We start from the raw sequence: 72,089 nt of genomic DNA on the forward strand, positions 1-72,089 counted from the left end.
GGTTACCTAGGAATTTAAATGCTCTTTCGAATGAAGTTTGACTTTTGTTCTAAGATCTCATGAAAACAGTGCTGCCCCTAGCTGTACCTTGTACATTTGGGATGAACTCCAACCTACAAAACAATGTATGAATGGACCCAAGGTATTTATTTAAATGATACAATCCTTGATAACTATGATCATGAATATCTTGGCTTCCCTTCATGTTAATATCTACAGATGAGACCATTTAAATACCAATCCCTGATTAGGAGCTAACCATTTATTTCTAGAAAATGTGAAACTACCCTCATTTCTTTTGCATTCTGTACATGGGTAAGATATTCAAAAGAAAAGAATGGGGGCATTCGCCTTAAGAGTGTAATGGAGGAAAAAAAAGAGTGTAATAGAAAAAACAAAATTCAATGACTGGCTACTTCCCTGAAGACTAGGTTGAGGTATTGGTGGCTTATACAAATACCAGATTCCTTACTGGCTCTCTCTTTTTTTTCCTGTAACTTCATCTTTTCAAAACAAAAGAATTAGATCCCAGCTCCCTTAAGAAACCATATAATCATTTTTCTGTTTTGGATAAATTAATATTAGCAGAGATAATTTAGTAGGATGCCTGAAAAAGCTATTTTCAATTTGACCATCATCAAAGCTAAAGTCAAGTGTTAAGACTTTTTTTTTTGGTCAATTATCTTCTCTATCTCACCACCTCCCAGGGGTGAAGGACCTGTCAAGTACAGAAAGATCATTTCCTGGTTCTTCCTGATTGTGAGGTTTATAAATACTCCTACATTCGTAGTACAGTACATTACACTGTACTTGACATTGATCGAGTACTGCGTTAAATCTTGGCTTAGAGGTGAAAGAATTGGAGTGGGCCCAGAGAAAGATAATGACTATAATTAAAGGTCTGGAAAATGGGATAGAGGACAAAAACTATTTAAAATTGAGGAAATCTGAAGGGTCTTGGATGCCTTCTTTATTTTCTAATATTTTAATTTTCTAATTTCTTTTCAGCATTGAGGAAGCTCAACTATATCAGAAAATGTTTATCATCAATCACGGGGTCATCAAAATTTGAGTGTATGCAAGTCACAGTGATTTCTGAACCCAATTCAAAAATAATGGAAAGACCATAGAGATCCTTTCAAACAAGGATACATCACTCGTGCCACTTCTTCCCATAATTCATTCAGCAAACATTCCTTGAATGCCTACCATATGTGACAGGCAGTGTTATAGGTATGGACAGAAATATTTGTCCTCTCGGAACTTACATTCCAATGAGGAAGGAGAGACAGTGAACAATGATAAGACAGCAAACATAATCAAAGGATAAATCATAGAATATTTCAGAAGGTGATATAGAAATGGAGCAGGCTAAGGGGACCAGGAATGGGAAGATTAGAAATTTAAAAGGGGTGTCCAGGATAGGCACCTTTGAGCAAATGAGAGTTTGCAAAATTGTTGCAGCGAGAAAGTAAATCCTGACAGGGCTGAGGGCATTTACCTTGTGATAGGATGCTTACAACGCTGTGTCAATCAGTCAGGGGGCACTGGAAGAGTTGGTGCAGCGTTTAGAAAATTGGATGAATTCCGTCTTGGCTGTAAGTTTGAAGTGTCGCAGGATAGAAATAAGTAATTAGCAGGTCTGGAGCCAAAGAAAAATATTTGAGATCGAGATGTTGCTTTGGAATTACTTATCCACAGTGGCTGAAGCGGTGGGAATGAAGAAGTGAGCTCGCCAAAAGAGAGCAGAGTGGAAAGAAGGGGAGAGCCTCACTAATGAAGGTGTGCATTTTAGGAGATGGAGGCAAAAATCGAGAAAGGGCGGTACACTTTTTTTTCCTGATCAGAGATAGAGACGAGCCGGCATTGTGCGCGCGTCTTTTATTCCTCCCCTTTCATTTCTCCCTAATGTAAACTGGCTCTCTTCAAGACAAAACCCTCCCGCGCGGCACCACACCCCCTTGGGGCGCGAGTCTTTCTTCAAGACCTTTTGAAGGTAAGGAGAAGAGAACTAACTTTTACGGAGCATCCCACGCGTGCCACGTGTTTGGGGTTCCAAATCCCGGGTTGCTCTCCTCTCCATCCCACCCACCTCTTTGCTTTCATACTCTTGCCTCCTTCAGCAGTGTCGGCTCCCAGAGGGCTGGAGCACTGGACAGGCCGGCAGAAAACAAAGAGCCCAGCTGGAAGGAAAAGCAAAGCAAAGCAAACAATACCCCCTGCTAGGGGTAGAGACCTGGCGCCACTGGCCTTGAACCTCCGCCTCCAGCCCTCCCGGCGCCCTGCCCTTAGGCCTCGCCCCTCGGCCCCGCCCGAACTTCTCCGCAGGCCCTGCCCCTTGCCCCGCGGCCCACGCTCATTCGCTGGCGCCCTTCCGCTCCGCTTCCTCATTGATCCGCGTTCACCTCCTTCGGTATGCTCTCCGCTTAGCTCCGCCCTTCGCGAAGAGGCCGCGCAGCGCAGGCTCGGCTCTTGGTCACTCGCGGACCTTATTCCGCGTAGCTTTCCCCTTCTTCCCGGCATTCCTGCTTCCGCTTTCTCACGGCTCTTTGCTTTTTCCACCTCTGAGGCACTTCGCGCCCAGAGGTTCGGTGACGTCATCTCTCTGCGCTGCGCGGACACCCGCCAGTGGAAGAAGGAACAGCTCCGCCGCCCTTCGCCTCTTTTGTTGGGCTGCTGCTCCTCCGGAATCATGGCGCCGTCACTGTGGAAGGGGCTGGTGGGCGTCGGCCTCTTTGCCCTAGCCCACGCGGCCTTTTCCGCTGCGCAGCGTAAGTGCCGGTGGGAACCGCGACAGCTCCTGTGCGGGACTCCGGGGACGGTGTGTGGGCGCACCCTGAGGGAGTGTAGGACTGAGTTGTCCCAGGAATGATCATTTGAGCCCTTAGAGTTGGGGGTGACTCCGAGAAGCGGCGCGGGGCTTCCCGGTGGAAGGCTCAGAGTCTGAGTTTGAGATGGGCATCTGAGACTGCGGCAGAGGTGGAAGGGGAAAGGGAAGGGGGTGTCTGGGGGAGAGCTCCGAGCGGGCTGCGGGGTGGGCAACGAAGGAGTCTGTCGGGCTGCAGGGTGGCCAGAGAGGGAGTCTGTCTGGGAATCCGGGACAGGTGATGTCAGATCCAACGTGGGGCTGAGCAGGCAGAGTGTCAGATTGAGGACTTCGGATACTCGTGGTCCGATGACAGCTAGGTGGACAGTACTTGGGCACTTCTGGGCTGTCCAGGCTAAGACTGAGAAGTTAAATGACCGTTTGCCTCATGGGAGCACTGTGGTACAGAAGAAAGAGCACTGGACTGGGAGTCTGGAGGGCTGGTTCTGAAAAAACTTGCTTTACCGCTAAATCTGTGTGACCTTGGGCAAGTCATGTCCCTTCTCTGAGCCTTCATTGAGGTGGATTTTAATTCTTGCCTTTTCTGTGTCACAGAGTGATTGAGAAGTTTAAAAGAAAAAAAAGTAAAAGTACTTTAACATACGAATACAATTGTATCATCAAGAAGAAACTTGGAGTCCAGCAGAGGAGGTAGTGCAGTCTTGAGACAGCTGATCTCTTTTGAGGTCTTCCTTCTCTACTAGAACAGGGGTCAGCAAACTCTGGTGGGTGGGCCAAATGCAGTCTCTCTCCTGTTTTTGAAGTGAGCTAAGAAAGTTTTCACATTTTTAATTTGTTGGGGGAAAAAGCAAAAGAAAATCATTTTATGATCCATGACAATTCTATAAAATCCAACTTTCAATGTCCACCAATGAAGTTTTCTTGGCAGACAGCCACACCCATTCATTTAGGTATTGTCTGGCTGCTTTCAAAGTGGGGAGTTGAGTAATCGACACAGAGACACTATGGCCTCCATGGCTCAAAATATTTGTTATCTGACTCTTTACAGGAAAAGTTTGCTAACCTCTGTCCTAGCCTATAGAGCCCACGAGGGCAGCCCATTTTGTTCATTGCTGCGATCTTTGTGCTTAGCACAATCAATGTTCCCCACAGTGGGTACTCAATAAATTGGTTGAATGAAGGAAGTGAATTCAAAGTTGAACTTTATTCATTTGCTAGATTACTTTCCAACTGTAGGAATAAAATAAAAAATGAAATGTGAATTCCTTCAAAGCTCTAATTTTCTTTCAAGATAAAACCATTTGTTTTATTATATACAAGTAAAATGATCCAGTTACTTTAACTATGTTTTACATACGTGTATTGACATTTGTCTGACAGAAACCTAGCTTTATTTTTTAAATATGTTTTTATTTTGAAATTTTAGATTTACAGAAAAGTTGCAAAGATGGTACAGAGTTACTGTATACCCCCACCCAGTTTCCCCGCACTGGTAACATCTTATATTACCATGGTATATTGTCACAACTAAGAAACCGACACTGGTATGATACTATTAACTAAAGTCTAGCTTTTATTTGGGTTTTACCAGTTTTTCCAATAAGGTCTTCTATTCAGGAATCAATGCAGGGTGTCATTATATTTGGTTGTCATGTTTCCCCAGTCTTTTCTATCCTGTGATGGTTTCTTCAAAGCTCCAGTCTTTAATAATAACAATAGTAATAGCTATCCTTTATTAAGTGCTTGCTATGTGTCACTGAATTAAGCGCTTTACGCGTAATATCTAACTCAGTCCTACCAAAAGCACTGTGAGGTAGCTATTGTCATCACTTTTGAAAGATGAAGTCAAGACACACATAGCTGGGAAACTTGCACACTTAAAGCAATGATGGTGGGGCCAGGATTCAAAAACAAGCAGTTTGAATCTAGAGCCTACGTGCTACACTGCTTTATGAAATTCCGTTTCGTGTAAGTGGCTGAAATTGTGCTTGTGCTTAGGTGCTAGAGGTACAGTGATGCCCCAAGGGAGTTCAAAGTCAAGTGGAGAAACAAGTAATATCAATAAATAATCACAACAAAGTGATAGAGATGCTACACTAAGCATGTAAGGATGCTTGGAGACAGGCCCCAGGGTGGGAGGTGGGGGGCAAGGGGGTTAAGGAAAGTATCTTAGAGCCTTCCTGCTTGCAGTTCAATCGACCAGCTTTGGGAGAATCACCTGGGAGCTTGTTAGACATGCAGAAAGTCAGACTCCACCCTAGAGTTTTTTGAATCCTAATCTGCAGTTTAATAAGATCCCCAGGTGATTTGTCTGCACAGTCATTTGAAAAGCACTACCCTAGAGGAGATTAGGATAGTATGGAATACTGCATCATTTTCCACAGTTGACTTCAGCTGTAAAAGTTTACAGTACTCTACTCACTGAAGTCCAACCGCTTCATTTTCCAGATGAGGAAATGCCTGGTTAGAGGTAGTGTTAAAGTCAGATTAGGTTGTGTGCAAAGAAGAAAGCTGTCTAGGAACTGAACAAACAGTAGGAAGTTAGCCAAACCTATTTTTGGTATTGGATTGATGTTTCTTTTACACTGGTCCTTGTGTTAAACTTGTGAGATAAAACTTCAGAAATGTCTCTAAACACATTCCCTTTTAAAAGTCACCACGTGTTCACCCACAGCAATTTGGGTTTTTTTAGTCCACAGCACATTGTTAAATAGGGATTGTGCAAGGTTTTTTGAGAATTAGGATTTTGTGTTTCTGTTTAGATGAGAATGCCTTGGGGGCATTTGTCACTGCAGTGGGACCTCTTTATAATGCTTATGTTGGGAAAAGATTGATATTTACCTTTGAAGCTAGTTGTGTCATGTCTGAACTGTAGCAGTAGATAGCATACTGTTGTACTATGGCATGCTCTTCTTTGCTGTAATGAACTTTATTATGGCAGAATGGCTACCATGTGTCTAATTTAATCTTCACATTATCCCCATTTTACTGTTGCAGAAGCTTAGGAGAAAGATACTGTATTTGATTCTAAGACACTTCCCCTCCCACTCCTACATTTTAACACTCTGCAATTGAGATACATGTTACGATGCATGAGGATGTCTTATGGTTCAGTGAGATAAAGTCAGTACCAGTAAGTTGAGGAGCTGGTTTTATGATCCAGGTTTATCAGCTTCCAAATCCTCACCCTTTTATACCTTGCTGCTTCCCGAGGCTAAGGCAGCAGCAGAATTATAATTTAATTGGAGAGGCAGAAATTGATGTCCTGGAATTTCTCCTATTTGACCACTGCCCCAGCTTATTCTCTCAGGAAGAAACATTCATACCAATCTTACTTTGTCCATACTGTGTGATGGTGGTGCTATTTCAGAGTTGAGATTTTCTGTCGGCTTATCCATTTTTAAATAATTGTGATATCTTTGACCAGTTAGTGAAAGAAACTTATTTTTAGAGGATTCTAGTTTTCCCATAGTACCGAAAGGAAAAAAAAATGTTTAGGTATTTCTTCCTCGTACTTGTTCACCTTTGACTCTTACTGTGTTTTATAAGGTGACAAAGCAGGTCATGATAAAAGTAAAATAGTTCAAGATCAGGCTGACTGCCTTAGAAGATAGAGGTTTTTGAGGAATCCGGGATTAGCGTTACTTTAGGTAGCATATAAGTCAGCTGCTTCTTTGATATATTGATTTGCTTGCATTTTAAGAAAGAAAAATGGGCTACAATTTCCTTAATGGTATGCTTCTGGTTTATAGATCGTTCTTATATGCGATTAACAGAAAAGGAAGATGAATCACTGCCAATAGATGTAAGTTGGTCATTTATATTCCGTTAAAATATATTTTAAAAATTAGCCACATAGCTTATTATAATTTTTTTTTACTGGTTATTGTTCTCTTAAAATTTTCCAGACATGAAGTAACATCTGTTCACTACTTTACTCTTTATCACTCATTGTAAAACCCAAAGGTTTGGAAACAAAAGATTTTTTGTTTGGTTTCTAAAAAAGATTTCTGTTTGGTTTCTAAAACTGCAGTTTTAAGTAGTCATTCTAGAAGTTGCTCTGTTCATAGTCTGAGTTGATTACTTGACTTTTTCTTAGCAAAGTTCCTTTTTATGTAAAGTCTAAGAACAAGCAAAACTAAACATTGTTGGGGGACATATATGTCGGTGGCAAAACTAAAAAAAAATGAGGAAGTGTTTTTTTTTAAACTGAAATGATATGTGATCTTCACTCACTATTTTTCAACAAAACTCAAAGACAACCTACAGAATGGGAGAAGATATTTGCAAATGACATATCAGATAAAGGGCTAGTTTCCAAGATCTATAAAGAACTTATTAAACTCAACACCAAAGAAACAAACAATCCAATCATGAAATGGGCAAAAGACATGAACAGAAATCTCACAGAGGAAGACATAGACATGGCCAACATGCATTTAATGGATTTTAAATGGCAAAATAGTAATTTCTCTGCAATAGAATCAAACAGTAAGTGTAAAAAGAAAAACTGACCCCATACAGTAAAAAAAGAAGTGACCTCACTGCTCAGCAGTTCTGCTGCTACTCCTACCAGCTTGGAGTATGTCAGTAGTTCAGCTTTCCTCCTGTGAATGAGTAAACAGCACTATACTTACTTACATTATGTATAGTTTTACCTAATGAAAACAGCTTTTCTTTTGAAAAGTTATTATCTATGTGTATACATGTACAGTTTTATAATTTGCATTTTATTACTTAACAATTTATCTTGACGTAACTTCACAATTTACCACATTCTTGTTAATGGTGCTTTTGATTGCATTGTATGAAATAGGTCTTGGTATGCTGGTGGCGGGAATGTGTAAACTGGTATAACATGTAATATTAGTTTTAATTTAGAAAGAGTAAGAGCTTGTGGCTAATTTTGACTTTAGTTTGTAATGAAAGTTATGATCGATGAGACTATTAAGCCACTCTCCTGTATCACCTTTGCTTTGTAATAGATTATGTCCCCTACCACCACCCATATACTCATTTATATCTGTTTAAAATAGCTGCTTCTGTTTACAAATTGGGAAATTTGAAAAATACGGAAAAATCACAATCAAGAAAATCAAATGTGCCTATAATCCCAGCTTGTTTAACATCAAACATTGCAAGTCTTTGCTTGCACAACCTCTTTGGAAAACGTTTCAGTATTACCTAATGAAGTTGAAAGTGTGTATACTCTCCCCAAGTGATTCTACTCCCATTTGCCAGGAGACCTACTCCAGGATATCCATATTGGCATTGTAAAAGTAACACACAGGAAACAGCCCACATAGCCATCAGCAGTGGAATGAATAAATTGTGGTATTTTCATATAATGAAATATAAAACACAATGAAAATGAATGGACTACAAGGAAATACTACAACAGGGATGAATCTCACAAAAAAGTTCAAAAGTGGGAAAAAGTAAGCAATATACATTTTAGAGGTACATACATAGCTGGTAAAATTATAAAGAAAAGCCTTAAAGCATTTTTATATAATTCAGTACAGTAGTTAACTTTGGGGGAGGGTGTGTGGGACTTGAAAAGGTACTGGTAGTTTTATTTCTTAAGCTGGCTGGTGGGTCCAGGGGTGTTCTTTTTATGCTCAGTGATATTTAACAATAATATATTAACAAATTCTTAGTTGCTCTTGCAAACAGGTAATAGTTGGTAACTGAGTTCTGAATGGCTCAGTACCTGTTTGCTATTTGGGCAAAACCTACAAGTATTTTTGCAGCTGATCCACAGAGTTTATAGATTTTATTGTGTCTGAGTTCAAATTATTTAAAGTGAGAATTGACTCCTTGATAGGATCTGGGAGAAATACCTGTCAGAGGCTAAAATGAGATGGAGGGAAAATTGTAAATTTTTATGATAATATTTGTATGTTATTTGATAATCTCAATCTTTATACTCACAGATAGTTCTTCAGACACTTCTGGCCTTTGCAGTTACCTGTTATGGTATAGTTCATATTGCAGGAGAGTTTAAAGACATGGATGCCACCTCAGAACTAAAAAATAAGTAAGTCTTTCCCTTTTCATAGGCATTTTGTTTCATAGGGGTTTTGCTTCACTAATGTAATTTAAAATGTCTGTTTTCTGGTACATAAAAATTGATTTTGTTTTTACATTCGATGATGCAGTTTGTGTAAATAATGAGGTCAAAATATTAAGGCAGTGTTTGCTATGATAGAAAAATGGAACTTGAATGACAGATTATTGACCTTAGATGTCATATTATATTTGCTTAAAATTATTTATCGGCCAGATGGTTGGAAGGGAATAGACAAATAGGAAGATAGTCCCTCAGAAATGTTTTCCTTTCATCCTTTCTCTTTTCCTTCCCTCCCCTTCCACCCTCCCTTCCTTACTTTATTTCCCCTCTTTTTATCCACATGTCCCAGCTTAGTCTTTGGAAGAATAGGGGTTTTGGGTTGTTTTCCTCAATCACTTGAACCTAGACTGTGACATAAACTGCTCGCTGGCCCTTTCTGTTTCGTGGATTACAGTATACTTGTCGTCCTGCTTTCTGTTTTCTCCTGTACTTCTTCTAAGCTATTTTCTTGAACTTGGCTTGCTTTTCTTTTCCATATTTCCTACTTTCATAAAATTATCCTTTAGCTCTGTTCAAATCCATCCCTGGACTTTACCTACCTTCTTGAGCCTGGAAATTTTAACCCTTTACAATGTGTTCTTAGAAGGGTTCACAATAAACATTTATTTGTTAGAGGAAACTCACCCCCTTGCTATTTTTACTTTTCAATTTACATTTTAAATAGTCACATGTCAGACTTCCTGTTTTATGTGGGAGTATACTTGGAATTTTAGGTGGGTTGACTTTAAGATTTGAGTTTTTAACAAGGCAGAATTCTGCTCTTTTTTTTCCAGGAAAATTATGTTAAACGAATACTAAAAGCCATACACTTAGGTGTTTGTGAACTTTATTTGACTATGTATATCTCACTAGGAAAGAAGAAAGGATACTCTACTATCACCACCCACTGTAGTTCTTACAAAGAGTCTACCAAGAATCACAGGCAAAGGGCCAGAAAAGAAAGAAGTAAAACAGAATGGCATTAAGTAGGTGGTAGCAAAATATATAAATTTAGTAGGTGGTAGCAAAATATATGAGTTTGGACAACAGTAGGTACTGAAGGGCCAAAAGGAGTTTTTTGTTGTACTTGAAAGATTCTTGGAAACAGATCTGTGAAATGATCATATTGCTTGAATAGTGAGGGCCAAATGCAAATAATCAAAGGTACAATCTATGTACTGGTTTTTTAAAAGACTATTTGGCATGGGCTAGCTATTTTAAGATTTATACAAGTGATTAAAGTTGAGCGATTATTTGTGCTATATTCATAATCATCTTGGAAGGAGTGGCTGAAAGAAAGATTTGAGAGCTTTATGTTGCTTTCCAGGTTTCTTATTTACCTTGTATAGGAAAAAAAAAAAAACGAGACACAGTATGCTTACCATCTATAGTCTGATTTCATGAATTTAAACTTGGTTAAGACTATAATCTATAACAAATTCGTAATTCATTAGAAGCCTGCTTGTTTTCAAATAGGCTTTTGTACAGGTTTATCTGAAGTGGATGCTTTGTTGTTGTTTTTTTTTCTTTTAAGGACATTTGACACATTAAGGAATCATCCATCATTTTATGTATTTAATCATCGTGGTCGAGTACTGTTCCGGCCTTCGGATACAACAAGCTCTTCAAATCAAGATGCATTGTCCTCCAACACATCATTGAAGTTACGAAAACTTGAATCACTGCGTCGTTAAGATTTTTACAAATTATGATAACAGGACAGGACACAGAGCTGGAATATTGGAGTTTGGGGTATAAAACACTCCCCCCCCTATCATCAGTATTTATATTATATTGATCTTTCAGACCTAACTAAAAAAAGTCTATGGCCCTTGTTTGTACACTGTTAATCAGATCATTCATGGAGTATAAGTTATCTGTGAAATGAGTCTTTGATCTTTCATAGAGAGAATTCTTTCTTTCCATTTAAAACAAATTCATATCTTTTGTAAAGTCACTGTTTTGAACACATTTCCTTGAAAAATGTTGATGATTTTGTAATTATTTATTTTCTTAGATTTCTTTTGCACTTGAGTTCTTAGGATCCTTTTGGAAATAATGTGACTACTGCATTTTGCAGCATGAATGAAAGTTAAAATGTCTTTGGTTCTTAATGACAAATTAACTTCTCTAAAGAGACCAAAATGGTGGCTTATCAGTTTTTCTTATGCCCCCTAAAAAGTGGCTCTGCTTTAGCAGATGCTTGCCAGTTTCTAATTTCTCATGACTTCTTGCCCCACCCCACTCCCATATACCTTCTAACATCGACTGTCTTGTTTCATCACTTCTCTGGGGTTCTGTGTGCAGTGAGCAACTCTTGTGTCAGAAATTCTTTGTCATAAATATATTTAACAAATTCAACTTGCTGTAAAGCTACTGTGTTCTCTTCATTTCTCTGTCAAAAATTTCCCCAATTGATTATGTAGTTAAAGAATAGTTGAAGATAGACCAAAAAGACCATTCATGATTTCATTAATTATCCTGCCTGTGTAGAAGAATAGTAATCACTGAAGAAAACTACTTGTCATCAGCCAGTTTAACTTATTCAGAGTCTCTGTTATTTTATTGCATACTAAACTAGTGAATTAGTAAAACTCAAGGAAACTTCTCATCAAAGATAGGCTTCAAAGGCATTGGAACAAATATATTTTAAATATTTGGAACTAGTATCTTCAATTAAAAACAAGATCATTTAAGAAACTTTTTCAGCTTTGGATTTGTTAGCAGGCTTAGAGCTTTTCCATCTTTGTTGGATGCTGCTGAAGGTGAGGATGAGGGGACAGAGTAGACTTTTTCTAGAAACAGTAATTTTGGGTTTAGGGAAATTTGGCTAGCTCTTTGATCTGCAGGGAGCTTAGCATTTCTTTGTAGAGCAGATTGCTTTTGTTGAACTGTGCAGGCAAGGAAACATTGCTTTTGTTGAGTCGTATAGGTGCAAAGGGAATAACTATGCAGACTTGAAAAGCAATATGCTTTTGGCAAGAGTAATAAGATGTCCTTCTGCTTGATGGCTTTTTTCCTCTTAGAAATGAACCTCAGCTCTTCTGTTCTGCCTGGTAACAAACAGCTCTAAAGCATGAGACTCTTTGGTCATTGAGTTTTTACTGTTGTTTAGTTTTGTTTTGCCAACCTAGTCTGTCTGTGGAACACTGACTCTGATCTCTAAGGAGAACAATGTTAGAAATCTGCTGATAGCCTGAGATAATGTAGAAAAGAGTGAAAAATGGAATCAGGGGTTAATGTGGTGATAATTAAATCAAAATATTGTATGAGAAGCTCCTTCTATCAGGCTTGTCTACCCTTTCTTCAGGTATGACTTGATTTGCAAGAGCCTCTTCTCTTTGAGGGCTGCCTTCCTTTTTTATTATTCGCATACTTTCAGTGCAGCCATTTAAAGGGTACAGTTCCGTGGTTTTGTAATATAGTCGCAAAGTTGTACAGCCACTACCATAATGAATTTTAGAACATTTCTATCACCCCCACGAGAAATGCTGTACCCTTTAGTGGGCGCCTCTCATATCCCTCTGCCTCCCAGCCCCAGGCAGCCGCTAATCTACTTTCTGCCTCTATAGATTTGCCTATTGTGGTCATTTAATAGGAATGGATTCGCACAATGTCTGGTCTTTAGTGACTAGCTTCCCAAGTAGAGTTTTGTTCTATGTGGAGTAAGAACTTCTCCCTTTGAGAACTGTGATCAGTTTCTTAGTCAATCTTAGGCTGAATAGTTTTTCCTCATAACCAAGCACTCATGATATACTACTATTTATAATATTTTGGCTAGTCTCTAGAATGGATACTGAATCTTTGCCCAGTCAGGAAAGTCCTGGTAACAATGATGCCCGATAATTTGGCAGATAATTGACATTGTTTTCAGGTGTGTCTGACTTTGCTAGCAGCTTGTATACCTTGGGCCAGGTGAGCTTTCCAAATTTCTTCTTTATAATTTCCTCCAATGGATTCTGTTTTCTTTTTCAAGTATGTATCATAGGACTAAAGGTGATTTGGGTGCATCGTAACAGTGCTAAATGGATTAAATTCAGAATTTTATTTATAATATTTTGAGACAGTTATGACTACCTAGTGTAGTCCAAAAAAAAATGTAGTGGTGTGAGCTAGTTAAGCCTCCAGTTGACTGTGATTTTAGTGACGTTCAGAAGTGTTTGCTATTGAAGGCTCTCTAGAACATAGGAAGAGACTTTTTAATAACTAGGGAACCAGCCAATGCTATGGGCTAATGGCCCAGCCACAGAAAATGCAGATCGGTGGACTGGAGACCATGATGCTCTGTAATTCCCTAATGATTGTTTCCTAAGCACTGTGGCTTATTTTTGAGTGGCATGACAGCATCTTCCTGGTTGTATGTGGCCTGTTTCCATGATGTATTGAGTAGTGTTGTTTGTTGTGAACATCGATGCCTGTAACACCAAGCTAAACACCTTCTTTTGGATATGTTTCCTCTCTTTAAATGGCCTTGCCCTGTCCAATAAATAAATGATTGTCTCACCCTGTTTTTGGTAGTGGTTTTTGTTTTTGTTTTTGTTTTTAAAATCCCATTCTCTTCTGCTTCTCTGTCCCCAGAAAAATGTAAGAGCTAATCTTATGACTGTATTTTTTTCTCCCAGTATGATGCTGTTCTACTAAATTCAATAGATACTTTTTATTGTACATGGAAAGTCGAATTGCAATTTTATGTTTTTTTTTTTTTAGTGTCAAAATAGAATGTGTAATCTCATTTATATTTAGCAAAGGACCTTTGGGGTAGAAGAATTTTAGTCCTTGAATATCAGCATCCAATCATCCCATCACAAATTTGTTATAAGTTTAGATTTAACAGAAAATCATTATGATTCAAAAGTATCAGGGGGCAAATCCAGAGTCTGATGAAAACCCGAGGGGAGGTTCTGGTTTGTCAAACTTGGCATGTATCTTGAGTAGTTTGACAAATAGCACTAGCAATATTCAGATCTACCTAGGAGTATCTCAGAGTAACCTACAAATCAAGTATTCTCTAAAAAAGGGAAAAATCAAGATGATATATGCACATGGCAAAAACAAAAAAAATCTGATGGTACAGAAAGGCATGTCATTAAAACTTGCCTTCTTCCCTTCTGTGCCTAATGCTTCTCTCCAAAGGTAACCAGCTTAGAGTGCCCTGTATATTCTTTGGGGGGAAAATTATTTGCCAGTGAATATATATTTAAGAAATTTTACGTTAATGGAGTCAAACTGTATATACTCTTCTGTACCTTGCTGTTTTTGCTGTGTCTTACAAGATCTTTCTGTATCAGGATATACAGAAATACCTCATTATTTTTAATGACTGTGGTATTCCAATGTATGAATGTGTTACAAATGTTCAAACAATGATGGGATCTCAGATTGTTTTCAATATTTTACTATTGCTAGACCATTTTGCAGTGAACATACTTGTACATATAAGGAGATTATACCCTCAGAGTTAATCTTAGCAATTGAATTGCTAGTCAAAGGGTACTTTTCATTTGCACTTAAGTAGTTATTGCCAAATTGTTCTCTAGGTATCTTGGCCCCGTTATTCTCCCACGTATAATTTGTAAGAATAATTATTTCCAAGGCCCACACTGATACTGGGCCTTGGATTAAACATTTGATCATCTGAAACTGAATAAATGATATCTTGCATCTTACTTTAGCTATATTGCATGTTAATGAAGGATATGGAACACATTTTCATGCTTATTGGTTACTTATATTTCATTTTCTGTGAATTGTGTGGTCATGTTCTGTTTTCTATTAGATGATTTGTTTTTTATTGATTTGTATGAGCTCTTTGTAAGCTAAGAAAATTGGTCCATTGTCATATGTTTAAGAATATTTTCCTGAGATTTATTTATTTATTTATTTATTTATTTACTTATTTATGTAGCTAAACTTATCAGTCTTTATGGCTTTGGGGATTTGTGCCTTGCTTAAAAAGGCCTTCTTTACATTTAAGAATAAATTCAATGTATTTTTCCAGTACTTTTAAGTTTTTTTTTTAACCTTTAAATCTTTGATTCATTTGGACTTTATTTAGGTAGAAGGATAAGGTAAGGATTCGACATTTTTCTCCCCAAATGGCTATCTGGTTATCCCAACTCCAACCCCACTTTTTTACTTTTTTTCCCACACTGATTTGAAAAACCATCTTCATTCATACACTGAATTTCCATATATATTTTGATCTGTTTCTGAGCTCTGCAGTCTGTTACAAAGATTACCAGTCTTTCAATTATTTTAAGTTGCTATATGCTTTCATATTTCACATTGCTAGTCCATACCACATTATTATTATTTTCAGGATTTTTTCCTAGTTATTCATGCATGTTTATATTTCCTGAGGGACTTTGGTATCATTTTGTCCATTTGTAGAATCCTACTCATATATTTCTAAAATTTTACTTTGAAAATTTTCTAACTTACACAAATCGTGAAAGAATAATATCAGGAATGCCAATATACTTTTCATTTATCACCATACCTAATATTTTGCCACTTTTGCTTTTGTTTTCTCCAAATGTGCTTTTGTCCCCTCCTGGATAGTTTATGGTAAGTATGGATTTCAAAATCACACCTCATGACACCATGACATCCCTAACTATGTCAGTGCCCCATTCCTATAAGGATGAGGACATTTCCTGTTTAACCACAATACCACTCTCACACTGAAGAAAATAGTGAACCATCCAATATTATATTCAAATTTCCCCATGTGTCCCCAGAATGACTTTCATGCCAACCCCCACCAAGGTTCACAAATTACATTGGTTAGTGTGTCTCTCCAGTCTCTTAAATAGTCCCCCTACCTCTTCTTTTTAAAATATTTTCAAAGTAAACTTTATTTTTCAGAACTGTTTCTGAGTTACAGAAAGATTGGGAAGATGGCGCAGAGATCCCACATGTCCCATACTCAGTTTCCCCTACTGCTAATATCTTATGTTACCATGAGACATTTGATACCAGCAAGGAACCAATATTGATACATTATTATAAACTACAGTTAATATTCAAGTTTTCACAGATTTTACTTAATGTTCTTTTTGTATTCCAGGATTCCATCCAGGATACTGCTTTACATGTAACTGTGATATCTTCTTAGGTTTTTCTTGGCTGTGACAGTTTCTCATACTGTCCCTGTTACTGATGACAACTTTTCTTAAGATTTATTTGACACAGAGTGAGCATGAGTTGGGGGGAGGGGCAGAGGCAGAGGGAGAAGCAGACTCCCCACTGAGCAGGGAGCTGGAGGTGGGGCTCCATCCCAGGACCCCAGGATCATGACCTGGGCCGAAGGCAGATGCTTAAACCACTGAGCAATCCAGGCGCCCAAAGCTTCACAGCTTTGAGGAATACTGGTCAGGTATTTGGTGAAATGTTCCTCTGTTGGGATTTGTCTGATGTTTTTACCATTATTATATTGGGATTATGTGTGCTATTGTTATCACATCAAGGGTACCCATCTTTTTAAAAAGATTTTATTCTTGAGAGACTCAGAGAGAGAGAGGCAGAAACATAAGCAGAGGGAGAAGCAGGCTCCCTGCAGAGAGCCCAATGCGGGGACTCCATCATAGAACTCCAGGATCACACTGAGTTGAAGGCAGATGCTCAACCACTGAGCCACGCAGGCGTCCCAAGAGTACATATCTATTAACATGACTTATCACTGTTGATCTTATTTTTGATCACCTAAGTTAGTGTTTGTCAGATTTCTCCACTGTAAAGCTACTCTTTCCCCATTGCCATACTGTATTCTTTGGAAGGAAGTCACTTTGCATAGGCCACACTTAGGGAGTGGGGAGTTATGCTCCACCTCCTTGAGGATGAAGTATCTACATCAATTATTTGGCATTCTTCTGCACAGGAGATGTTTCTTCTTTCCCACTTATTGATTTATTCAATCATGTATTCATATAAATTTGGGCTTTTTTTAATACTCTGGGTTATCATGTAACACTATTTTGGGGTTGAAATTATTTCAGTTCTGGACACTGATAACTTTTTCATTGGACTCCTGTGTCTCTTTGACATACTCCCATTAGAGTGGACTTCTTTATTTTGTTTTCAGCTCTTCCTTTCTGGCACTACAAGATATTCCAGGCTCATTGTGTGTATTTCCTGCCCCAGTCCTAGAATCAGCCTTTTCTCCAGGGAACCTGGTGCCTTTTATGGAAGGATAGTATTAGAAATCAGGATCTGGGCCCTGGTTGTGCCCAGTGCTGCAGGGGTTTTGTTGCTTCGAGGCCCTTTCAGCTCACAGGGCAAGGAAACATATGTGTGTGCGCTAACCTGTGCATATACACACACACATATAAATATTTCTGGATGTAACCTCTGTATTTATATATATATATATATATATATATATATATATAGAGAGAGAGAGAGAGAGAGAGAGGCAGAGGGAGAAGCAGGCTTCATGCCGGAGCCTGATGCGGGACTGGATCCCAGGACTCCAGGATCACGCCCTGAGCCAAAGGCAGGCACTGAACCGCTGAGCCACCCAGGGATCCCCTGTATTTCTATTTTTATTTATTTATTTATTTATTTATGATAGTCACACACACAGAGAGAGAGAGAGGCAGAGACACAGGCAGAGGGAGAAGCAGGCTCCATGCACCGGGAGCCCGACGTGGGATTCGATCCCGGGTCTCCAGGATCGCGCCCTGGGCCAAAGGCAGGCGCCAAACCGCTGCGCCACCCAGGGATCCCCTGTATTTCTATTAAGTGGAATGCAAGTTCATACTGATGTTCCATCCATCACCACATAAATCTTTCTAACCACCTCTCCTGCTGATCTGCAGACTTCTACTCCCACACTAAGAAACCTGGTTCCCACCATCTGCTGCCCATTTACTTGAATTGTTTAAATCCAGTATATACAGTTCCAGAAACATTACCCTGTACTCCCATGGAAGACATTTCAAACTAGAGCAGCAATTATGTATCTCTGTTTGCCATTAGTTTTACAGACCTCACTCATTTCCAAAGTTAATTAGTCAGCACCCCCGCCCCTTCAGTGTGTTTGTTTCACAAATTTGTAATACAGATAGCTTTGTCACCTCTTAAAATCTTTAAAATGATTTTTTAAAATTTGTATACACCAGGGCTCACTTTTCATGCCCTAAAGTTCAATCGATTTTGACAAATCTACAATGTTATGTATCCACAATTGCATTATCATATAGAATAATTTCAATAGCTCTAAAAATCCCTTGTGCTTCACCTACTCAACCCTGTCCCTTTCCCTGGGGCTCCAGTTTACGACTGATCTTTTTATTGTCTCTATAGTTTTGCCTTTTCTAGAAAGTCATATGGTTGGAATCATGCAGTAGGTAGCCTTTTTAGACTGGCTTCTTCTACTTAGCAATATGCATTTAAGGTTCTTTCACGTCTGTTTGAGGCTTACCTAATTTTTAAAATCTCTGAATAATAGTCCATTCGATGAACATTCCACAGTTTGTTTACCTATTAAAGGACATCTCCAGTTTTCAAAGATTATGAATAAAGCTGCTTTAAACATTTGCATGCGGGTAAAACCCAAAAAAACGTATTTGCATGCATGTTTTTGTGTGGACATAATCATGTTAGTTTGGTAAATATTAAGGTGCATGATTGCTGAATTATATGGTAAGATTATGTTCAGCTTTAAGAAATTGCCAAGCTATCTTCCAAAGTGGCTGTGCCATTTGGTATTCCCATCAACAATAAATGAGAATTCCTGTTGCTCTGCATCCTCATCAGCAACTGGCATGATCAGGTTTTAGGTTTTAGCTATTCTAACAGGTGTGTAATGATATCTCGATTGATTGATTGATTGATTATAATTTATTTACTAATTTTAATGAGAGAAAGAGAGTGAGGGAAATGGGCAGAGGGAGAGGGAGAATCTCAAGTACACCCTGCTAAGTGCAGAGCCTGACATGAGATACCATCCCATAGCCCTGAGATCATGACCAGAGCCAAAATCAAGAGTGAGTCGCAAAACTGACTGAGCCACTCAAGCACTCCATGATATTTTATCTTAATTTGCAGTTCCGGGATCCCTGGGTGGCGCAGCGGTTTGGCGCCTGCCTTTGGCCCAGGGCGCGATCCTGGAGACTCGGGATCGAATCCCATGTCGGGCTCCCTGCATGGAGCCTGCTTCTCCCTCTGCCTGTGTCTCTGCCTCTCTCTCTCTCTCTGTGACTATCATGAATAAATAAATAAAATCTTTAAAAAAAAAAAATTTGCAGTTCCCTAATGACAAATGATGTTGAGCATCTTTTCATATGCTTATTTGTCTCCTGTCTTTTGATGAAGTATCTATTTGGATCTTTTCCTCAATTTCAAATTATGGTGTTTGTTTTCTTATTGTTGAGTTTTTTTTGTATATTTTGAATACAAGTCTTTTACAGATGTGTTTTTTTCAAATATTTTCTCCCAGTCTGTGGTTTGTCTTTTTATTCTCATGACAGTGTATCACAGTGAAGTTTTTCATTTTAGTAAAGTCCAACATACCAAATTTGTTTTATGAATCATGCTTTTGTTTTGAATTTAAAATCTCATTTCCCAAAGGAGAGAGGGAAACAAACCATAAGAGCCTCTTTTTAAAAAGATTTATTTATTTTAGAGAGAGCAGGGGGGAGGGGCAGAGAGAGAATCTTCAAGGAGACTCCCTGCTGAGCATGGAACCTGATGTGGGGCTCCAGGTGGAACTTGATCTCATGACCCTGAGATCATGACCCTGAGATTATGACATGAACAAATCAAGGTCAGATGCTTAAGTTACTGAGCCATCAGGCGCCCTACCATGAGAGACTCGTAATGGTGGAGAACAAACAAGGTTGCTGGAGGGAGGTAGGTGAGGTATGGGCTAGATGGGTGATAAAGATAAAGGAGGGCACCTGTGATGAGCACTGGGTGTTGTATGTAAGCAGTGAATCACTGAATTCTACTTCTAAAATCAATATTGCACTGTATGTTCACTAAGATTTAAATAAAAAAATTGAAAAAAATAAAAGCTCATTTTCAAACCCAAGGTCACCTAGATTTTCTCCTGTTTCCTTATAGAAGTTTTATCGTTTTTTACTTTATTTTTAGGCCTACAATCTATTTTGAGTTAGTTTTTGTGAAAGATGAAAGATCTGTGTCTAGGTTCAGTTTTTTTTCCATACAGACACTCGTTTCAACACCATTTGTTGAAAATACTGTGCTTTCTCCATTGAATTGTCTTTGCTCCTTTGCCAAAAATCAGTTGACTATATACGTGTGGCTCTATTTCTGGTTTGTCGACTCTATTCCATTTATCCATAATATCCACTCTTTTGTTAATACTGTACTGTCTTGACTACTGTAGCTTTATACGAAGTCTTGAAATTGGCTAGTGTGAGTCTTCCATTTTTGTTCTTATTTTTCAGTATTGTGTTGGCTGTTTAGGGTCTTTCATCTTTTTCTGTAATCTTTACACCCAGTTTGTCAATAACTACAAATAACTTGCTAAGATATTGATTGGAATTGCTTTGAATCTATAGATAATGTTAGACAGAATTGATATTAATATTGAATCATTCCAATTTGTGAACATGAAGTATCTCTTTATTATAACCAACTGAGCTACCAAGGTGCCCCTATTTCTTGTTCTTTTCCACGTAGAGATCCTGTACATATTTTGTTTAATTTATATGTATTTCATTATTTTGGTGTTGCAAATGGTATTGTTTTTTTTAATTTCAAATTCCAATTTTAATTATTAGTATTTAGGAAAGCAATTGACATTTTCATATTAACCTTATGTCCTACTCTTTGTTATCATTCTTTTTAAAGTTTAGGAATGAATATTAAATTTTGTTATTTGCTTTTTTTGTATATATTGATATATTCATATGTTTTTTCTTCTTTTACCTATTAAGGTGGTAAATTATAAGAATAGCTTTTTAAAAGTTGACCCATCTTTGCATTCATGGGATGAATCAGGTATCCATTAAAAAATAACAGCTTACCACAAATTACCAAAACTGGAACAGAAAGAAATAGAAAACCTGAAGAGGCCAATAACCAGGGAAGAAATTGAAGCAGTCATCAAAAACCTCCCAAGACACAAAAGTCCAGGGTCAGCTGGCTTCCCAGGGGAATTCAGTCAAACGTTTACAGAAGAAACAATACCTATTCTACTAAAGCTGTTTTGAAAGATAGAAAGGGACAGAATACTTTCAAACTCGTTCTATGAGGCCAGCATCACCTTAATTCCCGAAACCAGACAAAGACCCCACCAAAAAGGAGAATTGTAGACCAATATCCCTGATGAACACAGATGCAAAAATTCTCAACAAGATAGTAGCCAATAGGAAGCAACAGTACATTAAGAAGATTATTCACCGTGACCAATTGGGATTTATCCCCCAGATGCAAGGTTGGTTCAACACTCGTAAAACAATCAATGTGATAAATCATATCAACAAGAGAAAACACAAGAAGCATATGATCCTCTCCATAGATGCAGAGAAAGCATTTGGCAAAATACAGCATCCATTCCTGATCAAAACTCTTCAGAGTGTAGGGATAGAGGGAACATTCCTCAACATCTTAAAAGCCATCTACGAAAAGCCCACAGCAAATATCATTCTCAATGGGGAAACAGAGAGCCTTTTCCCTAAGATCAGGAACATGACAGGGATGTCCACTCTCACCACTGTTATTCAACATAGTACTAGAAGTCCTAGCCTCAGCAATCAGGCAACAAAAAGAAATAAAAGGTATTCAAATTGGCAAAGAAGAAGGCAAACTCTCCCTCTTCACAGATGACATGATACTGTACATAGAAAACCCAAAAGCCTCCACCCCAAGATTGCTAGAATGCATACAGCAATTCAGTAATGTGGCAGAATACATAATCAATGCCCAGATATCAGTGGCATTTCTATACTCTAACAATGAAACTGAAGAAAGAGAAATTAAGGAGTCAATCCCATTTACAATTGCACCCAAAAACATAAGATACCAAGGAAGAAACCAAACCAAAGAGGTAAAGGATCTATACCCTCAAAACTACAGAACATTTCTGAAAAACATTGAGAAAGACACAAAGAGGTGGAAAAATAATCCTTGCTCATGGATTGGAAGAATTAATATTGTGAAAATGTCAGTGCTACCCAGGGCAGAATGTACACATTCAATGCAATCCCTATCAAAATACCATGGACTTCCTTCAGAGTTGGAACAAATCATCTTAAGATTTGTGTGGAATCAGAAAAGACCCCGAATAGCCAGGGGACTATTGAAAAAGAAAACCAGAGCCAGGGGCATCATAATGCTGGATTTCAAGTTGTACTACTAATCTGTGATCAACAAGACAGTGTGGTACTGGCACAAAAACAGACACATAGATCAATGGAGTAGAATAGAGAATCCAGAAATGGGCTCTCAACTCTATGGTCAACTAATATTCTACAAAGCAGGGAAGACTATCCACTGGGAAAGGACAGTCTGTTCAGTAAATGGTGCTGGGAAAATTGGACAGCCACGTGCAGAAGAATGAAACGAGACCATTCTTTTACACCATACCCAAAGATAAACTCAAAATGTATGAAAGATCTAAATGTGTGACAAGAATCCATCCAACTCCTAGAGGAGAACACAGGCATCACTCTTTTTGAGCTTGGCCACAGCAACTTCTGGCAAGATACTCTATGAAGGCAAGGGAAACAAAAGCAAAAATGAACTACTGGGACTTCATCAGGTTAAAAAGCTTCTGCACAGCCAAAGAAACAGTCAACAAAACTAAAAGACAACCTACAGAATGGGAAAAGATATTTGCAAATGACCTATCAGATAAAGGGCTAGTATCCAAGATCTATAAAGAACTTCTTAAACTCAACAGCAAAGAAACAAACAATCCAATCATGAAATGGGCAAAAGACATGAACAGAAATTTCACAGAGGAAGACATAAACATGGCCAACAAGCACATGAGAAAATGCTCTGCATCACTGGCCATCAGGGAAATGCAAATCAAAACCACATGAGATACCCCCTCACACCAGTGAGAATGGTGAAAATTCACAAGACTGGAAACAACAAATGTTGGAGAGGATGTGGAGAAAGGGGAACCCTCTTGCACTGTTGGTGGGAATGTGAACTGGTTCAGCCACTCTGGAAAACTGTGTGGAGTTTCCTCAAAGAGTTAAAAATAGAGCTACCCTACAATCCAGCAATTTCACTACTGGGGATTTACCCAAAGATACAGATATAGTGAATTCAAGGGGCACCCGTACCCCAATGTTTATAGCAGCAATGTCCACAATAGCCAAACTGTGGAAGTAGCGTAGGTGTCCATCGAAAGATGAATGGATAAAGATGTGGTCTACATATACAATGGAATATTACTCAGCCATTAGAAATGACAAATACCCACCATTGCTTCAACGTGGATGGAACTGGAGGATATATGCTGAGTGAAATAAGTCAATCGGAGAAGGGCAAACATTATATGGTTTCATTTATAAGGGTAATAGTGAAAAGGATTAAAGGGGAAAGGTGAGAAAATGAGTGGGAAATATCAGAGAGGGTGACAGAACATGAGAGACTCCTAACTCTGGGAAACGAACAAGGTATAGTGGAAGGTGAAGTGGGTAGGGGGATGGGGGGACTTGGTGATGAGCACTGGGTATTATACTATATGTTGGCAAATTGAACTCCAATAAAAAATATACAAAAAAATAACAGCTTGCTAGGATTTTTGTTTTTCATGATTTTCTTTAATGTTAACCCTGCCTTTATAATAATTTCTTCAAACCATAGGTTCACTAGTAAGACTAGAATTCTGCTAAAAGTTGGATTTATTTCCTCCTTGGTTATTTTTTGAAAGATTTGTTTATATTTTAGAGAGAGATAAAGAGAGAGTGGGAGGAGGGGCAAAGGGAGAGGGAGAGTCCCAAGGAGACTCCATGCTAAGTGTTGAGTCCTACACAGGATTTGATCTCATGACCCTGAGCTCTCAACCTGAGCCAAAACCAAGAGTCAGTCACTTAACCAGCTGAGCCATCCAGGTGCCCCTATTTCTTTTTTTTTTTTTTTAAATTTTTATTTATTTATGATAGTCACAGAGAGAGAGAGATAGAGAGGCAGAGGGAGAAGCAGGCTCCATGCACCGGGAGCCTGATGTGGGATTCGATCCCGGGTCTCCAGGATCGCGCCCTGGGCTAAAGGCAGGCGCCAAACCGCTGCGCCACCCAGGGATCCCCAGGTGCCCCTATTTCTTCTGTGGTTATTAAGGGCACTGACCTCCTTCTCTGCCATACTTTGTGCACCTTTCTTCTTCCAGTCAAACATTTATGATGTAATTTCGTCCATACAAGAATATATGGGGCATTTATATAGATGAAGCTTAGTAAAAGTGACATTTGTAAACTTACCATCAAACTTAAAAATGAGAGTATTACCAATACCATTACATCAACCTTTTATGTTTAGTGATTTTTATGTCTTCTTTAAGAAATCTTTCCCTATTTTGAAGTCTTTCAAATTTCTTCTAAAGTTTTGTTTTTTTTAAATGTAAGTAGTTATCTAAAATTGTTTCATTTTTGTATATGGTGTGAAGAAGAAACCCAATTGCATTATTTTTCACATTGATTGCTAATTGTCCTAGTGCCATATATTGCAAAAAGAAAAAAAGTCTGTTCTTTCCTCAGTGATCTGAAATGTTATCTGTGAAATGCATCAAATTCCCTCTTGTGCATGAGACGATTTCTAGGCTCAGCTTTGTTCGATGTATATACCTCTGCATCTCTAGCACACTATTACTAAAAGCTAGTAAGTTTTGGAATAGTAAGGTAGATCCCCCTAATTTGTTCTTCTGTATGTTTGTCTTGGCTATTTGGGGGTATTTACCTTTCCATTTAAATTTTAGAATCAGCTTGCCAAGTTTCATGAAAAACCTTGTTGGTGTTTACATTGTAATTGTGATAGATTTGTACTTTAAATTGAGTGGTGGAGGAAGTGGAGACCGAGTCTCCTATTTATGGTTTTTATGGTGTAGCCGTCTCTTTAAATATTGTCTGATGTCTTCCAATAAAATTTCATAATTATCTGCATACCGTTTCACACACATTTAGTTATATTCATTTCACACACACTTTCTCTCTCTCTGTCATATACGTATCCCATATATGCTATGTATATTTCTACCTTTGTATGTTTATTCCTTATTTAGTTTTGCTAATTTTAATAATAGCTTAAAAACTTATATTTCTAAATTTCTTGTGGCTGTTATATAGAAATGCAATTAGTTTGTATATGTTTATTTTACATCTAGCCTCATTGTTATTAAATTCTTTGTCTACAGACTACTTTGAGATTTTAGTTTAGTTAAATAACTTATCTTTTATTGTCTCAATGTGCAAGCTAGGGATTCTTGTAGTCCAATGTTGAATAGAGGTGGTGATAGTGGACATTCTTTTTTATTTTATTTTTTAAAGATTTATTTATTTGAGAGAGAGAGAGAGAGAGAGAGGCACGCAAGAGGCAGAGAGGGAGAATCTCAAGCAGACTCCTCACTGACCCAGGAGTCTGATGTGGGGCTCCATCTTGTGACCCATCAGATCATGACCTGAGCCAAAATCAAGAGTCAGATACCCAGCAGACTGAACCACGCAGGCGCCCCTCTTGTCTTGTTCTTGATCTTACAAAGAATACTTCTAATTTTCATGACTAGGAATACTGTGCACCACTAGGAATAATCTGGTAGATTCCCTCCTCAACAAATGCTTTTAATTTTGTCCTCATGAATAGTGATCACATTTTATCACTTACGTTTTCTACATTGATTAGGATTATTTGCATGACTTGGCTCGTTTGTTAAATACAGTGTACTGGTTTCTGGATCTCTTGATTCTTGTCTCCCAATTCACCTGCTTGGCCTACTCTGTGGAAAAGCCCTGATTTCTTTAAATTTTTTCTTGTGGCACTTGTCCTGAAGTTTGTCTATAGGGGGCGCCAGAGACATGGCAGAGGGAAAATTTTTGCTTCCTGGTTCCGGTGGCTAGCATAGCAGACCCCTGCTGGGCATGAGGCTTTTCCAGCACCAGGCTCCCTCCGCACCCCACACCACTTTCTCAGTGCCCAACTGGTACAGGGCATTGTGGCCAGCAGCAGTTCTTGGCCAACAGCTTCTCTTTAAACCCTCCCAAGCAGTAATACACCAGAGTACTTCCAGGGTGTCATCTATGGGTACAACATTATCAGATACCCCTGAGGCTGATTTCTGGCTGCTGTTAGAGGGGAAATTTGTAGAAAGTTCCACCGGTGTGGCACCACAACCTAACTGCCATCCTTTGAGTTGCTTCTAGTCCCCTTCAATAAGATTTCAACTCTTGGCATGGGAATACTTTTCCTTGGGAACTTTATCTCTGCCCTGGAAGGGAATTCTTCCTTGGGTGTTCTCAGCCCAGGGGGTGGTAGTATTCCTTGGTTAATTTATCTCAATTCCGGGAAGGAGAACTCTTCCTTGGGTACTATAGATCAGCCATGGGGTGAGGGACTCTTCCTTGGCTATTCTGCCTTCAGCTATGTGAGGGTGTCTTGCTTGGGTGACTATTTTAGCCCTGGAGGAGAACTCTCCCTGGGGCACACTCAGCTGCGTTGATGAGGGGTCTTTGAGTCCTGCGAGGAGGATCTCTTCTTTGGTACTCAGTACTGGGGGAGGACTTTCTCATGGGTGCTCCCTATCTCTGCTATATTGGGGGAAGGGACTTCCCTTGCTTATCAACCCTGCAGTGGGGAGTTCCTTTCCTGATTGCTTCACCTCAGCCCTGGTTTTGGGGCTTTTTCTTAGATTCTGTATCTAAGCCCTATAAAGGGAAACTCTTCTATGGGTGCTTTACATTGTCCTGGGGTGGGGGCTCTTCCTTGAATGCTCTCTTAGACATGGAGAGAGAGGGGGCTTTCACTTGAGTGCCCTGTCTGAGGTGAAGCAGGGAGGATATCTTCCTAAGGCCCTCTATCTCAACCATGTTAAGGGAGGAGTTTTCCTTCAATGTTTGCTCTGAGCCATAGACAAGGGGATTCTCCCTTGAGTGCTACAGCTCTAATTCTGGAGGGTGGGTTTCCAGCACCACAAAAATCTTCTGCGGTGTACTGAGTCATAGTTCGGCTTCTCCAACAAGACCTAGACTTCACCCCTTTTGGGGGTGGGGGGATCTTCCTCTTTCTCTCTAAGTCCTGGAGAGGGGGGAGGAGCAAGATGGCAGAAGAGTAGGGTCTCCAAATCTCTAAGTCCTGGAGAGGACTTTTCCCTGGGTGTTCTATTTCAGCGCAGGTGTGGCACTCTTTCTTGGGTGTTTATGTCAGCACTGGGGGGAGGGGTTTCCCTTAGGCACCCTGTCTCAGCTATGCAGTAGAGGGATTTTCTATGGGTGCTATATTTCGGCCCTGGTTAGGATACTTCTTTTGGTGCTATATTCAGTGCTAGGAGGGGTGCTTTTCCTTAGGTGTTCTTTCTACTCCCTGAAGAGTATCTTTTCTCTGGGGCTGTATCACAGCCCTGCTGAGGATGGGAGAGACACATTATATCTGCACTTGTAAAAGAAGTCATTGGTACGAAGGCACAGGACAGGCAATAATCCTTGTCTCACAAAGACTAGACTTGACGATATTCCACCTTACCCCAGTCTTCAATTGATTAGAGTTTCCCTTAATCTTTCTGTGCTTTGGTTTTCTTATTTATAACAATGAGGATGATAATCCCACCTAGTTCACAGGGTTCTGCAAAGGATTACGTGAGTTAATACATGTAAAACATTTAGAGGGGTCCCTGGGTGGCTCAGCGGTTTAGAGCCTGCCTTCGGCCCAGGGCGTGGTCCTGGGGTTCTGGGGTCGAGTCCCACGTCAGGCTCCCTGATTGGAGCCTGCTTCTCCCTCTGCCTGTGTCTCTGCCTCTCTCTCTAAATAAATAAATATTTAAAAAAAGAAAAAAGAAAACATTTAGAATAGTCACTGGCAGCTAGTAAATGCTGGAAAAATGTCTGCACTCTTCTATTGTGGGAAATGCAAATTGCATAAAAAATTCTTTCTTGTGGTTTTGTTCAAATAACAGGGGGCATAGTTTTGGTTATTCTTGACTGATAACAGCTTAAAGATAACCTTTTTTTAAAAGATAACCTATACTTCTGGTCCTTATCCCCTGACGTTGAAAAGCACCCCTCTCAACCAGGCACCTAGGTGGACATATTTGAATCTCTCTGTGTTTGGGGACTTAAATTTTTAAACTACCCTACCCTTCACCATCTATGTGCGGCATTAGGTAAGTGGTAATCAATATTTGTTAATGATTAGTTTAAAGTATAAAGAGACCCCTATACACACACACACACACACACACACACGTGCACACATGTGAATGATTTCCCCTAATGAGGGTTGACACAGAATGGATTACACTTCTTCAATGGGTAACCATGTGTTTGGTGATGAGAGTCACTCATTCCCCAAACATTTTGGTTAATCATGGTGGTATCATGTTTGGCTTTGGACAACACTTTGTATTTTCACTTCTTCCTCATTCCACTTAGATTGGATTAAAATTAAGTTGCATTTCTGAGAACAGAGCATGTCTTGGTGAATGGTAAATTTTTGCCGCATGATGAAAATTTATTTTAATGACACAAATGCATGATTTTAGACATATATGCAGACTTTCCGACTCTGCAATGGTTGCATTGTTATCATTAATGGAATATGTTGATTGATTTTTTTCAGGGAATGATGACTGATGAAACAGATGAGTTTGCCGCAGGGCTTGAAAACAAAATGAAAAGTCCTAGAGAACCCAACAGTACTTTGTCATCTAAGAGAAGGTAGAGTATGGCCTTGCTATTGATGAAATAGGAAGGAAGAAGGTAATTATGTCTTGAGAAATAGATACAAGCATGTTTGGAAGTAGAAGGGAAAGTATCTAATAGTTGCAACCATTTGGAGTTGCTGCAAGGATTAGTAAGAAGAAGCAGGTCTCTTGGGCAGTTGGAGATGCTGGGCTCAATGGGACGATGGGCCTGCACTCACTCTCTGTACATCCTCACCTCCTGTTCATCCTCTAACCCAGTGCGGTCTGGCTTCTGCCTCCTCTGCTCCACTAAAACTGTCCTTGTCAACCCCCCGGTGTCTGCTGCATGTTGTCTTTAAATACTCAACAATATTTGACACAGTCATTCACTCAATCCTCCATGAAAACCTTCTGAGGCTTCCAGAACCCACATTTTCCTCATTTCTTCCCCCTTACTGGCACTCTTTTTCATTCTACTTTTCTGGTTGTTTCTTTTTATTCCCATCACTGAATATTTTGTAGGGCCAGTAAGCCAGATCCTGGGCCTTCTTCCCTTGAATATACTCTCTCTCTAGATGATCCCACATAGACTTGGAACTTTAAATATGACTATGTGTATTTCAACAAATTCCCAAATGAATACCTCTAGATTACAACTTGCTCCTGAACTCCAGACTCAAATTCAAATGCGTACATGGTATCTCCACTTGCATGTCTAAGAGACATTTAAAACTCGACCCATTCCATGTGTTTAAACTGAACTCCTGACCTCCCTCCCTTGCACACACCTTCTCTACATACAACACTGTCTATTTTGGCTTTTGGTGTTATATCTAAGAAATTATTGGGACACCTGTGTGGCTTAGCTGGTTGAGTGTCCGGCTCTTGGAGCTGGCTCAGGCCATGATCTCATGAGTTGTAGGATCGAGCCCTGCATTGCGCTCCGTGCTCAGTGGGTACTCCGCTTCCTGATTCTTTCCCTCTGCCCCTACTCTGCTCTCTCTAATGAATAAGTAAATATTTTAAAATAGAAATTTTTGTCAAGTCCAATGTCATGAAGCATTCCCTCCATGTTTTCTTTCTTTCTTTCTTTCTTTCTTTCTTTCTTTCTTTCTTTCTTTCTTTCTTTTTCTTTCTTTCTTTCTTTCTATTTATTTTTTATTGGTGTTCAATTTGCCAACATATAGAATAACACCCAGTGCTCATCCCATCAAGTGCCTCCCACAGTGCCTGTCACCCAGTCACCCCCACCCCCCACCCACCTCCCTTTCTACCACCCCTTGTTCGTTTCCCAGAGTTAGGAGTCTCTCATCCCTATGTTTTCTTTCAAGAGTTTTATACTTTTAGGTCTTACATGTAGGTCTTTAATGCATTTTGAGTTAATCTTTATTTATGGTGTAAGATAAGGGCCCAACTTAATTCTTTTTTGTGTGGGTATCCAGTTTCTCCAGTACCATTAAAATTTTTTTAAAAGTAAGCTCTACACCCAGTGTGGGGCTTGAATTCATGACCCTGAGATCAAGAGTCACATGCTCTACTAACTGAGCCAGCCAGGTGCCCCCCCACTGCACCCAATAACATTTTTTGAAGACTCCTTTCCTCATTGAGTGGTCTTGGCATTCTTATAGAAGAACATTTGACCATATATACAAGGATTTATTTCTAGGATCTCTACTCTTTTCTATTGGTCTATTTGTGTATCTTTTGCCAGTACCACACTGTTTTACTCAAACTTTGTAATACATTTGACAATCAGGAACGTGAGTCTTCCAGTTTTATTCTTCCCTTTCAAAATAGTTTTGGCTACTCAGTGTCTCTTGAGATTCCATATGAATTTTAGCATGCATTTTTCTATTTCTGCACAAATTGCCATGGAGATTTTGATAGGGATTGAACTGTATAGATTACTTTGGGCAGTATAACCATCTTACCAATATTAAATCTTCTAACTCATGGACATAGATGTCTTCCCATTTATTTGTGTCATCTTAATTTTTTTGGCAATTTTTCAAAGTAAACTCTAACCAACATGGGGCTCCAACTCATGACCCCTAGATCAAGAGCCACTTGCTCTACTGATGGAGCCAGCCAGGTGCCCCATTTCAGCAGTATTTTATTGTTTCCAATGTACAAGCCTTTCACCTTTTTGTTAGATTTATTTCTAAGTATTTTATTTTTATTTATTTATTTTTTTAGTATTTTATTTTATTTTATTTTTAATTTTTTTTTATTTATTTATGATAGTCACACAGAGAGAGAGAGAGACAGAGACAGAGACATAGGCAGAGGGAGAAGCAGACTCCATGCACCGGGAGCCGGACGTGGGATTCGATCCCGGGTCTCCAGGATCGCGCCCCCGGCCAAAGGCAGGCCCTAAACCGCTGCGCCACCCAGGGATCCCTAGTATTTTATTTTTTAAAAAGAATTTGTTATTTATTATTTATTATTTGACAGAGAGAGAGAGAGAGTGAGCGAGCACATGAGCAGGGGGAGGGGCAGAGGGAGATGGAAAGGAAGAGAGAATCTCCAGCAGGCTCCCTGCTGAGCATGGTGTACAATGTGGGGCTTGATCCCAGGACCCTGAGATCATGACACGAGCTGAAAACAAGAGTTGGATGCTTAACTGACTGAGCCACCTACGCGCCCTCTAAGTATTTTATTCTTTCATTTTTAAATAAAACAGTCTTTAATTTTTATTTATATAGTTGTCTCTAAATAAAGGCTTTTATTTTTTTAATTTAAATTCAATTTTGTCAACATATAGTACATCTTTAGTTTCAGATGTAATGTTTAATAATTCATCAATTACATATAACACCCAGTGCTTATCACATCACATGCCCTCCTTCATGCCCATCACCCACTTACCCCATCCCCCCATCCACCTCCCCCTTCAGCGACCCTCAGTTTGTTTCCCAGAGTTAAGAGTCTCTCATGGTTTGTCTTCTCTGATCTCTCCCCATTCAGTTCCCCTCCTTCCTTTATGGTCCCTTGCACTATTACGCATATGAATGAAACCATGTAATTGTCTTTCTCTGATTGACTTATTTTACTCAGCATGATAGATACCCTCCAGTTCCATCCACATTGATGTAAATGGTAGGTATTCATCCTTTCTGATGGCTGATGTGATATCTCACATCTTTGTTATCCATTCATCTGTCAAAGGACATCTCAGCTTCTTCCACAGTTTGCCTATTGTGGACATTGCTGCTATGAACATTGGAGGGCAGGTGCCCTTCATTTCAATACATCTGTGTCTTTGGGGTAAATACCCAGTCATGTAATTGCTAGGTTTTGGGTAGTCGTTTTTAACTTCTTGAGGAACCTCTGCACTATTTTCCAGAGTGGCTGCACCAGCTTGCCTTCCCACCAACAGTGGAAGAGGGTTCCCCTTTCTCCATGTCCTCACCAACATTTGTTGTTTTCTCTCTTGAATTTTAGCCATTCTCACCAGTGTAAAGTGGTATCTCATTGTGGTCTTGATTTATATTTCCCCGATGACAAGTGATGTGGAGCATTTTTTCATATGCCTGTTGGCCACATGTAGCTCTTCTTTGGAGAAAGATCTGTTGATTACTTCTGCCCATTTCTTGACTGGATTGTTTGTATTTTTGGGTATTGAGTTTGATAAGTTCTTTATTGATCTTGGATACTAGCCCTTTATCTGATACGTCATTTGCAAATATTTTCTCCCATTCTGTAGGTGGCCTTTTAGTTTTGTTGACTGTTTCCACTGTTGTGCAGAAGCTTTTTATCTTGATGAAGTCCCAATAGTTCATTTTTGCTTTTGTTTCCCTTGCCTTTAGATATGTGTCTTGTAAAAAGTTGCTTTGGTTGAGGTCAAAAGGTTGCTGCCTGTGTCCCCCTCTAGGATTTTGATGGATTCCTGTCTCACATTTAGGTCTTTCATCCATTTGTACTTTATTCTTTTTGATGCTATTATAAATGGAATTGTTTTCTTCATTTCCATTTCAGATTTTTCATTGTTAGTGTACAGAAATGAAACTTATTTTTATGTATTGATTTAGTGTTCTGCAACTTTCCATAAAGATTCACTTTATAGTCCCATGCACATTGTAAGCTCCTTTTTGTGTCCCCCACACTGTCTTGCACAGCATAGGTGTTTTAGGCACCTTTTGGTTAATGACATTTCTGTTTATTTTCAGGTTTAAAATATTTTTTTTCAATTTTTATTTATTTATGATAGTCACAGAGAGAGAGAGAGAGAGGCAGAGACACAGGCCGAGGGAGAAGCAGGCTCCATGCACCAGGAGCCCGATGTGGGACTCGATCCCGGGTCCCCAGGATCGCGCCCTGGGCCAAAGGCAGGCGCCAAACCGCTGTGCCACCCAGGGATCCCTATTTTCAGGTTTAAAAAAAAAGATTCACAACCTTGAGAAGTTATTGGAAAAAGTAATTCTCACCATCTTCACAACAAAGTTAATTACAGCAGAAACATAACTCGTTATCACAACTATCTCTGAGAAACAAGGATAAGTTTACTGTGCTGTAGAGTGGTGCTGGATATTACTGGTTTCCTAGAATGTGGCACTCAAGGGAATTGCCTTCCAGAGGTTAAGAAAAAGCAATGGAGCTTTTTATAGTTGTGATTCTCCATCAGTAAAGTTTGGCTTTGACCCTAAGAATATCCTTTGAAACGATAGTTTGCTTTCTTATTTGTTTTCCCACTTGAGGAAGGGTATGGTGTTAACTCTCTAGGTGAATCCTACTATAGTCCTGGTATCTGCAGCAGGTCACGTTGCTGGCACTGGCAACTGTCTTCTTTCACTACCATTGTTCTCTGCCACACCTTAGCTCCTCACGATTCTTTACCTGGGGAGATGAATTGAACATTTCATTCATTCAATCATTTATTCATTTATGAGAGAGAGAGAGAGAGAGAGAAAGAGAGAGAGAGAGAAAGTGCATGTGCAGACCTGAGAGAGCAGGGAGGGGGAAGGGCAGAGGGAGTGGCAGAGAATTTCATGTGGACTCCATACTGACTGCAGAGCCCAATGCAGGGCTTGATCTCATGACCTTGAGATCATGACCTGAGCTGCAACCAAGAGCCAGACGCTCAACCGACTGAGGCATCCAAGTGCCCTTCAAACCTTCATTCTTGAATGGTTTGACCATCTAATGGTCATTAGATGTTCTGTCTCAGTTTGACTTTTTTTCAGCTCCACTGACAAAAGTGTAAGATATTTAAAGTGTACATCATGATGATGCAATATATATACGCTGTCCATAGACTTTAATCACAAAACATGGGAGTATCCAGAAGCTCTCTAGACATGTCAGACATACTCTTCCATAGCTCTTTTGTAGTAGGAACTCAATTTCCTTTGATAGTCAGGTTCAGTCACCCCAGTTGGTAGCCCTTCTTTGCCTGTTAATTGAGAGGTCTGGGGAGTCCAAAGTGGTCAGCTGGAAGTCTCAACTTCCTATTCAATGGAGTAATTGTTTTAGCCCCTGGTGAAAGCATTTATTTCTTTAGAATGAAGACTTCTAGCCCAGAAGAGCTAGAGCTCTTGTCGTGGGGACAGGAAGCAAAAATTTCGTATGGTTTTGCTAGGTGTAATAGGAAAGGCACTCCCATTTCCATACCTTGATTGCAGGATCCATAAATCCATGTGATAAGAGGAACAGCACCATATACCTGTGCATATAAATACTTAGCTAGATCATGACCATCTCCTAGAGGCTTTCTCCAGACCATCAAGTTACTGCCACTTATGGGTTCCTTGCTTAGAAGTGATGCTATTTGGAATACCTTGGTGGTGAATAAGGCATTTTTTAAATCTACAAGTATCGATGTCGCAAAAGTGCTACAGGTGGAAAGGAAAATCCATATCCAGAGTAAGTGTCTATTTGAATAGGCACAAAGCACTGCCCTTTCCTTAATAGAAGTGTTCCATGGTGAATTCCCTGCCACTTGGTAGCTGGCTGATCACTCTGGAGACTGGTGTCATACCAGGGGCTCCATGCTGGCATCTGCACCTGGCAGATTGGGCACTCAGCAATGGCTGTAGTGAGATCAGTGAGTGGAGGCCCATGTTGCTGAGTATAATTTCCATCCCTGCCACTTGGTCACTTAGTTCTTGAGCCCACTGGATTCTGACATGACTGCTGGGGAAGGGCCTGATGGATATTTACATAGTGGGTCCCCTAGCCATCAGATTATTAAACTTCTGCACCAGTAAGATTATTCTTTGCTGATCACCCATGGGACACACTTATCTTCATATCATATGTCTGTTCAGACAGGTGTATCCACATACCTCTTCCTTAGACCTCCTTATCACAAACTTTCAGTCATGTATTTTCAAAGTCCCTGACCATTCAGGTAATTACTCAGACATGGCCTATTCATGGTTATACACTCATACCTCTGGTCATTTCTCCTCCAGGCAGAATGAACAAGCAGGCACACTGCTCAAAATTTTCCCTCTGGGAGGCTTACCCTTCACCAGTGTCCTTCATGGCTGTCCCAGGTGGGACTGCAGTGCAGCAGCGTCCACTTTTGGCCTGTGTGGTAAGCAAGATTCTAATTATGCACTGCCACCCCTCCTCCCCCAATATTCCAGTCTTCTGGTTTATTTGAACAGTAATATGAGCACTACTGTGGTGGGATTTTTTTTTTACTGCAAAAATGAGTATTTTATTTTGGTAGCATTGAAAGGAAAACAACACAATGGTATTTCTACCATGAGGTGAAAACAATGTTTAAACATCATTATCAATCAAACATACTCCAAATGAGAGTATGTTTTATGAAGGTACCAAAACACGGGCAAATATTAACACAATGGTACAGGAATCTGTAATACTGAAAATAACTCTCTGACAGAGTGTTTAAAAACATATTTTTTGAATTCTAAAACCAGAAGCAATCCCTTCCAAACAACTGTGTCAGGAGTGAAACAGCATGTTCCATTAATACTCTAAAATTTCATTGTAATACTTTTTACTGCTGTGACACTTTTATATAAATTTTGCTGTACTTAAAATAGGCTTTGAAAGTGGAAAAGTATACAATGTTCTAGATAAAATGATTAAGGGATGCAATTCAATAAGGTTTCCCCTCCTCTCCCTTACTATCAATGATTACCTTTATAGGGGTTGAATTTTAAAATATACCCCCTCCCTCTGGGGCACCTGTGTGGCTCAGGTGGTTAAGCATATGACTTTAGCTCAGGTCATGATCTCAGGGTTCTGGGATTGAGCCCCACGCAATTGTAGTGGGGCTCCCTGCTTGGTGGGGAGCCTGCTTCTTCCTCTGCACCCCCCACCTCATGCTCACTTTTTCTCTCTCGCTCAAGTAAATAAATAAAATCTTCAAAAAATGAAATAAAATACAACCCCCAAATGAAAACCTAAGTTTTAAATCTTAATCAGATATAACTGGAAAAGTAGACTTATATTTGAATACCTTTTATAAGACCTTTTCTAGTCCCAATTAGACTAATATCTGAACTAGAAGACTCACTTTTGCTTTTGTAATTGTGATTTTTCACTGCTGTCTTCTATAGCTTTTACAGAGCTCATGGTCCCTAATACCCCCCCACCCCCATCCCTGTTTCCTGGGTGGGGAAATGGCTGCCATAATAAACTTCTCACTGATAGAGTTTCTGGAAACATGTGCTGTTTGTTATTATGTAAGAGGGACTCAATTTGGGCATTCTGGGTGGATGGCCTACAGGTTTTCTTCTGGTGCATACCGGTCTCCAGCATGAAAAATGCTAGGAACTTGGGGAACCACACTGTCTAAAAGGTTGGCAGCCAGGGTACTGTCAAATATTGAAGAATCTGGTCCCAGTGATAATCAGCATCAGTACAGAAAGTGTCTGTGTTCAACTCAGCTGTTGATACGCATCCTGGGTCAAGGCCAGCCCCATATTGTGGTCGGTGGTTTGCCAAGTTTTTATCGTCAGCTCATCAGCAGTGCCAGAGAAACTGGGCCCCTATAGAGAGAACATCACACTCAGGATGTTCTTGCTGCTCTAACTCTCCTACCTTTTTGAAGACACAGTAAAAGCCTGAGGCTAAGTAGTGATCCTTGTCTAGCATAAGTGTAAATCCAGCAGAGTCCTGAGTATTTTTTAAAAGGTTTTATTTATTTATGAGAGACACACAGAGAGAGGCAGAGACATAGGCAGAGGGAGAAGCATGCTCCCTGAGGGGTGCTGGATGCAGGACTCGTTCCCAGGACCCGGGGATCACGACCTGAGCTAAAGGCAGACGCTTAACCGCTGAACCACTCAGGCACACGGTCTTGAGTATTTTTTACCGTTTCCTATACAAAATGCAGCTCCCCCACTGATGTTTGGTTTAGGAGAACTTGGCCCCTCCCCAGTGGCCGAAGGAGTGGGGGAACTGGGCGTGAAGCACCCCATCTTCCAAGCTGCATTTTTCTGTGGGGCAATCTCTGGGGTCACTGTCCAGAGACTCATTAGGGAACAACTGGATGGCTCCAGGACAGACACCTGCGGGACCAGACAGAAACTGAAGAGGCTGTCCCCAGACTCCGAGGCTGCCCTCACTGACTCACCCCAGCCCTGGAGGAGGGGGTGCCTGGAAGCCCTGCACGTCCCCGCCTGGCAGCTGCAGTGCAGCCAGCGCTGCAGCCACTGGGAACCGCAACTCGGAGCCCGCGGGGCCCGCGGGGAAGGCGCCCCACTGCCGCTGGACAGCACCTCAGCTCTGCGACCTTGCCCTTCAGCGCCCTCGCCTCCTGGTCCTCGCTGCTGCAGCAGCCCCACAGCCTCCTCCCACCCTGGCGTTGACCTTCTGTGATGGGCTTTTGCAGCTGGCAGAAGCTCTCTATATCCAGTGTTCCTGGGATGGGCCTGAGGCTGGGCCTTATGCACACAGGTGAGTCCTTTAAAGGCAGGCAGCTTGCTCGATCAGGGAACAGAAGAGGAATTCAATAAGGATTTGCCAGGCCTTACAGCTTTGCAGGTGTAGGGGTCTGCGCCAGGAAGGCAGGAAGGTGTGCAGGAGGACCTAGGAGCTGGCAGTGGCCCCTGGCTGGCACCCAAAAAGGCAATGGGGACCTCATTTTTACAGTCCCAAACACGTGAATAGATCCTCAACATATCAGTCAGGAGGGAGCTGAAAATCAAAACCACAATGAGATCCCACTTCACACCCACCAGGATAGCTGTTAACAGGTGTTTAACAGGTGTCCTGAGGAGACTGGGACCCTCCAACACTGAGGGTGGGAATGCAAAATGATGCAGCATCTTGGCAGAAAAGGCTGGCATTTCATTAAAAAAAAAAAAACTACACATAAAGTTACCAAATGATCTAGCAATTTCACTTCTAGGTATATACTCAAGAGAAATAGAAGCATGTGTCCACACAAAAATTTGTACATGAACAAGACCCAACATTGTATTGCTTCCACCTCCCTACCCCACCCTTCAGAACCATTCTCACACATTTACCCCAGGCTACTATATGTCTATTGGAAAAGTCGTGCTGTTCTTTGGGTGAATATCATGTCTCCTCATGGGTCTCATTTTTTAACTCACTGTTTTGGCCCATGGGCCCTCAAGTCTAGGTATAGATAGGTTAAGGAGCAGTGAGAAGTAGTGGTGGGAGCTACAGAGGAGGATCAGCAGAGCCCTGCCAGGTCACTATCTCAGGTGAGACCCTTAGAGGTTCTTCAGGCAAATGGGAAATAACCTCCTCAGGCAAGAGTGGAAGGGATGCTTCTACTGGCAAAGACACTTCACATAATTTAGAGATTTGGGGACCCAGACCCATTGACATGTGCTCATATATTCCCATTCCAATTTCCAGTATCCTATTTCTCCCAGTCAGTACCCTAACATGAACAGAAGAGACCTGTGAGGTTCTGAATTTAATTTGTGTTGTAATTCAGCCACCTGAAGATGACACTTTGGATCTGGACTCCTCAAATCTTGTGCCCACAGCTACAAGAGATAATGACGTCTTTCAGGCCTGTTACAGAACTTTCCAGGTCCTTCAAGTTCTGAAGCTCAATTAGAAACATCAAATCAGGGGTGTCTGGATGGCTCAGTCAGTTAAGTGTCTGCCTTCGGCTCAGGTCATGATCCCAGGGTCCTGGGATTGAGCCCTGCAACAGGCTCCCTGCACGGTGGGGAGCCTGCTTCTCCCTCTCCTTCTGCCTGCAGCAATCTCTTCTTGTGCTCTGTCTCTCTGTCAAATAAAAAATAAATACTATCTCATTTTTTTTAAAAAAAGAAAGAAACAACAAATCAGCTCCATAATGCTCCTTATTTTGATGAAAATATTCTAACATATCATATACTTGGTCACCTAGAGACTTGTCTTTTATAGGCACTTGATTATAGGTATCTTAAGGTGAAAATTTCAGTAATGCTTTGCCACTTCCTGCTGTGGATTAATAGTGCCCACTATACTGTTGGAAACAGGATCATTAAAGCCTTCCAATCTAATTAGAGATGTCTTCCAGAGAACCCAGTACAAATTCAGAGAACACTGTTTTTTTTAATCTTATCAGTTTATTTGAGGGAGGGAGAACACTGAGGGAGAAGCAGACTCCCTGCTGAGCAGGGAGCTTGATGTAGGGCTTGATCCCAGGACCCTGAGATCACGGCCTGAGCCAAAGACCCACACTTAACTGACTGAGCCCTTCAGGCACTCCAGAGAACACTCTGTTAAGATTCTGTTCCTTTGGAACAACTCTCAGTACCAGAATCTGTATCAGTCAGCCTTCAACCAGAAACACAGAACTAATGGGAGATTTTAATGTGTGTATGTATATTACATATAGGAGTCTATATATAATGAACTTGGTTGCTATGTGGAACTGGTTCAAGCAGTCCCTTAAGGTATATTTTGGAGCAGGTCAGGCAGGTAGGAAGGGAAGACCATGTGCGGGATAACTAGCACATTCTATGCTTTTAAAACACCAAAAGAGGGAGATGTTGGTCAAAGGGTACACTTGTGGTTACATAGGATGAATGAGTCTAGAGATCTGATGTACAGCATGGTGAGGATAGTTAATACTGTATCAAATCCTGGCAATTTGCTGAGAGAGTAGATTTCTGGTGCTCTCACCACCCCCCAAACACAAAGAAATTATGTGAGGAGATGGAGATGTTAATTAGCTTGATTGTAATAACCATTTAACGATGTATACGTGTATCCAACATTGTGTTGTAAAACTTAAATGTGTGCAATTTTTTATTTTAAAAAATAATTTTAAGAAACACTAAAAGAAAAACAAGATATTGTAAAGTTTTCCTTTCACATTTATACAAAAGTTTATATTTGGCAGTGTTATGCTCTTATTAATTTGACAGATGTTTTACATAAAAAAGACTTTGTCTTTATATATATATAATACATCTTATTGGTTTTTCACAATTTCATTAATGAAATTATGCTAGAGAAATTTCCAGTTATATTATATCTTTCCTATGATTTGTCATTCTCTCATAGAAAAATAAATTTACCATTTTCTTTTAAAAAATTAAGAAGAGATCATAAGAATTTGGACTTTGAAACATCTCTCATTGTCATCAATAGTATTTGTTCATGTGTAGTACTGAAATGTTGAACTTAACAGTGGAATGATTTAAAAAGATGGATTTCAAAACAGGGCAACGTTCAAGATATCAGCACAGAGGGGAATCTCACAAGTCTAGAAGCAGGTGGTATAATGGGATTAATAAGGGCTTGGGGGGCGGCCCTGGGTGGCTCAGTGGTTTAGCGCTGCCTTCAGCCCAGGGCCTAATCCTGGGGACCCAGGATCAGGTCCCACGTCGGGCTCCATGCATGGAGCCTGCTTCTCCCTCTGCCTGTGTCTCTGCCTCTCTTTCTCTCTGTGTCTCTCATGAATAAATAAATAAAATCTTAAAAAAATAAGGGTTTGGTCATCTCCCTCCCTTAGCATTCAGCCAGCTGCAGAAAGAGTGAGGGGCATAGATGAATATGGATGGATAGATAGATTTGTTAAAGAAAATTGGCCTTACACAACTGTGGAAGTAGGCTCTATAAGGCTTTTGTCACCTCAACTAAGAGTCGGGAGGCAATAAATAGGTTGGAACCCACAAACATGATCTGGAAAGCATAAGGACAGATTGAAGTACATACTCATCCTTGTTGCCTCTGGCCTTGGTGAGGATCATAACCCACAGAAGCCAGGAGGGCCCTTTACATGGAGCTAAGCCCACATGCCTAGCCCAGAAGATAGAGCAGCTGAAGGAGGATCAAAGGGAAAGAAGAGAAATTGCAGAGCCAGCTGCTACTTCACCGGGTAAGATCAATCAGCAACAATGTGTGTGAGCTACAAAACGGCTGCTGCTTCTCCTCAAACACCATCCCCAATCTCCAAAGAATCTGCCTGTGGCATACTCTAACCAGATATATACTGGAAAGGGGATTGCAGGTGATGTAATTTGGCCTAGGCAAATCGACACATTACAAGTGATACCATTGTCACTTTGGCATCCATGCCCATCTCCTTAAATCATACTTAATCTCTACAGACAATGCAAAGTCATACTTCTGCCTAACATGACACATCTCTCCCACCTACAACTGAGAAAATTCTAACCCTTCCCTAAAAAAGGGCACTAAGTCCTATATTTTCTCATCTCGTTCATTCTTCTGCTACGCAATTCACCTCCCAGTTTAAGATCCTATACCTTGGGTTGCCTGGGTGGCTCAGCAGTTTAGCGCTTGCCTTCGGCCCAGGGCATGATCCCGGAGGCCTGGGATCAAGTCCTGTATCGGGCTCCCTGCATGGAACCTGCTTCTCCCTCTGCCTGTGTCCCTGTGTCTGTGTCTCTCATGAGTAAATAAATAAAATCTTAAAAAAATCCTATACCTTAAATACTGAAAAAAAAGTTAGTAACACATCTTGTGTTACAAGATAAGGGGATGAGAGGGTGTCAAACCCAAAATTATTTGCTTAATATATATGTGAGTAAATTCCTGTGAATATAAAGAAGTAAATACTCATTATTATCACAGTCCTTTTTTCTGCACATGATTATGTGATTACTTCTTCCACATTGCACATTCTCTTACCCTCAAAGGCACTTTTCATGGGGATGCTCCTTTTCCTAATGGGGTAACCCAAACTTTCTCTCCTGAGGTTCATGGACATTAGCAGTCCTGAATGAATTAGCTTGGTGTAGTTTCTGATGACCATAGGAAATGAAATGGGAATATTGAGAGGTGCCCTGCAGGATCTCCTGCAGTGCAGACATACTTCTCCTTACTCCCACTAATGACTGAGGGTCCCCGAATTGATACAAGCCCAGATTTTGTTAGAGGTCCAAAAACTCACGTTTGAAGGGGGGGCTCCTTCTAATAAAATTTCCGTTATTACCTCTCTCCCATTCATGCCCAAAGGGGCCTGCAATCTTTTACTAGTTTGGCTGTACGTTGGGGATGAGAAACAATCAGATTTGTCCATGATTACAGGACACAAGAAACATCATTCTGGTCCTTTTGAACAACATTGGGCTTACTACTGGGCTAGTAGGATTGAATGCTTGACCAGGGTACACCGTGTCCCCTTGCCACCTGAGCTGTCTGTCTAACCTGGGTGCTTTCTGACTCACCAAGTCACAGCAGTCGGTATGCACAAAAGCACCCCTTTTCAAATGGAAGTGGCGTGTACAAGATCTATCCAATCAGGTCTTGAAGCCACAAGGGCTTTTCATTAAGGAAGTGGCTCCAAAACCATGGCTACCTTAACTCCGTTCTCTTGCTTGAATTCTAAGATGTTCCCCATGCCCTTGCCCTCTGGTGTTCTCCCATCATTACATTACAGAACAAAAGTGACTGTGCAGATGTAACTAAAATTACTAATCATCTGACCTTTATAGTGGGATTACTGGGAGCACCAAACTACCCTCCTGAGCCTTATAAGCAGCATTTCCTCCAGCTGGTAGCACCAGCAGCTGGCGGAGGTCATTAGAAAGCATGAGAAGAATTTGATGTGTCATTGCTGACTTGGAGATGGACAGAACCACATGAAAAGGGCCTGATAGTGGCCTCTAGAGGTGACGCAGAGCCCTAGATAACAGCCTGTGAGAAAGGCAGGATCTGTCTAACAGCACAAAGGACTTGAATTCAGCCAACAATCCGAATGAATTTGGAGGTGCATTTCACCCCAGACGTTCCAGATGAGAACCCAGTGGCTAAAATCTTGACTTTGGCCTTTTAAGCCCTGAAGCAGAGAACCAAGTCAAAACCATCCAGACTTCTGAGCTACAGGACTATGAGAGAAGAAAGAACAAATATTGTTTCAAGGCACTAAATTTGGTATAATTTTTGAAGCTGCTAAATTGGGGTAATTTGTCATACAAAATAAAAAATGAGTAAATACTCTATCTGAATGGGGATACATTCAGATACACATCAGATCACAGATCACATACACTCATGTGGATTTCACTAAAACCAGTTGGCTAGAGAAGTAATACATGAAGCCTAGATTATAGATAGTTCTTCCAAATACGCAGGCACTACCTATACTAGTTTTCTTCCAAAACAAAAAGAGAAACAGTATAAATAATTTACAGTCTGATCCACTGGATTTATACTTAGTTTAATATGTAATATATGAGGAGGCACTTCTGAGTTATTGGAGGAGGGTCAGTGAAAATCCATTTTAGTATACAAGCAATGAGAACAGGGCAAATGCTATATAAATAAATGGTTTCAGAACTCTGGAAATTAACCCAAGGTTGGCAACAAATGGAAGAGCATTCACTCAAGAAAGATGGCTAGACCCCAGGACGGACAGTGAGCTTTGGGTTACTGTATGAGCACTATTCCCAGGGCCCTCTCCTCAGATCCCTGGTGGCCCTGACACCAATGACCTCACAACCACAGTAGCTCTGAACACCAGTAACCTGTCAGCCACTGGAAGGACAAAACGGATTGGAGCTCCCCAGCAATCTCTATTCCTGGACAATTGTAACTATCTGACGTGCCTGGTGACTCCATGAAAAGTACCACTCCTGGGGCTTGTCTATCACTGAGCAGTCTGAGAACTCATTCTGAGTGAATAGACTATTTACTACCTGAAGGTACAAGGTAGGAATTCCTGTAGACGTGTTGAATAGAAGGGATGATGGTGGGCAATCTTGTCTTGCTTTGACTTTATGTGCAATACTTCTAATGTTTCTCTCCCAGGAATAATGTACAAAGTAGATTTCTGCTCGAGACCTGTTCTCATGAATATTTGTTGTATTTTTAAAAGCATAATCTTGAGCAGCCCTGGTGGCTCAGCGGTTTAGCGCTGCCTTCAGCCTAGGGCGTGATCCTTGAGACCCGGGATTGAGTCCCACGTCAGGCTCTCTGCATGGAGCCTGCTTCTCCCTCTGCCTGTGTCTCTGCCTCTGTGTGTGTGTGTGTGTGTGTCTCTCATGAATAAATAAACAAAATCTTTAAAAAATAAAATAAAAGCATAATCTTTCTCCTTTTCTGTGAATATAGTATGCTGTTTTTTTTTTAATTTTTTTACCTCTTAGCTTCTAACTCACCCTTTTGGCCTGATATGTGAAAAATGTTCTGATTCCTTTAAATGGTTCTTCCTGTGGCATGTGTGACTGAGTTCTGTCTGCAGGGGCGCCTGACATGTGGGTGGGAACACTTGCTTCTTGGTTCTGGCATGGCAGGCTCCTGGGGAGGCATGAGGCTTCTCCAGCACCAAGCACCACACTGCACACAGCTTCTCTTGGGCCCCATGGCCTGCAGCTTTCCTTACACATCCTTGGGGCAGTTATAATAGATCAGAATTTTCTGCCTTGACAACTCCCTGTACACACCACTCCCAGACTCCCTAGGGGGCATATTTCCAGGAACTCCCATTGGGCATATTCTAGAAAGTTCCACCTGAGAGGCGCCAACACTTTACTGCCATTGTGTGAGGTGCTTCACAGGTTCCTGGAACAAGGTGAGGATTTTCCAACTAGGAGTGTGGATTCTTTTCCTTGGGGGCTCTCTGTGCCCTGGAGGTGCCTTCCCTTGGCTGTGGTATCTTCCTGGGGGATCTACCTCAGCCTGGGGAGGCATTTGCTTGGGTTGTGATCTCAACTCAGGAGAAGGCATGTCCTGGGCAGGTTATCTCAGCCATGTTGGAGACAAGGCTGTTCCTTGGTGGTGTCTCTGAGTTCTGTGAGGGACTTTCCTTGTGGAATTCTCTCAGCACTGGGAGGGATAGATCTTTGGGTGATTATCTCAATTCTACCTGGGGAGTGAGGGTGTTTCCTGGAGCTCCATTCAAACTCTGTGAAGGGAATGTTTCTTGGGGTGCATTACCCCAGCCCTTGGGTTCCTCTCCCTGAGGGCTTCTACCTCAGCCTGTGAGACACTCTCCTTGGTGCTTAGCTCAGCACCAGGGGGCACTTTTCCTTGGGTGCTTGCAGCCATGATGACGCTGGGCTTTTCTGGTGTTCCACTGGTCCCCAGTGAGGTCTCTGAGTCCAGGGGAGACTTTCTTGGGGGCTCTGTCATTTCCTATGTTCGGGTGCTGGTCTTTGGATGCTTTAAGTAAGACTAGGAGGAACTCTCCCTGGGGGGGCTCCGTCTGAGAACTTTACCTTGGGTGCTTTGTCAGCACTGAGGCTTTGGGCTCTTTCTTGGTGCTCCCTCTGAGGTCTGGGGAGCTGAGACTCTCCCTGGGAAGGTCCATCTCTGCCCCAAAGGAGGACTGTGCCTTTAGTGTTCTCTCTCAGCTCTAGGAGAGGAGGTTTCCTTGGGTACTTCATCTCCCTTAGATTGGAGGGTTACTCTTCCTTGGCTAGTGTATCTCAGCCCTGGGTGGGGAGCATTTATGTGGCTCTGTCTCTGCCTAGGGGGTGGCCTAGTATGGTCTGTCCCAGCCTTTGGGGTGAGGTCTTAGTTGGATACTCTACTGCACCTTGAGATGGGTTGTTCTTACTTGGATGCTCTGTCTCAGCTATGGGATGGGATACTTTATTATTTCTCTTTTTTTCTTTTAGCTACAATATTTTATTATTTTATTTTATTTTATTTTTTTCTCTCTCTTTTATTAACAGATTTTGTTTTTTTAAATGATTATTCTTTAAAAATTTTTAAATTTATTTTTTATTGGTTTTCAATTTGCCAACATATAGAATAACACCCAGTGCTCATCCCATCAAGTGCCCCCCTCAGTGCCCGTCACCCTGTCACCCCCACCCCCCGCCCACCACCCTTTCTACCTGGGCATAAACTTGTTCGTTTCCCAGAGTTAGGAGTGTCTCATGTTCTGTCTCCCTTTCTGATATTTCCCACTCATTTTTTCTCCTTTCCCCTTTATTCCCTTTCACTATCTTTTATATTCCCCAAATGAATGAGACCATATAATGTTTGTCCTTCTCTATTCTTATTTTAAAAATGAAACTTGTTCTTATTGGGAAAATAATGAAATGTTATAAATACAAGGAGAAACAGTAAAAAAAAATACAAGGAGAAAACAGTAAAACGTGAACATATTTTTATCTTCCCTTCCAGCCGTTTTTTATGTGCAAATATATACTTTTTACCCTAAATTGAGACCATACTACATATCTTAGAATCTGTTGTTTTCCCTAAGTTTATGTCATCAGCAAATTCTCTAGTTAATAAATGTCAGCTTAAAATCTGTGTTTTAATGTTTGCAAAGTATTTTTTGAAAGATTTTATTTATTCATTCACGAGAAACACAGAGAGGCAGAGACATAGGCAGAGGGAGAAGCAGGCTCCCTGTGGGGAGCCTGTTGTGAGACTCAATCCCAGGACCCCAGGATCATGATCTGAGATGAAGGCAGATGTTCAACCACTGAGCCACCCAGACACCCCTGTTTGCAAAGTATTTAATCATAAAGTGATATAACGATATTTCATCACTTTATGTTGAGCTTTCAATTTATTTGTAACTTTCCACTTTTCTATATTGTATTTATAATATATTTATATACAATATTTTATAAAATTCATTTATATAAATTAGTAGAACTAATATTGCATGGGAAAAAATCAGGAAAAATTAGCCTTCAAAAAATTATAGCAAAAAACCCGCAGCATTTAAAAAACTTTATGAGAAGGCACATTTTCCTATCATCTTCACCGTAACTCCTGTTATTACTTAATTTTAACATTTATACAGAATGTAGTGTTATTGACTTACTTTTAGCTTATTTTTTTGATATTAGGTTTATTTCATTTCAAACATCTTGAACAGGCACTGGTTAATTCTAGCAAAAAAAGACTTTTTAAAAAGAATACTGGGTAACTTTTAACAAACTAGCAGGAAAATATTTACAATGAATGTGAAAGAGATGAGGCAGATGGTCTGATTATGTAAAAAGCTAAAACTCAATAAGAGAAGATCTAATATAATAGTTGGAAAAGTTAAGGGCATTTAAAGAAGAAGCAATCCACTTAAGGAGAAGTAACAATAGCCAACAAGGGTGTGAGGATAGGTTTTTCTTCACTAGCAAGGTTGATGTCTGGTGATTTTGTTTATTGTGTCCTTTTGGGGGAACCATGGCTCCTCTCCCCAACAGGGTATCACCAGAACTGTACCCTCCTGATACAAATTAGGGCAATTGGCACTCTTTGTGGAGAAAAGTCATGGCTGAGTTGTTTAAGCAGCAACATCTTAAAGAAACTCTCCATCAGTTTATGCTTCCTGTACTCCAGAATTAACATTTCAACTGAAACCATAGTGCTCAACTGTATTTTCCTTTATCTCTTTATCTCAGCCTTGAAAGAGTTCTGTCTAACATTTCAACTACGGCTTTGGGAATATAGGTGGGAGTCTGGGTCCAGCAATGGATCAGAGTTCCAGTTGATATCTAGGCAGTTGGGAATCTTGGCCAGTCTGGTGGGTGTGAAGGGACCTCTAGTTATGTCTAAGCTGCACATCCCTGCTCACTAATGAAGTCAAGCACCCTTTAGATATGGAATGACCATTTGTGTATGTCTCTCTAAAATGCCTTTTCAGGTATTTTGCTTATATTTTACTGGGATGTTTGTAAATTTTAAATTGATAGAGTTCTACTCTATAGAACTATAGAGTATATACTGTGGATTCCAGCAATATTTGGAGGGAGAGGTATATATATACAATTATACATATAGATTTATATATTTAAATAGAGACAATTCACATATTATTTCTATTCATTATATATTTATGCATTATAAATATATTAATATATGAATATTTTATATACAAATGTTTATCCAATTATATATATACATGCACACACAATTTTTTAAATAATAAATTTATTTTTTATTCGTGTTCAATTTGCCAACATACAGAATAACACCCAGTGCTCATCCCGTCAAGTGTCCCCTTTAGTGCCCGTCATCCATTCACCCCCACACCCCGCCCTCCTCCCCTTCCACCACCCTTAGTTGGTTTCCCAGAGTTAGGAGTCTTTATGTTCTGTCTCCCTTTCTGACATTTCCCACACACTTCTTCTCCCTTCCCTTATATTCCCTTAGACTATTACTTATATTCCCCAAATGAATGAGAACATATAATGTTTGACCTTCTCTGATTGACTTACTTCACTCAACATAATACCCTCCAGTTCCATCCACGTTGAAGCAAATGGTGGGTATTTGTCATTTCTAATGGCTGAGTAATATTCCATTGTATACATAAACCACATCTTCTTTATCCATTCATCTTTCGATGGACACCGAGGCTCCTTCCACAGTTTGGCTATTGTGGCCATTGCTGCTAGAAACATCGAGGTGCAGGTGTCCCAGCGTTTCCTTGCACCTGTATCTCTGGGGTAAATCCCCAGCAGTGCAATTGCTGGGTCATAGGGCAGGTCTATTTTTAACTCTTTGAGGTACTTCCACACAGTTTTCCAAAGTGGCTGCACCATTTCACATTCCCACCAACAGTGTAAGAGGGTTCCCTTTTCTCCACATCCACTCCAGATTTTGTGGTTTCCTGCCTTGGTAATTTTCCCCATTCTCACTGGTGTGAGGTGGTATCTCATTGTGGTTTTGATTTGTATTTCCCTGATGGCAAGTGATGCAGAGCATTTTCTCATGTGCATGTTGGCCATGTCTATGTCTTCCTCTGTGAGATTTCTCTTCATGTCTTTTGCCCATTTCATGATTGGATTGTTTGCTTCTTTGCTGTTGAGTTTACTAAGTTCTTTATAGATCGTGGAAACTAGCCCTTTATCTGACATGTCATTTGCAAATATCTTCTCCCATTCTGTAGGTTGTCTTTTAGTTTTGTTGACTGTATCCTTTGCTGTGCAAAAGCTTCTGATCTTGATGAAGTCCCAATAGTTCATTTGTGCTTTTGTTTCTTTTGCCTTCGTGGATGTATCTTGCAAGAAGTTACTGTGGCTGAGTTCAAAAAGGTTGTTGCCTGTGTTCTCCTCTAGGATTTTGATGGAATCTTATCTCACATTTAGATCTTTCATCCATTTTGAGTTTATCTTTGTGTATGGTGAAAGAGAGTGGTCTAGTTTCATTCTTCTGCACGTGGATGTCCAATTTTCCCAGCACCATTTATTGAAGAGACTGTCTTTCTTCCAATGGATAGTCTTTCCTCCTTTATTGAATATTAGTTGACCATAAAGTTCAGGGTCAACTTCTGGGTTCTGTATTCGGTTCCATTGATCTATGTTTCTGTTTTTGTGCCAGTACCACACTGTCTTGATGACCATAGCTTTGTAGTACAACCTGCAATCTGGCATTGTGATGCTCCCAGCTATGGTTTTCTTTTTTAAAATTCCGCTGGCTATTTGGGGTCTTTTCTGATTCCACACAAATCTTAAAATAATTTGTTCTAACTCTCTGAAGAAAGTCCATGGTATTTTGATAGGGATTGAATTATTTTTTTAAATTTTTTATTTATTTATGATAGTTACACACACAGAGAGAGAGAGGCAGAGACATAGGCAGAGGGAGAAGCAGGCTCCATGCACCAGGAGCCCGACGTGGGACTCGATCCCGGGTCTCCAGGATCGCGCCCTGGGCCAAAGGCAGGCGCCAAACCGCTGCGCCACCCAGGGTTCCCTAGGGATTGAATTAAAAGTGTAAATTGCCCTGAGTAACATTGACATTTTCACAATATTAATTCTGCCAATCCATGAGCATGGAATATTTTTCCATCTCTTTGTGTCTTCCTCAATTTCATTCAGAAGTGTTATATAGTTTTTAGGGTATAGATCCTTTACCTCTTTGGTTAGGTTTATTCCTAGGTATCTTATGCTTTTGGGTCCAATTGTAAATGAGATTGACTCCTTAATTTCTCTTTCTTCAGTCTCAGTGTATAGAAATGCCACTGATTTCTGGGCATTGATTTTGTATCCTGCCACGCTACCAATTTGCTGTATGAGTTCTAGCAATCTTGGGGTGGAGGCTTTTGGGTTTTCAATGTAGAGTATCATGTCATCAGTGAAGAGGGAGAGTTTGACTTCTTCTTTGCCAGTTTGAATGCCTTTAATGTCTTTTTGTTGTCTGATTGCTGAGGCTAGGACTTCCAGTACTATGTTGAATAGCAGTGGTGAAAGTGGACATCCCTGTCTTGTTCCTGATATTAGGAGAAAGGCTCCCAGTGCTTCCCCATTGAGAATGATATTTGCTGTGGGCTTTTCGTAGATGGCTTTTATGATGTTGAGGAATGTTCCCTCTATCCCTACTCTCTGAAGAGTTTTGATCAGGAATGGATGCTGTATTTTGTCAAATGCTTTCTCTGCATCTAATGAGAGAATCATATGGTTCTTGGTTTTTCTCTTGCTGATATGATGAATCACATTGATTGTTTTCCGAGTGTTGAATCAGCCTTGTGTCCCAGGAATAAATCCTACTTGGTCATGGTGAATAATTTTCTTAATGTATTGTTGGATCCTATTGGCTAGTATCTTGTTGCGAATTTTTGCATCCATGTTCATCAGGGATATTGGTCTGTAATTCTCCTTTTTGGTGGGGTCTTTGTCTGGTTTTGGAATTAAGGTGATGCTTGCCTCATAGAATGAGTTTGGAAGTATTCCATCTCTTTCTAACTTTCGGAACAGCTTTAGCAGTATAAAACGTTTTATAGAATTCCCCTGGGAAGCCATCTGGCCCTGGACATTTGTGTCTTGGGAGGTTTTTGATGACTGCTTCAATTTCCTCGCCGGTTATTGGCCTGTTCAGGTTTTCTATTTCTTCCTGTTCCACTTTTGGTAGTTTGTGGCTTTCCAGGAATGCGTCCATTTCTTCTAGATTGCCTAATTTATTGGCGTATAGCTGTTCATAATATGTTTTTAAAATCGTTTGTATTTCCTTGGTGTTGGTAGTGATCTCTCCTTTCTCATTCATGATTTTATTAATTTGAGTCCTCTCTCTTCTTTTTAATAAGGCTGGCTAATGGTTTATCTCTTATTAATTCTTTCAAAGAACCAACTCCTGGTTTTGTTGATCTGTTCCACAGTTCTTCTGGTCTCGATTTCGTTCAGTTCTGCTCGAATCTTTATTAACTCTCTTCTTCTGCTGGGTGTAGGATCTATTTGCTGTTTTTTCTCTAGCTCCTTTATGTGTAAGGTTAGCTTTTGTATTTGAGTTCTTTCCAGTTTTTGAATGGATGCTTGTATTGTGATGTATTTCTCCCTCAGGACTGCTTTTGCTGCGTCCCAAAGATTTTGAACGGTTGTATCTTCATTGTCATTAGTTTCCATGAATCTTTTTAATTCTTCCTTAATTTCCTGGTTGACCCTTTCATCTTTTAGCAGGATGGTCCTTAACCTCCACGTGTTTGAAGTCCTTCCAAACTTCTTGTTGTGATTTAGTTCTAATTTCAAGGCATTATGGTCTGAGAATATGCAGGGGACGATCCCAATCTTTTGGTATCGGTTCAGACCCGATTTGTGACCCAGTATGTGGTCTATTCTGGAGAAAGTTCCATGTGCACTTGAGAAGAATGTGTATTCAGTTGAGCTTGGATGTAAAGTTCTGTAGATATCTGTGATATCCATCTGGTCCAGTGTATCATTTAAAACTCTCATTTCTTTGGAGATGTTGTGTTTAGAAGACCTATCGAGTATAGAAAGCGCTAGATTGAAGTCTCCAAGTATAAGTGTATTATTATCTAAGTATGTCTTAACTTTGGTTATTAATTGATATATTTGGCAGCTCCCACATTCGGGGCATATATATTGAGATTGTTAAGTCCTGTTGTTGGATAGATCCTTAAGTATGATATAGTGTCCCTCTTCATCTCTCACTACAGTCTTCGGGGTAAATTTTAGATTATCTGATATAAGAATGGCTACCCCTGCTTTCTTTTGAAGACCATTTGAATCGTAAATGGTTCTCCAACCTTTTATTTTCAGGCTGTAGGTGTCCTTCTGTCTAAAATGTGTCTCTTGTAGACAGCAAATAGATGGGTCCTGCTTTTTTATCCAGTCTGAAACCCTGCGCCTTTTGATGGGGTCATTAAGCCCATTCATGTTCAGAGTTACTATTGAAAGATATGAGTTTAGTGTCATCATTATATCTATTCAGTCCTTGTTTTTATGGATTGTTCCACTGGACTTCTTAAAGGGAAATTTTAAGAGTCCCCCCTAAAATTTCTTGCAGAGCTGGTTTGGAGGTCACATATTCTTTTAGTTCCTGCCTGTCTTGGAAGCTCTTTATCTCTCCTTCCAATGTGAATGAGGGCCTTGCTGGATAAAGTATTCTTGGTTGCATGTTCTTCTCATTTAGGACCCTGAATATATCCTGCCAGCCCTTTCTGGCCTGCCAGGTCTCTGTGGAGAGGTGTGCTGTTACCCTAATACTCCTCCCCATAAAAGTCAGGGATTTCTTGTCTCTTGCTGCTTTAAGGATCTTCTCTTTATCTTTGGAATTTGCAAGCTTTTTTTTTTTTTTGTGTGTGTGTTTTTTTTTTTTTTTGGTTGAGATTTTTTTTTCCTTTTTTTTTTTTATTGGTGTTCAATTTACTAACATACAGAATAACACCCAGTGCCCGTCACCCATTCACTCCCACCCCCCGCCCTCCTCCCCTTCTACCACCCCTATTAAATGTCGAGGTGTTGAACTGTTTTTATTGATTTTAGGGGGGGATGTCTCTATTTCCTGGATCTGAATGTCTGTTTCCCTTCCCAGATTAGGAAAGTTTTCAGCTATGATTTGTTCAAATACATATTCTGGACCTCTGTCCCTCTCGGCACCCCCAGGAACCCCAATTAAACGTAGGTTTTTCTTCCTCAGGCTGTCTTTTATTTCCCTTAATCTATCCTCATGGTCTTTTAATTGTTTGTCTCTTTTTTCCTCAGTTTCCCTCTTTGCCATCAACTTGTCTTCTATGTCACTCACTCGTTCTTCCTCCTTGTTAACCCTCGTTGTTAGGACTTCTAGTTTGGATTGCATCTCATTCAATTGATTTTTAATTTCTGCCTGATTAGATCTAAATTCTGCAGTCATGAAGTCTCTTGAGTCCTTTATGCTTTTTTCTAGAGCCACCAGTAGCTTTATCATAGTGCTTCTGAATTGGCTTTCTGACATTGAATTGTATTCCAGATTTTGTAACTCTGTGGGAGAGAGGACTGTTTCTGATTCTTTCTTTTGAGGTGAGGTTTTCCTTCTAGTCATTTTGCTTAGTGCAGAGTGGCCAAAAACAAGTTGTATTGGGAAAAGGAGAAAAAGAGAGGAGAGAAAGAACGAAAGAAAAGAGTAAAAGAAAAAAGGAAGATAAAAAGAAAAAAAGAGAAGAAAAAGAAAGAAAAGGAAAAAAAGGGTGGGGGAAGCAAACAGAAATCAAAATGCAAAAAAAAAGAAAAAGAAAAAGAAAAAAAAAACCACGGGGGAGTATCTTCTGATCCTGTGTACTTTAAGTCCCTTGACCTCCCCTGGAACTTGTCCCTCTAGCTCGTCTTCTAGGGGAGGGGCCTGTTGTGCTGATTTTTAGGTGTTAACACTTGGGGGAGCTGCTCAGCCCCTGCCTGGTGCAGGGCTCAGTGGGGGTTGTTTACCCCGTGAGGCCCCAGGAGGAACAACCCCAGTGGCGGCAGCCAGCTCTGGAGCCTTGGATTCAGCTCCCCAGTAGCTAAAGAGCTCTCAGTCTGCAGGGGCCTGGATGCTCCGGGGGCGGGGCCGCTGATCTGCTCAGCTCGGGGCAGGAGCTTCCTTGCTCTCCTGGGCCCTCCTGTCCTATGCCTGTCCCAGGGGGAGGCCGGATCCTGGGCTGTGTCCCCGGCGCCCTGTGCTCCCGGGCCTGCACTGTTGGATTCGCAATCCAGGTGGCTCAGCTGCCTCTCCGTGGAGCCGCCACCCGAGCCCCATCGAGCTGCTCCCCGGACACGCAGCCCCCCCCCTCCGTGGAGCCTCCCTCCGAGCCCCTCCAAGCTGCTCCCGGTCCAGCCCTGCATGCTGCAGCCCTTTAGGGAGCTCGGCGCACTCTCCCCGGGGTGCAGTTGCTCTGTTAGTGTCCCAGGGAGCCTGAGGGCATCCCCGCCCTCCTGGGGTCCTGCTCTAACTCTTTGCGAGCGCCTTTCTGTCCGGGAAGATTGGTGAAGCTCCTGGTTCTCCGGGACAGTGCTTTCCTGTCCTGGGGGCACTCACCCAGGCCTTAGCCCGGCTCCTCAGGGGGCCCTCCCCCTTGGATACCTTTTGTTTCTTTAATTCCCGCCCCCCCATCTTCCTCCCTTGATAGAAGCGCGAATCTTCTCACTGTAGCATTCCAGCTGTTCTATCTTTAAATCTCAAGCCGAATTCGTAGATTTTCAGGATGATTTGAAAGTTATCTAGGTAATTTGGTGGGGACACATGACTTGGGGACCCTACTCTTCTGCCATCTTGCCCCTGCACACACAATTTTGAGCCTCTCATACAGATCTGTTTTGCTTTTACTCTCTCTACATAGTGTCTTTTTGATGAACAGAAGTTCATAATTCAATTATATTTGATTAAACAATCTATTATTTTTAGTTAGGATTTTTTTCTCCTTGTTAAAAAATCCATGCCTACTCTAAAGCCGTGAAGATAATATCCTAAGTTTTCTATTAGATCTCCCATTCATCTATAATGAAGTTTTATGGAATGAAATGAAGTAAGAATAAAGGTTCATTTTCTCTTCCTGTACATATTATGTGAATTTATTAAAAATATTATGCTGAGTGAAATAAGTCAATCAGAGGACAAACATTATATGGTTTCATTCATTTGGGGAATATAAAAAATAGTGAAAGGGAATAAAGGGGAAAGGAGAAAAAATGAGTGGGAAATATCAGAAAGGGAGACAGAACATGAGAGACTCCCTAACTCTGGGAAACGAACTATGGGTGGTGGAAGGGGAGGTGGGCGGAGGGTGGGGGTGACTGGGTGACGGGCACTGAGGGGGGCATTTGATGGGATGAGCACTGGGTGTTATCCTGTATGTTGGCAAATTGAACACCAATAAAAAATAAATTTATGAAAAAAATAAGTAAAAATAAAAATATATTTTTAAAAATACTGTCCTTTCCACATTGATTTGCAGGGGCTCTTGTGTGATAAATCTAGCTGTTTTGTATTTCCAGATTTGCTTCTAGGTTCTCTGTCCTCTACTCTTATATTTGCCCAACCTTGCTCCATGACCACATTGTTTTAATTACAGTATTTTTATAGTGAATCTTCCTATCTACTAGGGTGTATCTTCCTATTTTTTTCCTAAAAAACTGTCTTGTTTATTCTAAGCTTTTTGATATCCAAAGACTTTTTACTATCAGCTTGTCAATTTTTCTTTTTAAAGATCTATTTTATTTATTTATTTTAGAGAGCGAGAGTGAGAGTGAGAGAGAGTGCATGAAAAGAGGGGAGGGGCAGAGGGAGAAAACCTTAAGCAGACTCCCTGCTGAGCATGAAGCCAGACTCAAGGCTCAATTTCATGATCCTGAGATCTCTACCTGAGCCTGAATCAAGAGTCAGATGCTCCACCGACTGAGCCACCCAGGTGCCCCTCAGCTCTTTTTTTTTTTTTTAAAGTAACATTGTGGGATTTTTTTTTTGATTTTTTTTTTAATTTTTATTTATTTATGATAGTCAGAGAGAGAGAGAGGCAGAGACACAGGCAGAGGGAGAAGCAGGCTCCATGCACCGGGAGCCCGATGTGGGATTCGATCTGGGGTCTCCAGGATGGCGCCCTGGGCCAAAGGCAGGGGCCAAACCACTGCACCATCCAGGGATCCCAACATTGTGGGATTTTAAGTGGGATTGGTACAGATCACTTGAGGGAGAATTGACAATAATTAGTAACAAGTCTTTTAACCCATGCAAAAAAGTATTTCTCTTACTCCTAACTCTGGGAAACAAATATGGGTAGAGGAAGGGGAGGTGGGCGGGGGGATGGGTTGACTGGGTGATGGGCACTGTGGGAGACACTTTATAGGATGAGCACTGGGTGTTTTTTTTTTTTTTTGTCTTCCACTCCCATTTAATGGAAGAGTTTGGGTAGGAGTGGTATTTTCTTCAATACATGTTTGACTGATTAACCACAGAAGACAGTTGAGCCTGGAGGGTATCTTGTGGAAAGTTTTTCGATTACAAATTTAAAAAAATTATTTACAAATTAAAATTTTAAAAATAGACCTAAAGCTATGCAGATTTTCTATTTCTTTTCTTTGTTTTCCTTTTCTGGTCAGTTCTGGAAATCTACACCTTCACCAAAGTAATCCATTTCATCAAAGTCTTCACATTTCTATTGGTTGCTTTTTCTCCTGGCTATGGGTCACATTTTCCTGCTTCTTCTACTGTCTGCTTTTCTTATACTTTCCAACTGATACTGTCCTTTGCAAATGTTCTATTGCTGGGTGCTGGATTTGATTGTGTTTCTTTCAGAGGTGCTGGAAATTCTTCCGGGAGGCCTTTTGGCCACGTGTGGATCCACCTGAAACTTTCAGAGCTTGTTTTAAAACTTCGTTAAGATAAGGCTAGAGCAACCTCTTCTCTAAGCTAGCTTAGTCCTATTACTGAGGTGTAAACTTTTGAGGGCCTCTATCCAACACTTTCAACTAGGACTCTCTACCCTGTGTGGTCACAACTCCGTCCTGTACGAATTCTGGGTGTTGCTGGGCTCACAGCTTCCCGGTCATTTTTTCACCAAGTTTCTGCCTTCTCAGTGCCCCGTAAGACTTCAGGGCTTTCCTTGCACATCTCTGGCTCTAGCTCACTTTCGCTTCTTCCCCTCTCTCCAATTTTCTGCTCCACAAATTTTCAGCCGTCTCACATTCCTGAACCTCAGTCTGTGTCTCCTCAACCAAGTGCTGTCACCTGCTCATCTTGGCTTCTGCTTTCCTGCATATTTCAGAAATGGTCTCCAAGCAGAAACCTGGAGCAACTGCAGGGCTCATCTCTTTTGCCCCCCCCCTTTTTAAAAAAATTTTTTTATTTATTTATGATAGTCACACAGAGAGAGAGAGAGAGAGAGAGGCAGAGACATAGGCAGAGGGAAAAGCAGGCTCCATGCACCAGGAGCCCGATGTGGGATTCGATTCCGGGTCTCCAGGATCGCGCCTTGGGCCAAAGGCAGGCGCCAAACCGCTGCGCCACCCAGGGATCCCTGCCCCCCTTTTCACAAGGAATCACAGTGCAGGGCTACTCGGTACCCAGGGACTGCATTTTAAAAGTCTTGTTTTATTTTTCTAAGCTCTATTTTGTGTCTCTGATCTCCTTACACAGACACTCACTCTGTACCATTCAGAATCAGTCTTGTACCATAGAGAGTTGGTCCAGTTCTAGTTTCAAGGAATACTATTATATCATAAACCTGAGCCTCTTGTAGGGTTTTCAATCACCACCATTTGAAGTGGATAAAGAAGATGTGGTATATGTATACAATGGAATATTACTCTTCCATTAGAAATGACAAATACCCACCATTTGCTTCGACGTGGATGGAGCACTGGGTGTTATACTATATGTTGGCAAATTGAACTCCAATAAAAAATATACAAAAAAAGAATTTTAGGTGGAGAGACAAACTTCAGAAATAGAACTGAATTTGTATTAATCCTGGTCATAGCCTAAAACCTGGCAGTTTGATTAAACCTCTGATAGTCTGGTAAAAAAAAAAAAAGAAAAAGTATTTCTCTTTATTTCCATTATTCACAGATGAACAGTGTCATCTGTGAATAATGACAGTGTTATTCCTTCCTTTCCAAAGTTTATAACTATTATACTTTCCTAGTGCTACTGTATTTGTTTTTGACCTTCAGGAAATTATTGAATACATAATGGACATCCTTGTCTTTTTTCCAAATTCAGGGAAAAACGGTTTGATATTTCATTAAGTATGATATTTAGTATAGTTGTTTTTCTTTTTCATAAATGTGCTTTTATAAAATTAAGGAAGTTACCCTGTATTCTAAGTTGCTAGTGGTTTTATCATGAATAGGTGTTGATATTTAATCCATTTATAAAAATTATCATAAAATTTTTCCTGTTTGCGTTTGTTGGTTAATTTGGCACATGATGTTGCTTTTCAAATTTCAGACCAATATTTCTTCCTGCCATGTACCCCCTACCAAGACAGAGATGTGCGTCCTTCTAGGTGCTACTGTGTTACTTGCTAATCTTTCGTTTAGGATTTTTATGTCTAAGTTCAGGAGAGATCTTGGCCTATAGTTCTCTCTTCTTCTATTGTCTTGTCACTCTTGCTAGCAGGTTTGTAATGCCCTCCTAAAAAGAGGACAAAGAAGAGGAATTATTTCTCCTACTGAGTTAACCCAGATTGGTTTATACTTCTTCAAAGAGGTAATAATAGTTTTATCCACTTTTGTTTTATGAGAGCTGATCATTCCCTAAGCACTCTGATTAATTATGATTATAACATGTTTGACTTTGTACAATCTGTTATGTTAGCCTTCTCCGTTTTCCCCATAGACTGGATGGAAATTAGGCTGGGTATCCTGAGAACAGTGTGTTTGTGAGGCACAGTAAAACTTGGCCCCTACAAAAATTCATATTAATGACGCAGATGCATGTTGCATATACATATGTAGAATACAGTTTGGGCATGGTTGTATTTTTGTCACTAATGGACCAAGTTTCATGATGCTTCTCAGGAAGTGTTAACCCATAAAACAGATTAATCTGCTGTCGGGGCCAAAAGCCAAATGAAACGTTGTGGAGAACCCAAGAGTCCTCCTCTAAGAGAATGCTGAGCATGGAGCTGCTGTCAATGAAAGAGGAAGGAGAGGGAGCATACCACCCCGGGGGCTCACCCATGTCATTGGAGGATGGTGATGATGCCTGGCCTCCCCTCGCCTTCCTGATCTGACCTGACCCACGGCAGCCTGGTCTCTGGGTCCTCCACGCCACAGGAGCATTTCCCATCAAGGTTACTGGCTCTGGCTGATGCTGCCTGCCCTCAATTTCTCAGCCACACTGGACCAGGTGTTCACTCTGTCCCTTCTGGAAACATTCTTGGTTTACCAAACTCTGCATTCTACTGGTTTCCTTCTCCATGCTGATAACTATTTTTTATAGTTAAGGCGCTCTAGCGGCTTCTATTTAGCCTTTCTTACCACAAGAGCCCTCATTCCATAGGTCAGGGGACCAATGTGGAAACTCCACCACTTACTGAATATGTTTGTTCTAGTTATGGACTCTGACACTTAGGAAATGACCAGAGCATGGGTTCATTGACTAATTCAATTTACTGTGGGAGGAAACTGAGATAAAACTACATGGATTACCTGACTTTCATAAGCCAATAATCTAACTAGAGAACATTACTGATGTATTGGGTCTCCCGGAATTAGGGTCAGTTCATAGTCAATACTGAATAATCTTTTGGAATTCTGATTACTAACCTTTCCATTATGCATTGTCACACTAGTAATTGGCCAGAGGTCCATTGGGGAAAAGTTGGGATAGCAATTAATAACATAAATATTTGGCAGTATAGCATAGCATGGTCTTTCCTCAAGGGCAAGCCCACAGTCATTTCTGACCAACAGAGAAGAGAAGAGCTGTTTCAAGAGCTCTTTACAGATGCCAGGGCTTCCCTAAGAAAGCAATTTACCATGGCCTTGGTGGCTGTTGTATCTCCTGGAACTCTTGAGGTGAGTGAACATATTTTACATGATAAATTCACTCTAAATTCCCATTCTTTTTAAGGCTTTGGATTTCTTCCTCTGCAGTATACCAGGGGAGCTCTTGCATTTCTTCTGAATTAAGGATAGGCCACCTTTGTGACTTACTTCAATCAACCAACGATACAAACTCTTAGAGCCATCCCTATCTGTTCAAGCAAAAACGTTGAATCCAGAGCGTTGGCTTAATGACTTCATATCAGTAAGTTCGATCTGCCTTAACTTTATTTTCCTTCATACTCTACCCTCAAGTATTTTTCCATGCAAATTGCCAAGATATCTAACCATTTGTTTTGGAAAAAATCATGCAGTTAGTTTTGATAAGTTATTTTTTAAAGATTCTAATTATTTGAGAGAGAGAGAGCATGAGGGGAGGGCAGAGGGAGAGGGAGAAGCAGATTCTCCACTGAGTGGGGAGTCTGACTAAGGGCTCGATCCCAGGACCCTGGGATCATGACCTGAGCTGATGGCAGATGCTTAACTGACTGAGCCACCCAGGAGACCCAGTTTTGAGAAATTCTGCACCTACTCATGGGCCACACATAACTCACATTTTTTGGCCTGTGAGAATTTGAGGCCTGTTTCAGGGTTTTGAAGGAAAGGGAGGTGGTGGATGTAGCTTGTATGCAGGATTAGCAGTGCTCTGCAAATCTGCTCCATTAGGCAAAATGATTACAGATTCTTCAGACAGAGAGGGAATACCTCTTCAAACAGCAGGGGCAAGCTGCTTCTATAGGCAAAGGCACCCCAGAGAATTTAGGAGTTCAAATTACCCAGCTTCATTAGGCTGTGCACATGTTCCACTTCAAATTTCAGGATCCCATTCATTCTCAATCAGTTGCCCTAACATTATGTGAAAAAACTCCGAGAATGTGGGAATTCATATTGTGTTACAATACAGAAAATCACAAGATTAGACTTTGATTTTGGTTTTCCCCTATCTTGGCCATGTAGCTACAGAAGATAATTATTTATTTCATGGCTAGTTCATAGAAGCTTTCAGGTCTTTTTTTAAAAAAGCTGGTATTTATTTATTTGACAGAGAGAGCAAACACAAACAAGGGGAGCTGCAGAGAGAGGGAGAATCAGGCTCCCTGCTGAGCAGAGAGCCCAACATGGGGCTCCATCCCAGGACCCTGGGATCATGACCTGAGCCAAAGGCAGACACTTAATCGACTGAGTCACCCAGGCGCCCTGAAGCTTTCAGATACTTTATGTGGACCTTGAGCTGAGACTTGATGGACATGGGGACATTATTCTCTTTCCCTATATTCCCTAGCTGACTCAGAGGCAACCAATCCTCCACAATATACTTCTTATTTTGACTACAATGTTCACAGGTAGCATCTACTTCTTACCCAGACCTTTGGATTCTTTCTGTAGGTTATTTATTATAGGGATCTAAATGTCATAATTTGAGAAACTCGGCTGTCACTTCTTCCTCAGACCACCAGTGCTATTTTACTGTCAGAAATAGAGTCACCAATGCCTTTAAATCTAATCAGATTAAAGAAGAAATCCCATAAACCCAGAACAATATCAGAGAACTCATCCTTAAGATTCTGTTTCTCTGAAACCACTCTTAGTATGAGATCTTTACAGTTAGGCTTCAGCCAGAAGAAGAGAACCAGCAGGAGACAATACCCATATGTGTCTGTACCGATACATGAGCACATGTGTTGACATGTATATGTGTGCTGATATAGGTTAGTTACAGGGAAACCATCTCATGCAATGGTACTTGCTCACTTGGAAGTCTCTGTAGGACCACTGTCTCCTCATCTGATGCTGGAGCAGGGCAGGAATTCAGGAACAGGAGATCAGGAGCAGCTGAAAGCCATAGACATGGGCCTCAAGCCACACAGAGACCTACTGAAGCACATGCCTGTTCATTTTCCTCCGACCTTGGGGAAGAGGGTATTCTGCAGAAGCCAGGGCCCTTCAGAAAGCACTAACTGCCAAGGCCCTGTACTCTGATTTACGTTGGAGGCCTCCTCCTCAGGGAGGCCACCACATCAAAATTACTGTCAGTCCTTTGGCATCTCTCCACCCCATTTCAACTTTCTGCAGACTACTTACCATTACCTGACAGTTGCTCTGCTTGTCTAGTGTCCCATGGAAGAGCCATGGGAAGAGAGTCCAGTTTGCTTCTTTCACACCTAGTTAAGCAGCTGGCACTTAGATGGTTTCTAGCAAATGCCTAATGAATTATTTTTAATCCTCACCCCAGCCTAGGAGGTTGATGCTGTCAGGGGCCTCAGTCTGCAGGAGGAGATGTGGAAACACAGAGAGGTTAGGTCCATAGCTCCAGGTCATGAACAAATATGGGTGGACCTGGACCAAACACTCAGAGTCAGATCTGGATTGAAGCCAAGTTCTTCCTCTCCCCCAATGCTGCCCCCAATGGCACAGCCTCTGGCTGCCCCTGGCCCACAGTCTGCCATTGGTCCTTATTTGTCATCTGACTCTGGATCTGGAACATTCTCCACTCACTGTCTCTCCCTGACAGGAGGTCCCAGGGAAGTGTGGGTCTAGCTGTCATGTACCTCAGCCTCTACCTCAGCTCTTCAGCTCTGAGGACTCCCAGGAAGAGCTACCTTGTTACACAAGGTCCATGTCTGTCCCTCCTCTAATCCCTGGCCCACTGGGGAGTCTACACTCTATCTGTTCCCCAGATGAAATCACTGACAACCAGTGAATGACCCATGGTGAACTTCTCTCTGCCCCAGAACCTGTAGCCTCTCCCAGGTACTAGGCCATGCCTGTTTCCTGTAGGCAGCACCAAGCCTGAGCAGAACATTTACAGAGCACCTAAAATGGGCCAGGGTGGGATTTGGCTTCTTACCTTCCTGTTCCCCTCCACCTCATAGTCAGTCATCTTATGAGTTATGAGATTTCCACTCATCACCTGAGGAAATTGGGCCCCCAGAGAGCATGTCCTTGTTTCAGGTCAGGCAGCTGGCTGGGAGCTGAAGCCAGTGTTAACCCCGAGTGTCCCTCAGTCCATGCCATGTGCTCTTGAGAAAGGAGCAGCACTATTCCTGTGCTTCACAATGGAAAACTGGATTCCTTACTAAATTGAGATCTAAAGACTAAAAAGTGCAAGGTTTGCCCTGCCAAGTGAAAAAGTCGTTAACCTTAAAAATAAAATTGTTGGGGGCTGGGGTGCTTGAGTGGCTCAGCGGTTGAGTGTCTGCCTTCGGCTCAGGGTGTGATTCCAGTCCTGGGATCGAGTCCCATATTAGGCTTCCTGCGAAGAGCCTGCTTCTCCCCCCTGCTTGTATCTCTGCCTCTCTCTGTGTCTCTCATGAATAAATAAAATCTTAAAAAAATAAAAATAAAACTGTCAGTTATATTGCCAGCAAATATGTTTATTTGGGAAAAGCAGACAATTATAATCCAGTACAAGCACCTTATACCAAAACCATAGGCAAGTCCAGAGAACTAAGGAGAGGAAAGTTCTTTTATAGAGAAGGGGTAGCAGTTTTTTTTAATAAATTAATTTTTTATTGGTGTTCAATTTACCAACATACAGAATAACACCCAGTGCTCATCCCGTCAAGTGCCCCCCTCAGTGCCCGTCACCCAGTCACCCCCACACCCCGCCCTCCTCCCCTTCCACCACCCCTAGTTCGTTTCCCCGAGTTAGGAGTCTTTTTCTTCTCCCTTCCCTTATATTCCCTTTCACTGTTATTTATATTCCCCAAATGAATGAGAACATACACTGTTTGTCCTTCACTGATTGACTTACTTCACTCAGCATAATACCCTCCAGTTCCATCCACATTGAAGCAAATGGTGGGTATTTGTTGTTTCTAATGGCTGAGTAATATTCCATTGTATACATAAACCACATCTTCTTTATCCATTTATCTTTCGATGGACACCGAGGCTCCTTCCACAGTTTGGCTATTGTGGACATCACTGCTATAAACATCGGGGTGCAGGTGTCCCGGCGTTTCATTGCATCTGTATCTTTGGGGTAAATCCCCAACAGTGCAATTGCTGGGTCGTAGGGCAGGTCTATTTTTAACTCTGAGGAACCTCCACACAGTTTTCCAGAGTGGCTGCACCATTTCACATTCCCACCAACAGTGTAAGAGGGTTCCCTTTTCTCCGCATCCTCTCCAACATTTGTGGTTTCCTGCCTTGTTAATTTTCCCCATTCTCACTGGTGTGAGGTGGTATCTCATTGTGGTTTTGATTTGTATTTCCCTGATAGCAAGTGATGCAGAGCATTTTCTCATGTGCATGTTGGCCATGTCTATGTCTTCCTCTGTGAGATTTCTCTTCATGTCTTTTGCCCATTTCATGATTGGATTGTTTGTTTCTTTGGTGTTGAGTTTAAGAAGTTCTTTATAGATCTTGGAAACTAGCCCTTTATCTGATACGTCATTTGCAAATATCTTCTCCCATTCTGTAGGTTGTCTTTTAGTTTTGTTGACTGTATCCTTTGCTGTGCAAAAGCTTCTGATCTTGATGAAGTCCCAATAGTTCATTTTTGCTTTTGTTTTTTTTGCCTTCGTGATGTATCTTGCAAGAAGTTACTGTGGCTGAGTTCAAAAAGGGTGTTGCCTGTGTTCTCCTCTAGGATTTTGATGGAATCTTGTCTCACATTTAGATCTTTCATCCATTTTGAGTTTATCTTTGTGTATGGTGAAAGAGAGTGGTCTAGTTTCATTCTTCTGCATGCGGATGTCCAATTTTCCCAGCACCATTTATTGAAGAGACTGTCTTTCTTCCAATGGATAGTCTTTCCTCCTTTATCGAATTTTAGTTGACCATAGGGGTAGCAATTTTAAACCAGAAGTCCACTGAAGTAAACCGGGATCTGGAAGAAGAGAAGCTTCTCACTGGTTGGGCTGTGATGGTCCCTTATTGGTTGAACTGTGACTGTCTTTCATTGACTATTGTGACTGTCTCTCATCAGCTGGACTGGTATTCTGTCTCATTGGCTGGGCCGTTGCTGGGGAGAGTAGGAAAATCTTCCTCCTGCTGGGTTAGTAAAGCAGTAGCTGAAGTAGTATGCATTTTCAAGGTACCTCTCATCCTGTTGGATTCACAGTTGGCCACAGAGGTAGGGCATGACAGCTCCTCCTTCTGGCCTCTGAGGGAAGTTTCCTTTATTAATTTTCCTATTATAGTTCATGGCAAGACCCCCTTTCATCTCCACGTACAGCATGAGGCCTCCCTGGTTCAAGAGACCAGAACAGAAGGCTGAATGCTACTAGGAAGGCAATTTCTACAACATGGAGTGGATCAAGGAAGAAAGGATGGGCTTACTTCTGATCACCTGCACCTAGAACAACAGTGTCCTTTTAAGGGAATTGACTCAGAAAACCAGTTCAGTACAGCAGAGAATCTGCTGAGAGCTAAAGCCCACATCTCCTTTGGGACAATGTTCCTGCTTCCCAAGAGCATGTGGGCCTGTGGCCGCGCTCTTCTCTGCACTGAGTGTATCCCTTGTGTACCAGGTTCCCCAGAGTCTGTCCCCATGTAGTGGTCACACAGCATTAAGGAGCCCAGCAATCACTCTTCATCACCCTCAGCATGAACCCACACATTTCTGGGAGCCACTGTGTCCAGGTCCTGAACACACTGGGAATCTCTGACCTCTTCCATTCCTCCTTAGGTTCTGTGGAATAGATTATTCAGTCCTTCTATTGTGAGGAGATTCAGGCCAAGGATATGAGGGCACAGGCAAGGTGACACACTCAGGAAGGAGTAAGGCCAACTGTTACTGATGGAGGACAGACAAGTATCTGGGCTTTTGGACCCAGAGATGGTTTAAGGAGCCTTGAGGAGGGGTGACCTTCGCCCCATGTTCTGATCTCCATGCCCTGCTTCCATGACAACTGACCCTGATGTTTAAGGAAAGAGTTTTACATAACATGCAGATCATCTCAGAAGATCAAAAATCAGGGTTCCACAGTCTTGTGCCCTTGGGTGTTCATCAAGTTTCTACTTATACCTGATGATCTACTTCTAGTTGACTTTCCACGAGTTCATTATCCAATTCATGTAATCACTAAAAGTGATGGTCAGGGAACATCAAAGGGGGAATAGAGTGATCTTTCTAGCAAAAGTTCCTTATGTGTGCAGCAGTGGGCTGTCCAGACCTGTGTTTAAACTGTTTTAATCATGACCTTTAACATTCAGCTGCAACAGACTGACAAGTGCAGTCACAGAAGGAATAGTTGAGAAGTGCTGTGCATCTGTCCAAGCACACACTTGGGACCCCTCTTTCCCCCATCCCTGAGCTGTAGCCATATTGGCCTCCTGGTTCCTGGCACATGGCAGCCTGGGCCCATTTGTGGGCATTTGTAGCTGGACTTCCTGCTGTCTCAACTCCACTTCCCATGTCTTGTTACCCTTTCCCCCCTCTCCATAAATGCCACCCTCATCATCAGCCCAACAAAAATAAAACCCTCAGTTGTTCTCCTTCTGCTCTGTTTCTGTCAGAGCTCTAGAATGTGCAATTGGTCTGTTTCCTGGTTCTGCGTGGTTTACGTGGGGAGGGATGAATACTTGCCTACCGGTATTCACTCCCCTTTTTTCTCACTGCTGGAACCCCGACTTTGTCTTGGGTGGCCATTGTGTCCTTCAATAAATATTCCCCTCCTCAGACTCCTTTACAGCCAGGGATGGGCCTGTGAGATCACACACACACACACACACACACACACACACACACACACGTCTTAATACACTTCTATTTTGGAAAAGTATCGTGATGAAAAATGGAATTCTTGTGGTTCCAAATTCTGTTCCAATCATTCCAATCTTTGAAAACTTTTTTGGAGTTTCAAATATCTGAATGTGTTACATGACTGCTAAAAAGTTGTATGGAATGCTACGTAAAGGCAAGCATTCTTTGGAATCAATGATCCAGTCATGATGAATCAACTCACCATTAGAATATTTTCTTATACACCAGTCTTTTAAAAATCTTCGTTCATCATGGAAAATAGATTTTCTAAAATCTTCATGTTTTTCTGGTTTCATTCCACATTCGAGTAAAATATTTTTGTTTTATTAAAATTAGAAGCTGTAGTACTTTTGCAATTTATTAAATGGTAACTTTTTATTCTCTTGCTTGCCCTCATGTTCAGTACTTCCTGAAATATCTAATACTTCCTTTCATTAAAAAATTTTTATTTATTTATTTGAGAGAATGAGCGAGAGAGAGAAAGAGAAGACCGTACAAGCTGGGAAGGAGGAAGAAGGAGAAGCAAGCGCCCTGCTGAGCAGGGAACCTGATTCAGGGCTCCATCCCAGGATCCTGGGATCATGACCTGAGACAAACTGAGCTACCCAGGCGCCCCTCATTTTTTTTCTCACAATTCAAAGAAGATTCTATAGTTTGTTCTGGATTTGATGATAAGAGCTCATTCATTTTCAGTAGCTGGAATACATTTTTTCCTGTCAAACGTAAAACTGGCTGACTTCTATAATTTTCATTTCTTTTCCTAAACATTGCACCATGTCCTTTTTTGATGCCTTATTTCCATTAAATAATTGTAGTATAATTTACAAATATATTTTTAAATCACTATAACCTACTTAGAGTAAATGTAGTATATAATATGTACCTAAGTAATTTATATCAACTATCTATAGGCATCTGAATTAAAATATTAAATACCTAGATACACACAAGAAATTGTATAAAATACAAAGATCAATAATTACAGACAGAAAATTACATACCAGGTTTCTGACATTTGTGATTAAAAAAACTCAAAAAATAAATTTCTAAAAGTGAAGTGAGCACTGGGGTTTCTGGTAGCTCATTTGGTTAAATTTCCACTCTTGGTTTCAGCTCAGGTCCATGATCTCAGGGTTATGAGATCGAACCCTTCATCAGGTTCTGCACTGGGCATGAAGCCTGTCTGGGACTCTCTCTCTCTAAAAAAAATTAAGTGGGCACCATTATAATATTCATAATTGTTTTATTTTTTTAAAGATTTTATTTATTTATTCATGAGAGACACAGAGAGAGGCAGAAAGATAGGCAGAGGGAGAAGCAGGCTCCATTCAGGGAGCCTGATGAAGGACTCGATCCCAGGACCTTGGGATCACGACCTGAGCTGAATGCAGACGCTCAACCACTGAGCCACCCAGGTGCCCCGTAATTGTTTTAAGTGAATAAAGTATAAAAGTTTTCTGGTAACATTTTTGCCAGTAAAGGATATTTTTCAGGAAATGTTTGATATTTGATCGAATCAAATTTTTGAGAAGTCAAAATTTAATTATGAATAAAATTTAAATAACTTACTAAGTGCTCTTAATAGTGTGGTGAGCTTTAGGAACCACAAGGAGCCTCAAGTTTGAGGCTGAGGCTGTTGAGGGATGAGGCTGAATGGATTTTAAAGGGACCAGATCATGATACACAGTGAAGCTTGAATAGTAAGCTCTGAAATTTGTCTCCAAAATTGTTCTTCAGGTACTCTAAAAAAGTGTTGGTAAACCTTTATGCATCTTTTTTTTAATGATTTCATTTATTTATTTGAGAGAGAGAGGGAGAGAAGCAGGCAGAGGGAGAAGGAGAAACAGGCTCCCCACAGAGCAGGGAACCTGAAGCAGGGCTCCATCTCAGGACCCCAGGATCGTGACCTGAACTGAAGGCAGATGTTTAACAGACTGAGCCACCCAGGGATCTCGTTATGCATTTTGATTGCCAAGTGCTTCAGCGGTTCCTAAGATTTTGTACGTGGAGCACTTCACTTGTTGCAACCTAGTCCTGGCCCTGCTCTGCCTGAGCCTGTGAACTTCACATTGTGTGAGACCTTCATGCTTAACCATCTTCATGCTCAGGGCAGATTTTCTGCCAGTGCAGCATACTCTTAAGTCATGCGCTTCCTGAAGTGTAGATGTGTGGAGTACAGGCCATCTCATCTTCTTCACTTCTTTCTCCCTCAATGTCTACCAGAGTACCCAGTGTTAGAAAACCCTCCAGGAACATTTGTTGAATGAAGGAAACATTATAACAAGTGCCTGGGGATTACCTCAAATCCTCACAGGAACTTTGTTTCCCAGCAAGGTGATTTTCAGACTCTAGAATAAAGGTATTCAAAATACAAAAGGTGTCATAGAGATGCACCAGTGTTGTGGGCAGGGAAAGCCATCTCCCAAGACAGGAATGTCCAGGCCACAAGGACTTTGTGACATCATCTGTTCCCAGATTGCCATTTTACAGACACACAAATGAGTCCCCAAGAAGAGAAGGTCCCACCCAAGGTCCTAGGCAGCTAGAGCCAGAGCAGAGTCTGGAAGTCAAGTCTGCACGCTGCCTAGTGCATATATTGCTTCTTGCCCATACCCACGAGAGTTGTGTGTTTGAGATGTGGCCTCTCTGATCACTTGGGGTAATATTTCTATAAGCACACTCATCCATGCCTCCACCCTATTCCTCTAGTACAAAATCTGGTTTGCTGAGCCCAGAAAGAATAAGGCCTCACCAACTGCTCTGATAAATTAAATGTTGCTACAGCAGCAACAAGAATAGCATGTTTAGGAATCTCACAACTGGGCAGCCCGGGTGGCTCAGCGGTTTAGCGCCGCCTTCAGCCCAGGGTGTGATCCTGGAAACCTGGAATTGAGTCCCACGTCAGGCTCCTTGCATGGAGCCTGTTTCTCCCTCTGCCTGTGTCTTTGCCTCTCTGTGTGTGTCTCTCATGAATAAATAGATAAAATTTAAGAGGAAAAAAAAGGAATCTCACAACTAATTTTCCATCTTAAAAACACCTCCAAAATCAGTCTGCAAAAACCTCCATAATTAGCATTCATTTCAGAAGTTAGGATCTATTTTTTAAGAGTTTTATTTATTTATTTGAGAGAGAGAGAGAGAGAAGGGGCAGAAGGAAAGAGAGTCTTAAGCAGGATTCATGCTGAATGGGGAGTCTGACGTGGGGTTTGATCTCATGATGCTGAGATAGTGACCCGAGCTGAAGTCAAGAGCCAAGTGCTTAACCGACTGTGCCACCCAGGTGCCCCAGTTAGGGTATCTTTTTTTAAATTCTAAAGTATAGGAAACTGAACTGTCATGCTTGACAGTTCATATAGCACATCAGGCAATCTTGCTAGTTTATGTTAAGAAAGGTAGGATCAAATCTGCTGTGAGGGCTCACCTAAATGCCAGCTGATAAACGAACAATAGGAAGGTTAAACAAAACTGCCCAGATAAGCAGCTCACCTACCTCAAAGCCCCACTGTGGCAAATTCCACCTGGTCATAGGATAAGTATGTTCCCAGAGTGATCAATGAATATGCCTGTTTATTTATTAGCTGCCTACTCTGGGGTCCCTTCTCTGCTGTAGGAATTCCACATGTCTGCCTTCAAACAATGGCCATCCCATGCCTTTGTCATATGATGAGGTGGCTGGGCTGAAGTGCAATTGCCACAATATCCACTCTTGTGTGTTTCTGGGTAGAGGAGAACACAAGGGAGATTCTTGGGGATTTTCAGGGACAGAGGGGAGCAGTGACAGTTTTGTGGCTTCTGCACTTTGTGATTAATCTGCTGATTCACCTAACTGGTTGTTCTTTCTTCCTCGGATGTGACTTTAGCTTCTCTGACTCCAGGCCCGGGAGTGTGAATTCCATTCCCTTCCAAAGCCTCTGCTTCTATAGGTTACCCTTGCCTGTAAGGTCAGAGGCAGGAATGGCCATGGGTTTCTGTTAATCCGTATGCAGTTCCAGCTGGTGCTTATAGGTGCCAGCCTGGCCTGGTCTCCCCTTCTTGAATGTTCACTCTGCTTCAGCATTCTATGTGAGACAATAGCCTTACAGACAATGTGACTACCTCCAAATACCATATAAGGTCAACTCCATGTAACAGCTCATTTTATTATATATTATGTATATTTAAAGTTATGTATTATATATGAATATATGTGTACATACAGACATAGACATGCACATATATGTATATGTCCTATTGGTTCTACTTTCTCTGATTGTGGCTGATACTGATTCTAGTGCTGAGAGGGGTTCCAGAGAAGGCTAAATTTAAGGATAATTCTCTGAATTGGTCCTGCAGTTTCTGGAATATCTTTTTAATCCCTTTAGATTTAAAGCATTAGCACCCCTGTTTCCAGTGTTAAAGAGGGATCCCTGGGTGGCGCAGAGGTTTGGCGCCTGCCTTTGGCCCAGGGCACGATCCTGGAGACCCGGGATCGAATCCCACATCAGGCTCCCGGTGCATGGAGCCTGCTTCTCCCTCTGCCTATGTCTCTGCCTCTCTCTCTCTCTGTGACTACCATAAATAAATAAAAATTAAAAAAAAAGGCTACTTATAGTGTGTGACAGGAAATGGCAAAGAGTCATTCAATTTAAGAATTTTATCTCCCTTTAATCAAGTGCTTGTAAAAAACCAGGCTTTGGGTTACCAAGTGTTTGCTACCTTCGAACATTCTAGATACAATGAAAAGTATCACGGAGTCAGTTGGTGGCTTCTTAAATGTGTTTGAGGATCAGAGAAAGACAATGATGAGCACGAGTTCTCACATTTCCAGCCCAAGGTCTAAGATAGTACCTGCAGGATTCTCAGTTTGCCTTCAAAGGAGCCATTACATCCAGTAATTACACTACTGAGATTTGGGAAAACCAGACCCAAAGTATAATCCTCTAAGGGTATTGATGTCTAAATTTGGGCTGCTATCCTAGAATACTGGCAACAGGCTTAAATAAGAGACATTTACTGCTATCATTTCTGGAGTCTGGAAAGTCCAAGATCACGGTGGCAGCAAGGTCAAGTTCTGATGAGGGACCTCTTTCTGGTTTCCTCACCTAGCAGCCCTCATGAAGGCTCCACTCTTATGACCTAATTACCTCCCAAATGCCCCATCTCTATTACATTAGGGGTTAGGATTCCAATATATGAATTTGGGAGGATGCAAACATTCAATCCACAACACTTAATTGCAACACATCGAATCCCAAATTCATAGGATGTCTACTATTACTATTAGGGCACAGAGTAGAAAGGAACAGAATCTTGACATTATAATTGGGATATATTCGTCCATTCCCATGAAGTTGTTTGCCTTGACCCCCTAAGTTCTGTGAGTGTTCTCTGCTAGTAAGCACTCTACCACTCTTGCACAAGAAGATTAATTTTCTCTTTTTCTGAAGAACCTGACCTAGTTTTTCTGAGCTAGTCCCCTTCCAGGACACTCAGATCCTCCTCAGGAGTTGCACCTTCCATCCCTTTTTGCTTCTAGAACTATAACTAGACTCAAGTCCTGACAGGTACAGAGAGTGAGGCACACCCTT

General features: G+C 41.1%; 1 protein-coding gene and 1 pseudogene across 1 annotated transcript; one reads left to right on the top strand and one right to left on the bottom strand.

Moving 5' to 3' along the window:
- Positions 1-2,419: 2,419 nt before the first annotated feature.
- MMGT1 (membrane magnesium transporter 1) lies at positions 2,420-13,447 on the top strand. The gene is made up of 4 exons (XM_077888204.1): positions 2,420-2,771; positions 6,580-6,632; positions 8,764-8,867; positions 10,474-13,447. The coding sequence occupies exons 1-4, from the start codon at positions 2,693-2,695 to the stop codon at positions 10,631-10,633; spliced, it is 396 nt and encodes a 131-aa protein (XP_077744330.1). The 5' UTR covers positions 2,420-2,692; the 3' UTR covers positions 10,634-13,447.
- A 22,818-nt stretch (positions 13,448-36,265) lies between these two features.
- On the bottom strand, positions 36,266-38,301 carry LOC144308810 (alpha-1,6-mannosyl-glycoprotein 2-beta-N-acetylglucosaminyltransferase-like; annotated as a pseudogene).
- Positions 38,302-72,089: the final 33,788 nt, after the last annotated feature.

This window comes from Canis aureus, chromosome X, assembly GCF_053574225.1.
Source record: "Canis aureus isolate CA01 chromosome X, VMU_Caureus_v.1.0, whole genome shotgun sequence".
NCBI classification, from domain to species: Eukaryota; Metazoa; Chordata; class Mammalia; order Carnivora; family Canidae; genus Canis; species Canis aureus.

What these genes read in the sequence shown, in the direction of transcription:
- MMGT1 (XM_077888204.1), top strand. Translation starts at nt 2,693, where the DNA reads ATGGCGCCGTCACTGTGGAAGGGGCTGGTGGGCGTCGGCCTCTTTGCC. An exon ending in ATGAATCACTGCCAATAGAT is followed by an intron (nt 6,633 to 8,763) that starts GTAAGTTGGTCA and finishes TTATACTCACAG; the next exon opens with ATAGTTCTTCAGACACTTCT. An exon ending in ACCTCAGAACTAAAAAATAA is followed by an intron (nt 8,868 to 10,473) that starts GTAAGTCTTTCC and finishes TTTTCTTTTAAG; the next exon opens with GACATTTGACACATTAAGGA.